Source organism: Adelges cooleyi, unplaced genomic scaffold (assembly GCF_023614345.1).
Source record: "Adelges cooleyi isolate 19-005CV unplaced genomic scaffold, UGA_ACOO_1.1 ACOO_flye_CR_arks_rails_tigmint_CR_PRNA_1, whole genome shotgun sequence".
Taxonomy (NCBI): Eukaryota; Metazoa; Arthropoda; class Insecta; order Hemiptera; family Adelgidae; genus Adelges; species Adelges cooleyi.
In genome coordinates, this window is record NW_026095751.1 from 3255316 (window position 1) to 3326160 (window position 70845).

General features: G+C 33.4%; 9 protein-coding genes across 13 annotated transcripts in view; 5 read left to right on the top strand and 4 right to left on the bottom strand.

The window, feature by feature from the left end:
* Positions 1-285: 285 nt before the first annotated feature.
* Positions 286-3840, bottom strand: LOC126836625 (MICOS complex subunit Mic60-like). The gene is made up of 13 exons (XM_050570195.1): positions 3628-3840; positions 3439-3536; positions 3175-3378; positions 2879-2985; positions 2646-2789; positions 2443-2581; positions 2072-2279; positions 1819-1956; positions 1625-1756; positions 1318-1546; positions 1091-1243; positions 697-985; positions 286-620 (listed from the first exon to the last, which is right to left on the bottom strand). The coding sequence occupies exons 1-13, from the start codon at positions 3652-3654 to the stop codon at positions 425-427; spliced, it is 2064 nt and encodes a 687-aa protein (XP_050426152.1). The 5' UTR covers positions 3655-3840; the 3' UTR covers positions 286-424.
* Positions 2629-8701, top strand: LOC126836616 (structural maintenance of chromosomes protein 3-like). The gene is made up of 2 exons (XM_050570185.1): positions 2629-4162; positions 4233-8701. Exon 2 carries the CDS (start codon positions 4398-4400, stop codon positions 8010-8012), a length of 3615 nt encoding a protein of 1204 aa, XP_050426142.1. The 5' UTR covers positions 2629-4162; positions 4233-4397; the 3' UTR covers positions 8013-8701.
* Positions 8702-9124: 423 nt separating this feature from the next.
* Positions 9125-10391, bottom strand: LOC126834655 (DNA-directed RNA polymerase II subunit RPB3-like). Its single transcript, XM_050566751.1, has one exon. It carries the CDS (start codon positions 10165-10167, stop codon positions 9346-9348), a length of 822 nt encoding a protein of 273 aa, XP_050422708.1. The 5' UTR covers positions 10168-10391; the 3' UTR covers positions 9125-9345.
* Positions 10392-10606: 215 nt separating this feature from the next.
* Positions 10607-12781, top strand: LOC126834649 (serine/threonine-protein kinase RIO2). Its single transcript, XM_050566739.1, has 7 exons — positions 10607-10808; positions 10898-11039; positions 11112-11280; positions 11346-11555; positions 11709-11900; positions 11979-12071; positions 12149-12781. The coding sequence occupies exons 1-7, from the start codon at positions 10743-10745 to the stop codon at positions 12693-12695; spliced, it is 1419 nt and encodes a 472-aa protein (XP_050422696.1). The 5' UTR covers positions 10607-10742; the 3' UTR covers positions 12696-12781.
* Positions 12782-21798: 9017 nt separating this feature from the next.
* LOC126834401 (zinc transporter ZIP3-like) lies at positions 21799-24666 on the top strand. 2 transcript variants are annotated; one of them, XM_050566295.1, is made up of 5 exons: positions 21799-22087; positions 22148-22546; positions 22684-23305; positions 23430-23654; positions 23751-24666. In XM_050566295.1, exons 2-5 carry the CDS (start codon positions 22412-22414, stop codon positions 23834-23836), a joined length of 1068 nt encoding a protein of 355 aa, XP_050422252.1. In that variant the 5' UTR covers positions 21799-22087; positions 22148-22411; the 3' UTR covers positions 23837-24666. The 2 variants fall into 2 exon arrangements, with proteins under 2 accessions (XP_050422252.1, XP_050422260.1); XM_050566303.1 differs by having other exon boundaries at positions 21799-22008.
* Positions 24667-24930: 264 nt separating this feature from the next.
* Positions 24931-26112, bottom strand: LOC126834414 (uncharacterized). The gene is made up of 3 exons (XM_050566316.1): positions 25641-26112; positions 25363-25561; positions 24931-25301 (listed from the first exon to the last, which is right to left on the bottom strand). The coding sequence occupies exons 1-3, from the start codon at positions 25989-25991 to the stop codon at positions 25069-25071; spliced, it is 783 nt and encodes a 260-aa protein (XP_050422273.1). The 5' UTR covers positions 25992-26112; the 3' UTR covers positions 24931-25068.
* Positions 26113-26212: 100 nt separating this feature from the next.
* LOC126844631 (trafficking protein particle complex subunit 13) lies at positions 26213-28352 on the top strand. The gene is made up of 9 exons (XM_050582988.1): positions 26213-26373; positions 26461-26629; positions 26731-26940; positions 27022-27130; positions 27192-27288; positions 27361-27587; positions 27660-27760; positions 27833-27986; positions 28068-28352. Exons 1-9 carry the CDS (start codon positions 26322-26324, stop codon positions 28161-28163), a joined length of 1215 nt encoding a protein of 404 aa, XP_050438945.1. The 5' UTR covers positions 26213-26321; the 3' UTR covers positions 28164-28352.
* A 34-nt stretch (positions 28353-28386) lies between these two features.
* LOC126844502 (kinesin-like protein KIF21A) lies at positions 28387-37273 on the bottom strand. Of its 2 annotated transcripts, XM_050582867.1 has the most exons (21): positions 36730-37273; positions 35961-36183; positions 35635-35889; positions 35337-35555; positions 34956-35250; positions 34679-34881; positions 34125-34599; positions 33801-34040; positions 33064-33613; positions 32764-32968; positions 32534-32689; positions 32295-32461; positions 32082-32231; positions 31874-32011; positions 31560-31710; positions 31392-31497; positions 31147-31324; positions 30930-31076; positions 30550-30838; positions 30259-30458; positions 28387-29078 (listed from the first exon to the last, which is right to left on the bottom strand). In XM_050582867.1, exons 1-21 carry the CDS (start codon positions 36771-36773, stop codon positions 29024-29026), a joined length of 4446 nt encoding a protein of 1481 aa, XP_050438824.1. In that variant the 5' UTR covers positions 36774-37273; the 3' UTR covers positions 28387-29023. The 2 variants fall into 2 exon arrangements, with proteins under 2 accessions (XP_050438824.1, XP_050438749.1); XM_050582792.1 differs by lacking the exon at positions 28387-29078 and having other exon boundaries at positions 29132-30458.
* Positions 37274-51964: 14691 nt separating this feature from the next.
* The window catches only part of LOC126833474 (uncharacterized), a 25334-nt gene continuing 6453 nt past the window's right edge, over positions 51965-70845 (top strand). For 2 of the 3 annotated variants that reach the window (XM_050564843.1, XM_050564852.1), the window contains exons 1-5: positions 51965-52019; positions 53276-53505; positions 66965-67017; positions 69679-69696; positions 70731-70751. In XM_050564843.1, the coding sequence (XP_050420800.1) occupies positions 53424-53505; positions 66965-67017; positions 69679-69696; positions 70731-70751 (174 nt within the window). In that variant the 5' untranslated portion in view covers positions 51965-52019; positions 53276-53423. The remainder of the gene's footprint in view (positions 52020-53275; positions 53506-66964; positions 67018-69678; positions 69697-70730; positions 70752-70845) is intronic. The other variant, XM_050564861.1, reaches the window with a different exon arrangement.

Here is a 70845-nt window from a genome sequence, read left to right on the forward strand (position 1 = left end):
TTTTAGTTCATTTATTACTATTTTTTTTTTTTGAAAAGCATGTTTTTAAAAAAAGTTTTTTTTTTTTGGACCTGTAAAGGACAACATGCTAAGTGGTGAGTGGAAGATAAGGAAAAACGATAAACTATAGAAACGCTCTTCCGTAACCTAACCGGTATACTGGAAACGGTAAGGAACAATAGATTACAACAACGGGCTGGGCCTTTTTTTAAATTAAATTATAAACCTAACAAACGTTTACTGAAGAAACACAAACCATCAGTACGTTGAAATATATCTACAGAGTAAAATAATAGTATTTTATATTATTGTAAACATTTAGCAATTCGCCGACAAGTAGACCGAGAGCTATCCATAACTGTACGACATATAAATTAAACACAAAAAAATAACAATCGATTAAACAACACAGACCGACACAAGGTTATTTCGGATCCTTGACTACCACGTGAGAATGTAGTTTTGCCGATGCGTACGCTAACAGGGTGTGAGCCACTTGTTGCGTTTCCAAGTATTCTCGCGTCTCCATCATCCAGTCGTCGGCTATTGCTTTCGGGCCGCCTTTCAACAGATTCATGTAGCGCAACGCTTGGTGGAAGTCGTCTCGTTCCACCCAATACCTAAATTCACACAAACACGACACGGTTAAAACAAACGCAACGTAGACACGGTAACGGTAATACGCAATCGTCTTGCCTGGCACGCTGGAGGACATCCGTGTTGTTCAGTTTGTTGACGTCAATCGGAGAGTTGGCCAACTCGTCATCCGGTATCGGAACCGGCGTTCTAATAATGAACAAGCTAAACACGAACGACGTTAACAAATCCAACAGCTTAACGTCTTTGTCGGGAACTAGAGCCATGTGAAACGCTTTGTCTTCGAGGTTGAAAAATCTGTCCTTGAGCGTTTCTTCGGTGTACACGCCACGCGTCAATACTTTTTCGGGAATGGTCTGAAGCAATTCGTTTATTACCTTGTGATTTTCTGAAAAACAACAAAATTAGTGCCTAATCATTGAATCCTATTTCCGCTATCAAATAGAACGAATAGATTTTAAACCTCCGGAACAATTACTAAAATTCCACTTACGTCCCGCTGCTTTTATATCGTTTACATGTTGCAAGAGTGGTTTTAATTGGTTTTTCGGCACATTTTCTTCGGCGGTCAATGCTGTAAACAACGACTTACAGGCCGTCCACAACGAAACCGATTCGTTTAGCTTTTCTTCTTTTTTCGAATGGTCTGGAAAAAAATAATTACAACTCGACAGATGAGAGAGTTTGTTACTTTTGAAAATAAACAAAGCCGCGACGTACCTTTCAGGGCGTCGTCAATAGCCTGCATAACCGTAGTCATGACTACAACTTGTTGCTGATAATTAAGCCTTTCGGCTTCGGCTTTTTCCGAGTACTCCAAACGCACACGACGATCCACTTCTCTTGCCGCCAAGTTTGCTGCTTCGGCCAAATGATCCATGTGCACTTCGGACTGCAGTTTTAACTGTTGTTTCAGTTTCGACTCGATTTCGGCAGTCAGCTCGAAACTCTGTAATGAAAAATATTTCGGTACAATATTATCGGTCACTAATTATAACAAAAACACAATTAAACGTGTCTTTCTAACGTCTTTAATGTAATTCTCCAAAAGTTTTCTACGATTTTTCTGCACTTTGACGTCCACGATATCGTTGATTGCTTCCGCTTCTTCTTTCATCAGTCCGTCGACGGCATTTTTCACTTTGTCGTCGATGACGGTCTAGAAATTTTACAACAATCAATGGATTTTCTCAATGGGAGTGTTTTCATCGAAAAACTTACTTCTTCTTTGAATAATTCTCTTTGATAAAACAACAACTTTTCAGTGATATACTTGATAAATATTTCATATTCCGTATTTGATAATTTCATGTCCTTATCGCTGAGTCTCATATGTGGAAACATTGCTTCTAGTTCATCCTATTAAAAAAAAAAACACCCCCAATTTAATGCTGTTGTAAATAAATAATACCCACAGAGAAATAATGTCAAAATTTAATAGAAATATTATTATTTATTCTATATATTTACTCACTGCGAAATGTCTTCTGATATTAATGATTTGGTCGCGATATCTTCTAAAAAGCATTAGGCTGTCTCGTTCGGTTTCAAAATCTTTTGCCAATTGTTTTATACCAACTTTCTGTTGTACGATTAATTTGTATAACCTTTCTTTGACGTCTTTGGATATTTTCATATTTTCAGAATCGTTCAATAGTATCTGCAACTTGTCCAAGTGCTTGCTAACGAAAACAACATAATAATAATGAGCGTTACGTTACGCGGTAGTAATCATTAAATGTGATTTAAAAAGATTCATCCGATTTGAACTAGAAGTATTTTTTTTATACAAACACAATTTACACCCAAGCCTAATGTCGTATTACGATTACCATCGAAACTCACTTAGCTTCACGTGAATTGTCTTTGGCCACACGATAGAGTTTGTCTTTTTCCGTGCTAACTTCTTTCAACGTTTCCCACGCTCTGACGTTGGACTGATTGACGGATTTGTTTATGACGTTATTTGCCAATTCATAATATTCTAAGATGAAAAAAAAATTCTTTAGATTACGATTTTGTAACAACAATTAAAATTTCATTATCACCTTTTAGTGCATTTAATGCGTCCGAATAGGATTCCGAAACTTCATTCAACAAAAATATTGCTTCGTCTTCAATTGCTTTTGCGTCCGATGGTGGTTTTCTATTTGTACTCGATAAGACTTTTTTTTCGGTTTTCTGCTGTTTGACTGGGAAACAGAATTAAACTAGGTTGTAATTCTATTACACGTGAATATATTGTAAAAAAAATAGATAAATAAACAGAACCGAAACTAACTTGAAGGTTTTTCATTCTTCTCTTGTGGTTTTGGTGTGTCATTTTGTAGAGGTGCCGCATTTAATTTTTCAACAATCTCATTAGAAGATTTTTCAGGTTTAATAAACCTAAAACCAATTATCAGTTAAATATTAAACATACAACTCATTAATAGTATCCGTCAACTTCTCGTTATTAAAATGATTGAAAAACTGTACGAGTTAATTAAAACAAATTAAATACTTGTCGCATTACATAAAACATTACATACAGAAAACCATATTTTAATCAGGTAGAACCCATTGGATAACACTTACATTTTTTTTACGTTATCGATCAGCCTGTTCGGATAATTTCCAAAAGATTTTTCTTCAAACAGAATTAATTTCAACAGTTCATCTGAACCGGAAACGTTGTTTTTGAGCCATTGTCTAAAATTGTTGTCGTACTTGGCATATACCACCACCGCACTGAAGCCAAATAACAACGAGCCGATGGTGTATTTTCCGACATTTGATTTTCTGGAAACAAATCTTATTAAATAAATAAATCTCGTTGTACACACACAACATACAACGTACCTTTGCTTAGCCACATTCTCATGAATGAATCTGCGACCCAACGACTTGTTACACGTCAAACTCGATTGCCTTAGATTGAACTTAGCTCCGGGGGAAACCTTGAAAAATTATCATAAGTTTAATTTCAACAAGTTGCCGGGTGGTAAACTAAAAATGTTTATATTATCGTCTAAAAATATTTTTACTTACTTTGGCGAATTGTTTTAAATTCAACATTTTCACGAATACAGTTTTCGATGTTGCACCACTCGGGTAGTTAGTTTAATGTCTAAAGTGTATCGATCAATTACCGAATAGGTAATAATAATAATAATAATTAACAATAGTAAGTGGCTAATTAAAAGAAAAAAAACAAATAATATTTTTGTACATTACCCTTTCGTTGGTTTTCAAAGTTGAAGTTGCTTATCTATTGTGATAACGGTCGACGTGATAACGCGAACGGGAATAAAACCAAAGAGATCGTATAAAAAATAAAAGTTGGCAAACCTGACGAGGAAAACATTGTCGATCGCGCGCCAAACATGGTAGCACTGCTTATCAATGATGGAAAAAAATAAATTGTAAACAAACATAATAATATTATTTATTTAGTAGTTTACCGACTTTTTAAATATATATTATATTAAAACCGATGGTTCGTTCGAGAAGATATCACTATAAAAACAATAATTCCTCTACACCGGTATTCCTTGAACAATGTACATAGTTATGTTCGAATCAGGTACGTTTTTTGCCAATTCGTTTCGACCGTTATCTAAAGCAAACTCTAATGTGTGTGTTGAAATTTTTAGGTAGCCAAAATGTGAACAAAGGATCAACAACAATAATTAATAACACTATGATGATGGTGACGGTCCATCCGATAAACTTGCAAGAACACGAGTATGGCACACGGTCCTTTATATAGAATATTATTGTTGCCAAGACAACGTTGAGAAAAAACCCCCCAAACAAACATGTTTATCAAACAAGTCATCATCCACGGCTTCAAAAGTTACCGCGAACAAACCGTAGTCGATCCGTTCGACAGAAGACACAACGTGGTCGTCGGACGTAACGGTTCTGGCAAAAGCAATTTTTTCTACGCCATTCAATTCGTGCTCAGCGACGAATTCTCTCACCTGAAACCCGAACAGAGACAGGCGCTGCTGCACGAGGGCACCGGTCCGAAAGTGAACTCGGCGTATGTCGAGATCATTTTCGACAACACGGACAACCGTTTGCCCATCGACAAAGAAGAGGTGGTCTTGCGAAGAGTGATCGGCGTCAAAAAAGACCAATACTTCTTGAACAAGAAAATGGTGCCCAGAAGCGACGTCACCAATCTGCTGGAGTCCGCCGGCTTTTCCCATTCGAATCCCTATTACATTGTGAAACAAGGGAAAATCAACCAAATGGCCACGTCGCCCGACTCTCACAGGCTGAAGTTGTTAAGAGAAGTGGCCGGCACCCGCGTGTACGACGAGCGAAAAGAAGAATCCATCGAAATACTGAAAGACACTCAGACAAAGTTGGACAAAATAGTGGAGTTCATAAAAACCATCGAAGACAGGTTGAGCACGTTAGAGGAAGAAAAAGAAGAACTAAAAGAATATCAAATATGGGATAAAAAACGAAGAACGTTGGAGTACTGTATTCACGACAGAGAATTGAAAGAAACCCAGAGGAAGCTAGAAGAAATGGAAAGTCGTATCACCAACGTGGACGTAGAACAAAAACGATTAACCGCTAAAGTCAAAGAAGCCGCGCATGAGGCGAAAAAATCAGCGAAACACCTGCGCGAAGCCAAACGACAAGTGATTAGCGTTAAAGAAGACAAGGACACTTTAAATCTGGAACAACAAGAGTTGATTAAACAAAAAACAAAACTAGATTTCACCATTAAAGATTTAACCGACGAAGTGCAAGGCGACAACAATTCCAGAGAGAGAGCTGTCAAGGAACTGGAAAAGCTACAGGAAACTATCAAGGCCAAAGAATCCGAGTTGCAGGAAATAAAACCCAAGTACGAAGCGCAAAAGAAAAAAGAAGAAGATTGTACAAGGGAACTGGGCCTGAAAGAACAAAAGCGAAAAGAACTGTACGCCAAACAAGGTCGCGGAAGTCAGTTTTCGTCGAAAGAAGATCGAGACCAGTGGATACAAAAGGAACTGAAATCGCTGACCAAACAAATAAAGGACAAGACCGATCATAAAGAAAAACTCACCGAGGACTTGAAAAAAGACTCGGAACGGCTGGTGGAACTGGAAAATTTAGTGCACACCAATTCGAGCGAATTGGAAAAACAGAGGACTTCTATAGACGAGTACAACAAAAAGTACTACGAGTTGAAAAAAAACAAAGACCAATACCAAAGCCAACGCAACGAACTGTGGCGACAGGAGAGTACGATTCAACATACGTTTTCGACGTTAAAAGATGAACTAGCCAAAGCCGATCAGATGCTGCGCAGTATGGCGGGTAAAGCCATTTTGAACGGCAGAGATAGCGTTCGCAAAGTGTTGGAAATTTTCAAACAACGCGGCGGCACTCAAGCCAATCTCGCCAAGCAGTATTACGGTCAAGTAATTGAAAATTTCGACTGCGATGAGAGCATACAGACAGCCGTTGAAGTGACCGCCGGCGGCAGAATGTTTTTCCACATTGTGGATTCGGACAAGATCGGTACGCAAATATTGAAAGAGATTAACAATCAGAATCTGCCGGGTGAAGTGACGTTCATGCCGCTCAACAGATTAACTGCTCGACACATAAAATATCCACAATCCAAAGACGCCATACCGATGGTGAGCAAGTTGAACTACGAAGCGCATTTGGACAAAGCGATGCGTTTTATTTTCGGCAAAACTTTGATATGTCGTAACTTGGAGTCGGCCACCAGCATATCCAAGCAGAGCATGTTGGATTGCATAACAATCGACGGCGATCAGGTGTCGTCCAGCGGCACTTTGACCGGTGGATATTTCAAAAACGTACGGTCCAAGTTACAAATACAAAAGCAGCGCAACGATTTGATGAGCCAAATTAAAGAGTCCGAAGAACAGTTGACCGGGCTGCGGACAAAATTAAACGAAATCGAGGTCAACGTCAATGCGGTCATGTCGGACATGCAAAAAACGGAAACCAAAAACAGCAAGGCCAAGGGGAATTTCGACAAGCTCAAAGGCGACATTAGACTGATCAAAGAAGAAATGGTCGGCATCGAGAGGTACAGAGTGACGAAAGAACGATTACTGGTAACGGCCTCTTCAAATTTAGAAGCCATGCAGACGACTAGGTCCGGTTTGGAATCTGAACTGCATCAAGAACTCATGGCGCAACTGTCGGTGGCCGATCAAAAGGAAATGGACAAGTTGAACAACGACATTAAACAATTGACTCAAGACAACAAAACCGCTTTTGCCATGCGCATGAAACTGGAAGCGGACAAGAACAAATTGGAAAACTTGTTAACAAACAATTTGGTCCGTCGCAGGGATGAACTGTTGCAGGCGTTACAAGAGATTTCGGTGGAAGAACGCAAACGTACACTGGAAAGTAGCAGGATAGAGTTGAATGTCATCGAGAAGAAATTGGACACGATCAATGTGGAAATGAAAACCGTCGATTCCAAAGTGCACGAGGCCGTCAAGTGGCAGAAAAAATGTCAAGAGGAACTGGACAAATGGAAGTCGCAGGAAAAAGAAGCTCAAGAGAAACTCGACAACGAGTCCAAAGATCTTTGCAAAGTGTCTTCCAAACAAGACGTGCTGCGCAAAAAGCTGGACGAGTCCGAAGCCAAGATCAACGAGCTCGGAGCGTTGCCCAACACCGATCTTGTCACAAAGTACATGTCTTACTCGTCGAAAAATTTGTTCAAAGAACTGGAAAAGGCCAACAGTCATCTGAAGAAATTCGCTCACGTCAACAAGAAAGCCCTGGATCAGTTTATCAATTTCTCCGAACAAAAAGAAAAACTGGTATCGAGAAAACAAGAACTGGACCGCGGCTATCAGAAAATCGAAGAGCTTATGAACGTGCTGGAGCAACGGAAATGCGACGCCATACAGTCGACGTTCAAGCAAGTGTCCAAATATTTCTCTTATGTTTTCTCGAAACTCGTGCCGGCCGGTCACGCCAAACTGGTCATGAAAACCGTCGGCGGCGAAGAGTCCACGACGATCAACATGAAAGACGAGACGAGCGTGGGCAACTATTCCGGCGTGATGATCAAAGTGTCGTTTGTCGGGCAAGGCGGCGAAATGCGCGAGATGAACCAGCTGTCCGGCGGCCAAAAGTCGTTGGTGGCGTTGGCCACCATATTCGCCATCCAAAAATGTGATCCCGCCCCGTTCTATCTGTTCGACGAAATCGACCAAGCGCTGGATCCGCAGCACAGAAAAGCCGTGGCCGACATGATCCACGAAATGTCCGGCGAGGCTCAGTTCATTACGACCACGTTCCGGCCGGAGCTGTTGCAGCACGCTCACAAATTCTACGGCGTCAAGTTTCGCAACAAAGTCAGCCACGTCGAATGCGTCACCAGGGAAGAAGCGCACGACTTTGTCGAAGACGATACGACACACGGATAACGTATTACACACTCATCGACAATTATTTTATTAACCAGTTTTTCTTTTAGGATATTAACTAATTTTACTCGTTTTTTTTGGATTTAGATACTATTGAAACGTACCTAACACTACAATGTACAGGATTTCTGTATTTTTTTTTTAGTAAATATTCACCGATATTATTGATATAGTTTAGCATATAGAACAATTACACTAATGCATATATATATATATATAGTTTATAGATTTACGTGTTATATTTTAGGTATGTTTTTATGTATACAATCTTATGTTGTATCCGATTTTGTATTAGTTAATTTAATCTACGTAACGTCATCAGCTCGATATTATCGTGTACTATATATTGTATGATTTTACGAATTTTAAATTAACGATAATTTGCTTCGAGATAAAAGTGTTTTAAAATTTAAGTGATTTTTAATACTTTAATATTCTTTAATAGTGAACGTATTGTGTTGTACCATGTTGCAAAACATGAGAACGGCGGATCAAACATTATATTACATATTTATAATAATATTGTTTCGAGTTTTGAACAAATTATTAATTTTGTTTTTTATTATTATTATTATTCGTATCATTGTAACACTAGTATTATTAATATAATTTATTTTTGATTGCCAAATAGAAATCGAGTTTAGTCGTGTAAAATTGTATTATTTAATTAATTAATATTAATATAATGTACCTATCTTATTATGTTTATTATTATTATACATAAGTAAACGACATGAAAGTTATTCTGCTTTTTTAAATGTTTTTCGTTCTTATACAAAATCCTTATGTTGTTCTTGAGGCGGCAGCTGTTGTGCATCAACGTATTTCTTATATGGGCCTAAATATGTTATTTGTAAATCATTAACACCGTGTGTGGCTTTGAAAACACAGTAATACAACACCAATAATATAATATTGGTTTAAATTAAAACTTACACATTTCACAAATTCAGTACCCAATTTCAAACAAATTGTCATTTGCAATTAGAATATAATATAGCCAACGGTAAAATAATTTAAGACTACGATAAGTAAAAAAACAAATAAATACAGAACACTTTGATTTTAGCGAAATTGGAAGTAGGATGATGATAATAATAAAAAAATAACAGTTCAAATTATAGGTTTTATTAAAAATATATATTATAAGTAAAATAAAGCCTTAATGGCTTTGGTTCTCACATATGTAATTTAAATATGTTATGAAAATTGGAAAGTAATATTCATTCACTTAACTTAAATGAAAAAAAAATCAGTTTTAATACATTTGACTTTTAAAAAAACAGGTAATTTCTAATCTAACGTTATAATTATTATTGTAATATACTTAAAATTAATTAATCGCTAGCGCGTCCATTTCTTGAGTGAACTGAGTTTGAAGGTTCGACAATTTGTTCTTCAACGCCGCCACTCCCATCAACACTATGTTCTCCGGTTTCAATGATCCGCAACTTTCTACGTTGAAGAAAAACTTATTGGGTTTGGCACGCCAATTGTACGCACCCTCGTGTTGGTCTTCTGTCAGTTCGGAGTACTCGCTCTTCGGCCACTCGTCCGGTTTTGGGAACAGCGTGTGCCTCATCGTGTTGTCGGGATCGTACTCGAAGCTGACGCCGGTCGTCGGGTTCCACTTGGCGTGCTCCTTGCCAAACCCTTTCTTGGCGAACGCTCGGATTTTCAACTCTTGGCCCTTGCGCAGCTTGATGATGAGAATATCGTCCTTCTCGCCGTACTCGTTGATGTCGCTGTCCTGGTTCCTGGACGTGACGGGCACCACGCGCGGGTTGCTGCTGACCAAGTCGGCTGTGGTCACGTGCCTGGTCTGCTCTTCGGAACACTTGACGTTCAGGTTGAACTCCACGCTGCATTCGTGACAAAAGTCTGAGCACGTACAATCCCTGGAATACTGCAGCCGGTCGACCACCTCGTCGGACGTCAACGGTATGAGGCCGATGCGAGAAGCGATGAACTCGTCGCTCAACACGGTCGAGTTGGAGTCCAGTTGGACCCAGTCGATGGCCAACGTTGGCGTTTCAGCGTTGAACACCCTACGCAAGCTGTTGGCAACGCTCAGGTCGGTGTCTTCGATTTGGAACTTGATCGAATCGGTCGTCAACTCGGATATGTGCACCGACGGCTGATTGGCGTAAGGCATGATTTTTTTAGTGGAAAAAAATCACCAATAATTCGATTCACTACTTTTCCAAAAAAAACCGTTTTTGCCAAAAAACACCTTTAGGAAAACAACGTATTTCTCAAAAAACACAAACGATTACTGGCCGATATTATACTTATACACGTTATCACATTGTTCAACAACAAACGCGCACCGGCGGTAACCACTTTGCAAAATAAAAAAACCATAGGTAAGTCATCCGCCGTATGGACGATGGCCGGCGTTGCCGAGCGGCCGTGTATCTCTTACGGGGGAGAACGCCGGCGGCCATTTTGAGAAAATCGAAAACGCGAGTCGCCGACATACCCGCAGTGGTGGTGGTAACCGCCGCGGTTAAACAATAAAACGGTTACTCGCCGTTTAGCCGTGATAATGGTAGCAACAAACTTTTATCATCTGATAAGTGATAACGCGTGATAATAGATAAAACAACGACTGGTGCCATGTGTTTGTTATTGATGTGAAATTTGTTTTCCCAAGTACCTGCATTTGCATCTTGGTTCAAACTCGATTAAAAAACTTAGTTGTTAATCCGTGCCTTACTCGCAGGTGCCATGGGTAAACTAAACGTGTCTATGCTTCGTTATTTAACGCGGGAAGACTTCCGCGTCTTGACGGCTGTACGTACAGAAACCACAATTATTTAAAATAATAACTATATATTTTTGTATCGGTGCGGGTGTAATAATAATTGAACAAATGTTTACAGATTGAAATGGGCATGAAGAACCACGAGCTCGTGCCGGGTTCGTTGGCCGCTTCGATTGCAAATTTACACCACGGCGGCGTTCATAAAATCTTAAAAGAACTTTGCAAACATAGACTGTTGTCGTACGAGAGAGGCAAACATTGTAAGACTGACTAAGTTTATTTCCAATTTGACTTACTATCGACATGTTTGACTCGTATGCATATTTTTTTAGACGACGGTTATAGATTGACCAATACCGGTTACGATTACTTGGCGCTCAAAACTCTTTCTTCTCGTCAAATACTATCGTCGTTTGGCAATCAAATCGGCGTCGGAAAAGAATCAAACATATACGTTGTCGCTGATGCTGACGATAAACCCGTTTGTCTAAAACTGCACAGGTACTTTAAAATATTCTTAAAACTCATAACACATTGTTTAACAAATTTCGTATAATTTTGATTAGATTGGGAAGAACGTGTTTTCGAAATTTGAAAGAAAAAAGAGATTATCATGCTCACCGTCACAAGGTCGGCTGGCTGTATTTGTCGAGAATTTCGGCTACTAAAGAGTTTGCCTATATGACGGCATTAGCTAAAAGAGATTTTCCTGTCCCTAAGCCCATCGAAGTTAATCGACACTGTGTAGTCATGGAGTTGGTCAACGGATATCCCTTGTGAGTATAAAATATAATAATTTGTCGATTTATTATTTTACGTTTAAAGCGCATTGCCCAAACAGTTCAACCGCAATCAAAAAATTTGTATAATATTTAGTGTTGCCTGATTACCTTTCTTGAGCTTTTGACAATTTTTTATTTATTACACAGATGTCGACTTTATGAAGTCGACGATGTTGAAAATCTATACGACGAACTGATGAATTTGATAGTACGCCTCGGTCAACACGGAGTTATACACGGAGACTTTAACGAATTCAATATCATGATAAACGACGAACAAAAGCCAATCATTATTGATTTTCCACAAATGATGTCCGTTTCTCATCCTAATGCACAAACGTAAGCATTTCGAGCAACGTTTGACATTTTAATCGAACAAGTATAATATAAGGTTTTCCTTTTTATTTTTTCCCAAAGGTATTTCGAACGAGACGTTAACTGTGTGAAAGGATTTTTCAAAAAAAGATTCAACTATGAAAGTCATTTGTTTCCGACGTTTGAAGACGTCTCGTAAGTTTGACATTTTTTATTATAAAACATTTTTTTTTTTATTATTACAATTATTGTATTCTATATAATGTGTTTAGTGTTAGAGAAGAGTTTATAGACGTCGAGGTGTCGGCTAGTGGTTTTACAAAAAACATGGATCAGCTACTTCTAAACGAAATGGGCCTCGTCGACGATATCGAAGACGAAGAAGAAGAAAACGATACTTACGAAAACGAGAAAGACGAAATTGAACATTTGGCCGAACAAGTGGCGGAACTAATGAAAGAAGAAGAATTGTTGGCCGCCATTAAAACCACCAATGTGATATCACCGGTGGAAAAACAACTGGACGTGCCCAAGTCGGACGATTCCGAAGAATACGTATCCCTTAGCGACAACGACGATTGTGAAAGCGTCGCTTCTTCCAAAGTATGCTATTCCGATATCCACAGCGTCCGTAGTGTGACGACGTCAACTACGATACCGCCAGAAGTAATCCGAGACAGAATGAAAAAGTCGTTGGAAAAGAGAAACAGGGCTGCCGCACGGCACAGATGTTTAGCCAAAGGCGAAGCCAGCGCTGTCGCCCGCCAAAGGAGAGACAACCGAGACACTATTAAAGACAGTTCTGGAATTTGGGGTTAAACGAAAACGATAGCAATGTTATTGAAATATTTTTGTTTTTAAGTATATAGCTAATATAAAATATGTATTAAGTCTTATTCGGTGGTTTTGAATTTTCAAAGCGTTGCGGTGAACGTTGTCGAAGCTTCGACAGCCTTTCACTTACTATTAGTATGAAATATAATAGTCTAGGTCTAATATGGGTTTTAAATGTGTTATATGGGCAAAGTATGAGCGGTTGCCAACCTTATAACTATTCCTTGTATTTTTTCCCACACCTTCAAAGCTGTATTCGCCTATTGTAATTATTATTGTACAACGTGGGTAATGGTAATTTCAAGGTTATCATGCTGTTCGAGGCCAGCAGAATATTGATCCGCCTGAACTTAGTATGCAATACTGAATACCTATAGGCTATATGGTATACTGTAACTGGCAACTGTCACTTGCTGCTGCTCCTTGCACAACATAAATGATATTGTATACATTATTATGGATCATTGTGCAAGTCGCGGCCCTGAAATTCGCTTGGCACGGCTCGCAGAGGTCCCAAGAAAGAAATTTAGGCGGCAAAAATGGCCTATCGAAAAATGGGTTAAAAAAACAAATCAATTTTTTTCTTTCAGCATCTCTTCATTAGTTCATATTATAATAATATGTTTACAATTGTAAAAAAATATATACAATTTCAACTCGAATCTCTTAGTAGAATAAATTGAAATTAGACCATTATATGAAGTCCACGTCATGTCTGTCTTTTTGATCTAAAATTAGCCAAAATGTGACTTAATATGTGAAAAATAACAACTTAAAAATTATATACAAATTGACCGGAAAACTAATTAACATGGTCAGAATTTATTAACACCGCAATTTCCTTAAATATTGCCTATACAAAACTCCTTAAAAACAAACAGCACGCAAGCCGTAAATATCTAATTGGAACTTTCACCAACCAATTATTGTAATTTATTTTTAAAATTGAAAATATCATTTCATTTTTTATACTAACTCGAGATCAAAGTTTCAAGACATTTTTTTTTTCATTCCGACACATACGGCATACCGACTTTTTATGGACAATTTTTTTTTGCCTGATATATAAGTAACTTAAAAGTTTGACATTTAGCACTAAAAAGTGTGTATAATTGAGAGCGTGAAGGAAAAATTGTTAAATTTGTACAACACTTACTTGTAAATTTAGGCTAAGGGACTTGTAGCTCTAAAAAATACACAAATATGCCATTAAAAATCAACAAAAAAAGCATTAAACAATTTGACCATTAAATCTTGATTGATTTTATTTTTAATTATAAAAAAAAAATGCATAACTTTGCAACTTAAAGAAAACAACTGTTAAAAACCCTAATAAAAAAAAAATGTTCTCTTTTAATTTTTCTTCAAAATTACATCATTGAATCTGAGTCATTCTGAGTTTCTTGAAAATTGCAATGTACGATTAGATACTTTTTTATATTTTCAAAATAGGTAAATCTTCGAGGATTACTTATTCTTATAGTTTTAGCTTCGATGCGAAGCTGAGAAGGTATTGTTTTTACAATTATGTGTTTTTATTTATTTTTTTTTGTGTCTGGACCCACGATATCTCGTTAACCGCTGAACCAATTTCTTCGTGTAGCAACTCTATAGATCAGAAATCATACCTGGAAGGTACTATATCGGCCAAAAATTAAAAAAAATCACCCCTTCCCCATCAAAATCGAGAAAAACACCTAAAAAATGTACAAATTTATATGAATTGTTCTTCAAACATAGTACTATCGATAAACATGAACAAACCAAAAAAATATCATAAACCCTTTCCCTTAGAAGGGATAGAATTTTTTTCTTTATTTCACTTTTTCAAGCAGTTTTAGAGATTTAGATCTGAAAATTAGACCAAAGGTAGATCTAAAATGGAACTATAACATATACAACTTTCGCAAAAATCTGTAGTAAAATTTTTTTTTTTTAAGGAAAAACCCCAAAAATAGGGTAAATTTACACTTTGACCATAGTCAGTTTCTAGGTTGCTATGAGCGAGTGAATCAACAGTCGACAGGTAATGAAAATATTTTCATTATATTGTTAATTACGATATATATGGGTATTTATGACAGTAAATTTTTATAGACAAACGATCAACCCTTATCGTATCCATCCTGCACAAGACTAAATATTACATTTTAAGTACATTATTGCTGGTCCCTAGACATCTTCTAAACCGCTATAACTGGTTTGAACATACTATTCACAGATATTTTTTCTTTTTTATTATTGAAAATACTAACATTCATCAAAAACCTCAAATATATATGCCAAATAAACGTAGAAATAGCAATATATATATATATATATATATATATCCCAACATAAGAAAATCCTCAGAACATGCATAATAATATTACATAATATATAACCTCATTGTGTACCTACTCTGAAACGTATTTACCTATTGCTCTTCTATGTTTTATAATGTCCAGTATACGTCATATAATATGCAAATACTATAAGTCCCTAAGCTTACTCAAAGAAACATATTTTTACTAGGAATCTTTTTTTTTCGCAATAACACCTAATATACATGTTAATAAAAAATTTGTATTTATTCCATTTTGTTTGTATTATAGAATAAGTAATCTAGCAAAAAAAAAAAAAAAAATAGAATTTTCAATATTTTGAATTATTTCGGTTCGTTGTAAGCTGGCTTTATACACTAATCTTGTACCATGTGGCATCACATGGACTCTCCTCAGTTCAAAATAAGTAGTGTCATTTAAACTGTACTGAAAACAGTAATTGTTTAATGCTGCGGTGGTGTAAAAAAAAAAAAGGTTTCATCACATTGATATGTGATGAAACCTTTTTTTTTTTTTTTTAATCCGAGTAGTTTTCTACACTAATATATATAGGACATTACCTATATGTGTTTCATCATTTTCTGCTGGACGTTTTACTGTTCAAGTAACTTGCTCACGTTTAGTTTGACCCAAAGTGTCAATGCAACGGTGTCTTAGCCTTGTCTTTTAAACGCCAAAGTTTCCTATATTTTGTCTTTGAACCAATACATCCTCTTTACGTTGCTCGCACACCTGCAAAGATGTTATATGCTAAAACACTTTTTTGAGCAATTTTTTAATTAATTCTACTCGTACACCAACTTGTATGTCACTCATAGGTGCCGTTGTTAAATATGCAAAAAAATATTATTTGTATTTAATATAATAATTACGAATTATTAATTTTAATATGTTTCTTTTAAACATAATATAAAATGTCAAGGTCACATTGTGTGTACCTGAACGTTTCTTATTGCTATTTAAAGAGCAGAGTTATATTACGTTTTAAGGAACATATTAAAATTCATAATTGTTTTGCATATTTAATAATGGCACTTATGAGGAGCGGATGTCGACTATTTACATATTGTACAAGATTGAAAAATGTGTTAAAAAGCATTTCTAGATTTTATTTGCCTGGAAAATTGTAAAAAAAATAACACACTTGTACTTGATTAGATACTTTTTTATATTTTCAAAATATGTAAATCTTCGAGGATTACTTTTTCTTATAGTTTTTTTTCTTTTTTATTATTGAAAATACTAACATTCATCAAAAACCTCAAAGATATATGCCAAATAAACGAAGAAATATCAATTTATATATATATATATATATATCCTAACATGATAAAATCCTCAGAACATGTATAATAAAATTACATGTATACACTCATTGTGTACCTACTCTGACTTAGAGTATTTACCTATTACTCTTCTATGTTTTATAATGTCCAGTATACATATATGCAAATACTATAAGTCCCTAAGCTTACTCAAAGAAACATATTTTTTCTAGGAATCTTTTTTTTTCGCAATACCTAATATACATGTTAATCAAAAATTGTATTTATTCCATTTTGTTTGTATTATAGAATAAGTAATCTAGCAAAAAAAAAAAAGAATTTATAATATTTTTAATTGTTTCGATTCGTTGCAAGCTGGCTCATGTAATAACCTTACCCGACTAACATTTTCATTAAACATACAATTTCTTTGAACGATAGCATATTGTACAATAGGTATGTATACTGATAACATGATATTTTCATCATAATTTGTATGTTTTTAATTTTCCCTACCGTTACCCCGCTATACGGGGGCATTTGCACTTTAAAAAAAAAAAAATAATTAACTTAATTATAAAAATCTGAAACTTATATATATATAACACTTAACAAGTTTATAGTTGGATTTCATATACATAAATAATATTATAATGTACATTGTAGACTGTAATCTCACATTATACAGATTTTTATTTTTATGAAAGAAAATACAAAACTACAATGAATATCAAATCGATCAACTTAAACCACACGTTATTGTGTGTTATGTGACATTTTACATAGAGCAATTTTTTTACTTTTAGGGTTAAACCACAAAGGCATTTTTTCTTAACCGCTTCAGTAGGTAATCATAATATTATTTTTTCTACACACTTGTCTGGGAACTGTGGTTTTTGTTTGGCGTGTGTCAAACAAACACACACTGACAGGTCGAGACCTGCACGCGTTTAAAATAGGCCGCATGATAATATTATACTATATGAATGGTACACACAATAATAATAATAATTTGTAATCATGCAATTTGTCATGTGTTACAATAAACCCCTTTATATCATTATACTTGATAATATTATCTTATCCGGTAAAAAGCAGCAATATGATTCAACCGCACGCTCAATATTAGGTTGTGTAAATACCGAACAGCTAATATATTTAATCAGCTTGATTGGTTTTATGTAAGTATTTTGGAAATTACACCAGCATGTGAACTAGCTATGTTTTCTCTAATCTGGTGGAATAATAATTATTAAAAATATATACATATATACATAGTATGTAGGTCGAATAGGTGCTAGGATTTATTTTCATCAATAAATTAATTTTATTAGCTAAAAACGTCAACCGCCGGAAAATAGGAACGTATGATATCTTTTTTTTTTTTTTTTTACCAATTTTTAAAATTAAAATTGGTTTTCCGACAATGCTCCTGTTGACTATTTTGCAAAATGAAACGCAAAACCCATTGATTTGAAATTATAATCTTGGCCAACTGGTGGTGTGCTATTCTACCCAACTGGTGTGTACAATTTCACATTCACTTTCTTATTGTGCGATTTAATTCCTATTTCCCTTTCCAAGCCTCTAGTTGGAGTTAAACGTTTGTCGAGAAACGTTATTGGTCATTCCGCTATGCTGACCTCTCCCTCTATTTAACAATATTAATAATAATATGGTAACATAATGTAAAGTCTCTGCGCATTTAATTTCAAAGCGAATTGGTCGTGGAAAAAACATCAGAATTAAATAATTATAAATTGTAAATGTCCAGTTAATAATACAATAATTAACCTAGATAAATATATCATTATTTTTAATAATATGTAGCTATAAAAAAAGATATCTATAGAGAATATGCTTAGCTATGTTTAGATGAACATTTTTTTTTTTTAAATAGCCCTCAAGGATGCTGTGATGGTCTGAAAGAAAGTCATGTTTACTGAACTATTAATTACACGTGTACAGCTGTTAAAACGTTTAAATGACCAGATTTAAAAATCCAAAAAAAGAGTACATTTTAAAACTTAGCTCCTCCTCTGTCATAATTGGCGGATGTATGTATATTATTTTTCTACCCATTTAGCCTATGCCATATCCCATAGGTTATCACCATCTATATATAAAAATGTTTTATCCAATTACCATAAATTGTTATTTTTTTTAAAAAATTCTATTATCAACTATCAAAACTAACGAATCGAAATTATAATTTCATTATAATGTCAACTTATTAGGTGTGTGTGTGTGTCTTTATGATGAAAATACTTTGAAACTTAATGCACTGTAAGTATAAGAAATATAATATTCTAATGTATGTTTATTGAAAAGTATATAATTGGTGTATATTCAAATTATTTTTAAAGGTAAAAATACCGAGTATAAATTTTTATGTACACACAACTTTATCAATAGGCTTCCTACACGTTTAACTTTAATAACTATTGAAATTTTTAAAAAATAACATGCTAAATATATTATAACATAATTATGTTAAATATATTGTATATTTAAAATTATTACTACAAAATAGAGGTATACCTACCTACTCTGTGTGGTTTGGCAACAATATTAAATGTAATTTTAATTGTATTTTTAATAATAAAAAAAGTCCAATATATTTTTGACTTCCATGAATTGTGCATTTAGTAACTCAATATCCGATTTTAAACATTTTATTACAATTTTCATCAGTTTGTAAAAAGCCTGCATTATATTTTTATATTGTATTAGGTCGAATCGTAAAATATAAATAAATAATAAAATTATAAATACTTAAAAAAAAAAAAATTTTAATTTCATGTACTTAACACTATTGTTAAGGACACTAGGACAATGGATAAAATATATACATATATATAATGCCGGTTAGGTAATATTGTAAAATCCGTTACTAAGAAAATATACAACATTCTAGCCAATTTTAATTAGATACCAAACCTCGCCAATTACATACATACCTGTGTAAATATTATATTTTTTACCTCGAGTTTATCGTTTCTCAATATTAGATATCATCCATCGAATACCGGTTTATAATGGAATAATTATTATATTATAATAATATGTTGTTATTGTACATTTGTTTGTTTATTTTATTACATTGCAAAATATTTTTGCCTTCTCCCCCCCCCGTCCGCTCTTTGGTAACCGCACACAGATATAATATTATTATACTTGTATTGCTCAAAAGTCCTATTATTAAATATGCAAAAAATATCAAAACAATATTATGAATTATTAATTTTTATGTATTGTTTCTTAGACATAATATCAAATTTTGAAGGTCACATATGTGTACCTGGACGTTTTGTGCTATTGCTATATAAAGCTCAGTTACTAGTGTTAGGCGGTTATTTTGATTTCAGAAAATGATATTTCGTTTACAATTTGTGTGCCCTTTGCTATTTTCTAAATTAATTTTTTTTATTTAACTAGTAGATGAGTAAAGGAAAAAATCAATTTTTGATCTCCTGAGTGTACAAATTATTAAATATAATCGCTTCTCTGCCTATTAGTGTTGCATCTGCTGAACGCAGCTTCTCCACGCTTAGAAGGTTTAAATAATTTAATGCGTGTGCTAAGTAAAAATTACTGATATTTAGATATTTGTAATGCCTTATTAACGACCTTGAAACAAATATCTTTATTACTCAGAAATCAGAATGTGGTAAATGCTTTAACTCTTAAGTGCTTTATTACTCTTAATTTAGTTTTTAGTAATAATAGTTAAATTCTCTCCTTTTTCTTTTTGGTTACTACTCTTCTAACATACACGTTTTTACTTAACACTTTCTTATTATTTATATCCTTATATTAGTCATATCTGCTACTTTTATTACTTTGTTAATAGGTTAAAAACTTGGCTGAGATCGAAAATGGGCCGGGGCAAGATCGCTTGACGGGTTTGGCTTTACTTAATTATTCACACATCAATTGTATTAAATGTTGATGATGTAATTGATAAATTTGCAAGCATGAAAAAAAGAATTATACATTTTGTTTTGTAAAAAAAAATACACTTTGTTCTATCAAATGTTTAAAAAAAAAATTTTTAGGGGAGGAGTTAACCTCTCTTAATATTGCCCCCCCCCCCTGAGGTGAAGTCTCAAATACGCCACTGACCTATATATGTGTGTATATCTATTATATGTGGATAAAAATTGGCAAATTTTAGTGTACTAACTACTACTCTCTTATAATAAATTAAAAAAAAATATGTAAAACATCTGATATTATTCATTCGAAATTATCATGACTAGTTTGAAAAAATTGATTTAAAAAAAAATTTTTTTTACTTTATTTATCTACTAGTTAAATAAAAAAAATGTAATTTAACAAATAGCAAAGGGTAAAAAAATTGTAAACGAAATATTATTTTTTGAAAACAAATAATAACCGCCAAACTATTTATAATAACTATGAGCTTTAAATATAGGTACCTACCTCATTCGGTTAGGCGTACTTACCTTCAGGTAAATAATAATTATAATAATAGTTAGGTATATCGAATCGGCCCATGTGCGAAACTGTAAAAAGTATAATATGGTATTGAATTTTTTTTTTAAAATATATTATATATTTTTAATTATTACTATAAAATAGAGGTATAATATGTATACAAAAAAAAGTACCTATAGAGAATATGCTTAGCTATGTTAAGATGAACATTTTTTTTTTAAATAGCCGTCAAGGATGCTGTGATAGTCTGAAAAAAAAATTAACTACCCAAAAAAAAGAGTCATGTTTACTGAACTATTAATTACACGTGCACAGCTGTTAAAACGTTTAAATGACCAGATTTAAAAATCCAAAAAAAGAGTACATTTTAAAACTTAGCTCCTCCTCTGTCATAATTGGCGGATGTATGTATATTATTTTTCTACCCATTTAGCCTATGCCATATCCCATAGGTTATCACCATCTATATATATAAAAAAAATGTTTTATCCAACTACCATAAATTGTTATTTTTTTTTAAAAATTCTATTATCAACTATAAAAACTAACGAATCGAAATTATAATTTCATTATAATGTCAACTTATTAGGTGTGTGTGTGTGTGTCTTTATGATGAAAATACTTTGAAACTTAATGCACTGTAAGTATAAGAAATATAATATTCTAATGTATGTTTATTGAAAAGTATATAATTGGTGTATATTCAAATTGTTTTTAAAGGTAAAAATACCGAGTATAAATTTTTATGTACACACAACTTTATCAATATGCTTCCTACACGTTTAACTTTAATAACAATTGAAATTTTTAAAAAAATAACACGTTAAAACTTAAATATATTATAAAACAATTACGTGAAATATATTATATATTTTTAATTATTACTATAAAATAGAGATATACCTACCTCTACTCTGTGTGTGGTTTGGCAACAATATCAAAGGGGGGCGGGGGGTGGGGCTACTGAAGAAAATTTATGATTATTGTGTGTAGGTAGCTGTATTATTATCACATCATCATTCTAGTTTGGTTCTCCTTGCCCGGAACGTCTTTGGTTTGGCCGAACGTTAAAACCAGATAACCTCAATTGTTGCCGTTTAATGCCTGTTATTATTATTATTATTTTTTTTTTTTTGGAACACCGACATGTCCCGTCGTATCTAATATCCGTCGTTTATATATAAATTATAATTTATAAAATTTAACATTTTTATTATTTACACCGTGTCTATCCAGCAGTAGTTTACCGTAATCATCGTATTCCTACATTACTATTATTATTATTATTACCAAAACTTTATCGTTATTATTGTTACACCTAGTACAGGTATACCTGTGCAGCTGTTCTATGTCGGTTTTCATATAATACTTGCCATTTTTATTACAGGTACCTAATAATAACCGTTGACGGATATTTTTGATAATATAATATTATATTATATTATACCATCATCATTCATTCCCGATGTGAACACCACCACGGACAACCGTGTGCGATGACGGAGGCTGCAGCTGCTGACGACGGGCTGAGTGTTGCCGTTTAAAGCCCGGAAAAGGCGGAAGATCGTTGAAAAAAAAATCAAAATTTAATTAAACACCTACTATATTAATAAGTACACCAGAAGAGCCACACACGAGTACGCACACTGCAATGGATTTGTACACCGCAAAGGCGCTGATCGTATTCCTGTCGATCGTGTCGAGGCTGTTCTTCGGTTTCACCCCGTTGGCCATATCCAGAAAACTATTGACCAACAAAACCGCCGACTCGCTCAATTCCAACACGGTAAACTATACTTTGATTTTGTTTGTCAGCGTCGTGCTCGTTTCTTTAATACTACCTATAATATGTTGCCCGATAAGCCGTCTCTTGGAAGTTACGTGTTTTTAAAATAAATAATCATTTCCGTGTTATCGTTTCAGCTAGAATACTTGGTGTCGTTATGTCTGAGCTTGGGCGGAGGTGTGTTGCTGGCGACCTGCTTTGCGCACCTAATACCCGCCGTACGAGAGAGTCTACTGGGCAACCTGGACGAGAAATATCACCACTATCCGTTCACCGAGATCATCGTGTGCATGGGTTTTTTCCTCGTGTATTTCGTCGAAGAGTCCGTCAAACACGTAGTGAAAAAACACAGGAAGCGTTGTAAAGCAAAAACCACCAAACACTGCGATAGACTGTTGCAATGGACCAACGGTCAGCTGACTGCCATCAAGTCGACCGACGACATCAGTTCTGTGAGCGTGGATCAAGCGAACAGAACCAACGACTGCCAGGCAGAACAGAACAACAACAACGAGATGTCGCACGTGCACAATTTGAGAAGTCTTTTCGTCGTGTTGGCGTTGTCCTTTCATTCCGTAATGGAAGGCTTGGCCATCGGCTTGGAAGAAAACATGGACGACATGAGTTTCCTGTTTTTGGCCGTTTCCATACACGAGTGCACCATTTTGTTTTGTATTGGCATGAAATTGGCCACTTCGTGTTCGTCGTTAACAAACATCACGCTAAACATCATTGTTCTCGCTTTAGTATCGCCTTTCGGTATGTACGAGAAAACCCGCTATTTGTTAAAAAAAAAAAAACATGTTTTTTTTTCTACACTTAATTTCAAATTTTTCAATCTCTTCTATTCGCGACGTTAACTGTGTATGTGTGTGCGTTTTAGGTATATTTTTGGGTTCTATATTGACACTCAACTTGACCGCCGTGGACGGAGTATACCATACGATCGGAAACGCCACGTTGCAAGGGTTTGCCGCCGGCACCATATTGTATGTGACGTTCTTCGAAGTACTCGATCGAGAACGCAAAAAGGACAACGCGCCTGGTTTGCTCAAGTTGTTGTTTACCATGATCGGTTTCTCCTTCATGGTCACGTTAGAATTTATAGGTAATTGATGAACCACCACACGTTAACACCCCCCTGTAGTTCTCGACAACAACAATTTTTATATTATTTGGTACATTTTTTTTTTTTTTTTTTCAGGTGGTCATCATCATAAAGAAAACCATCTGATCAATGAACTGAACAACTGTTCGGCATCAAAGGCGGCTCATGTTCCTGTTCCTTAACACTCACGCACACGAGCACTGATTGTTTCAGAAGTATGTTACCATTAAAAAAAAAAAAACACTGAATAAAATTTAATCTCGATTAGCGTAAAACAAAAAAAACGTACTTTATAATTTTTTGTTGTGTGCTGTATTGAAAAAAAAAAAGGGTTTTTTTTATCGTTTAGCGCTCTTTGATATTCAAAAGAAATACTTCTGAAATGGTCGTTTGTTATGTTGGCATTATGCATCTTGTATTAAGACTATATATATATTTTTAAGTTAACGCGAATCATTTTTAACGATCTTCCATTACAATAATTTTTTTTTTTTATTTTATAAATATTAATAAGTAATAGACTAATATTTAATATCCCATTCAGGGTTATTTTTCTAAAGTATTTATTTTTATTTTTTTTTGTTATCTGCCAAAATTAAATTAATATTTTTTTTTTTGATACGTTTTTAACTCGATAACGGTGTTCCTTGTGTAAAAAAAAAAAATTACTTTGAAATCAACGAATGACGAATGACGATGATCATTCGCCTTGGCTGTGCCCCATTAAGTCGTTTTTATGTATTTCAAACAAATTTTTCTATGGTCATGTGCTACACATGTACATTTAAGACTTAACAAAATTTATTATGTTTAAAATAAGGTATTATTATTATTATTTTCTTTGTTTTTTTTTTTTTTTAAAGTAAATCGTATGTCAATTGCAGGATATTATGTATTTTTAATCAACTCTAATGTAATTAGAGATTATTTACATTATTTTTAAAACTATCATTATAATAAATTGTTATTGTAAAAAAAAAATTGTTTGATGATTGTCTTGTAAACAGTTTTTTTGTTATTATTATTTAAAAAGGAAAGATGTATGGTTAATACGAATATCAACATTTTGATGAAAATATATATTTTCTTTTGAACGGTTTCAAAACTGTTGTTGGACAAAAGTAATTGTTATTTATTTATTTTAATTCTAAATATGAAGAAATTTGTTTTGTATATTTTTTAATGCATATATTTTATTTTATAAAACGTATTATGTAATTTGAAAAAAACAAACCTAAAAATAAGAGTATTTTAAACAGGTGAAATGATAGGGCAATTATAATAGTTACAGTTTATATATTTAAAAAAACAAAAGGTAATTGTACTGTAAAAAAATGTCTCGACAGTTGCGCACCACCGCACAATATTAATTATTTATTACTCGAGAGATGATATTACGTCTTATCAAGTTGGACTATATTATACTCTTGTCGTGTTCTTCGGCCTTTAAATGGTTTATAGCGTTCACCGTCCACGCGTCTTTCACGCCCTCTGTATATTCTCTAATAAATCTGTAATTTAATACGTATATACTGCTTCGTAATTCTTTTTGTATATTTTCTACGTCTTCGACGCGTTTCTTGACTTCTTCCAAATTGTGGATAGCGTGGTAACACATAGTGACTTCAATGAAACGTCTGTTCTTGACTGGAAAAAAAAAACAAAATATGAATAAGTCTAGAATGAGCTAACGGATACGAATGCTCACTGTTTTTGTCGTTTACCACTTCTACTTGATACGGGAAATAAAAATACATGTCTTGCGCGTCGAAAGCCATGTCTTTGATTTCGTCATCGTTGAGATTGCTCACGATCGATTTCACTTGTTCCAATACGTCTTTGGTCACCAGTCCTTCGAGAGAGTCAAAGTCTCGTTGGGCGATACTGTGAGAGACGACTGCGACAGCCTAGAAAAAAAAAAAAAATGATAATCATCGAGTGTCCACGAACTACGATCGTACGACTCGAGAGTCGCAAGAGAGAGACCTTTTTGGAATTGTTTGAGAAATCCACCAGGTTGAAAGTGTTGTCGTACTGAGATCTGACGACCAAATACGAGTACAGCCAACTGCCGACTGTCTTGAACAGACTGGGCCAAATAATTGGCGGAAACTCTGGCACTTGTGGAAACGGCCTGTAATCTTTGCAATAGAGACGATTTGACGGCACCAACGATGACGATGTTAGGCGGTTGTTGGTTGTGTTTTGACAAAACTGGTGTTCAGCTGTACTCACTCTGAAAGTGTTATTGCCAAAAAATCTGACCGTGTCCACAGCGAACGGTTTGCCGCATTTGAGCATTTTCTTACATTTCCTAAGCAACAATACCGAATGCATTGCGACGGTTCTGAGTGTTGGTGTCGTTTTAAAATTCGGATTAATAATTATTTAGTTTTTTCAACTAAGATATTATTAGTAAATTAGTTTTGTCCGCTTTTTAAACGGAGCTAAATCATTTTTTTCCAAAACAAATTGATAAGCTTATCACACAACCTTATCACTAAACAATATTTCTTATCAGATAAGTGATAAGAGATTAAGATTGTACATTGTATTATGAGATTTTTGAAAATTGTCATTTGTTTAATTTATTAGTTAAAAACTTTGAGAGTTGCTTAGCAATTGCATATTTAAGTGGACCGACCGGTTGACTTACACAAGTTGAAAATGACTTCTGTGGAAGTAAAGGAAGTCATCGAACATCCCATTAAACTGAGAGGTGAGTATGAAGTTAAATTTATTCAGTTTACATTCTACCTAGAACATTAAGTTAAATGTCATTTTATTGGGTTTGTTCTGTTTTCAGTGATGCGTCTCGGTAAGCCGGTAATGTGTAACTCGAGGGTAGTTACGTGTGATCCAAAAGACCTGCCCGGACCCGTGTTTGACGCACAGTTAAAAAGCGACGTCACTACGTTGGCCGGCGCCGAAACGTTGGCTGCCGGTTCGTTTCTGATGGTTCCTAACGTTTTAGAGTGAGTCCAGAGGGTACTAGTATAGTACACTTGATAGTATAATATAACAATGAGACTTGTATAACAAACAACCTAGTACGTTGTGTTTTGCCATTTCACAGAAATTTGTATCTCGGTGAAACGTTCCTGTGTTATGTTTACTTGAAAAACGAGAGCGCCCAAACTATTCACAACGTCGTGTTGAAAGCCGAAATCGATACGGCCACGTCGCACATACTCATACTGGGACCGAAAACGTTTGCAAAGTTGGATCCGTACGCTTCTATCGACGTCATTGTGAAACACGAAGTCAAAGAACACGGCAGTGTCAAGTATATGAACGATACTATAATGATATATAGTATTATCGGTAGTTTATTTAATTAACACGTATTTGTTTTTTTTTTCAACAGTAAACTTATATGTCAAGTGGAGTATGATCGTAAGCATTCGTTTGAAACGATATTCAGTTATAGAGTTCCGAAACCTTTAGATCTTAAAACCAAGTTCTACAACACCGTGGTAAGTATCGAGCAGAGTTTTGGCGATATTTTAGATTAATTTTTTTTTTATTAATTCCTAGACCGACGAGGTTTACCTTGAAGTACAAGTGCAAAATATCATGTCCACTCCAATCACGTTGGAAAAATTCATCTTGGAGCCGTCCGTCGGATACAACGGTAACATAAATTAATATTGGCCATATTGTAACGTTGTACAATAAACCTTGACAAGTTTTATTTGGTTTTCAGTCTACTCGATGAATCACATGTTGAGGAGTTCGGAAGACGTGTCCGTGTTTGGAGATTTGGACATATTGGACGTCAAGGAGACCAGACAGTACATGTATCGTCTGAGTTACGATCAGAGTGTCGACAAACAGCCGTCCAGGACGAACAATCTGGGCAAGTTGGACATTTTGTGGCGGTCCAACATGGGAACCAAAGGACAAATACAATCGAGTCCGTTAGTCCGACAAGTTAGTGCCCAAGTACACACGCTTGTGCTTCGTAACGAAAACTAATGTTTTTTTTTTTTTATATGTATATAGATACCGGAACTAGACGATATTACCTTTTCGATCACTCAACTGCCGGACATGGTAGTCTGCGAGGATCAGTTCAGTTTTGTTTGTTCGATCAAAAACAACAGGTACTGTAAAATTGAAAAGACGGACGACCCGTTTTAGAAAAAGCTATAATTTCTAAAAAATGTAAAACACAGGAATCGAGACATGCAACTGGTCGTCGAGGTTAACGACGAAGAAGACAACAATCTGGCTTGGTCTATGGTGTCGGGCATGCGATTGGGACTGTTGCCGCCGTACGCTTCGACGCAAACCGTATTCTCGATGGTGGCTTTGAACCACGGACTCCAAGTAACGGCAACTTTATAACAAATATATAATATATATTAAACATGTATAACAATAAAAGACTTTACTTTTACGTTGTCACAGGTCATATCGGGCATTAAACTGAAAGAAACGATCCTCAACCGTACTTACACGTACGACAATTTCGGACATGTTTTCGTAGCGCAAAACGTCGCTTGATTGGCCAACGGTCTGTCGTCAACAGCCGCCACTTGAACGTTCACTGTGATATTTTTTTTTTTATTTAAATACAATTGCAATCAAAAAGAGCCGACAAATTGTCGGTTCAAGTATAGCTTAACGCGTTAAGTTTTATTAAAATTATATTTATTTATGTATTTAACATTTATACGAAAATATATTAGAAATCATTTATTCGTGTAATACAATAACATTGCAGTTTTGATCATTAAATAATCTAATTGATGAAATGCATAAAAGGTACACATGTTATTAATATAAATATTTAAATTTAAAGAATTTAACAATGTTCAGTTCACGTAAAAAATAAAAAATATTGCTTTGATCGAGTACCGATAAAATAATAATATAGTTAAAATATAATAATACTATAGTTGGTGTTAATGTTAAAAAAAAAATTAAAAATATTGAGCGTTGTCTTACGAAGAAAAAATTACTTAAATGCGCATGCGATTAGTGAAATATATACGTTTATCCGCTATCGAACGAAACAATAAAAATCATGGAAATTAAAAATATTAACAAAGTGAAAATAATTAAAAACTACGACCCTGCCCAGTACACGATAATAATAATAATAAAAAATGTTTTCTTTAAAATAAAAAAATCTTTGGAACTTTTGGAGTCGATTGAGGAACAAAAAAAAAAAATATCAAAAGAGACTGACGCCGACGATAATAAATAAATATAAGTATCACAGATGTTTTTTTGGTGGTCTTTGATTAACGACGACGAGCTACGCCAAACACCAAAGATATGAAATCGCCGACCAATACGATTGCAATAAAAACTAGTACACCGATGTATTGGAACAACGTTGTGATGCCGGACATCATCCGTCAGGCCATCGTGTCTAATCGGCACTTGACGCGCCATAGTTTCACCGCACCGTCACTGAAAAGATTAAAAAACATAACAATCCAATAACATCATATCGTATATTTTGTTACACCAACTAACTACGTTTAAAGAGTAACAAACATGCAAAAAAAAACCAAGTTGATACGTAGGCAAGGAAGAAGAAGAAAAAAAGGAGATCTATATTGAATGATTCATCTAAAGCGGTGATGGGGAAATATGCACATAAAAAAATACTTGAGATTGTTTACACAACGTTTTCTATATAATAACGCGTCGACAGAATAATCAATTATATATTTACAAATTTCATTTTTTTTTTTACACATAATTTTACGGTAACAATTAACTTAAATAAAAATATCGACAATATGATCTTATGAAAAAACTCAAGCAACAACACTTATTCAAATAATAAACCCTTAACCACAAAAATATGATAATATGATCAGCAAAAAAAAATTAAATAAAATGATTATTAGCAATGGGCGGTATGAAATGACAGAATGTTCGGATGACGTTTGAAGGCAACGACAAACTATCGTTGTAATGTAAGTTGCATAAAATTTGGATATATTTTGTTCATATAAAAAATAATATATGATGTTTACGCTTTGAGTTTGTATTTTCAATCGTCGTTTGACCGTTTATTTTTAAATACTATTTAAACAATGCCCAGGTTTGTTACGAATAACCGTCACAACGTCAAAAGAATATCGGCCACCGCATTGTCTATTAACATTAACAGTACGGATCGGCTTGTATACAAATAATATAATTGTACTGAGCTGCAATCTACGGCGTTCATGCGACACATTTAAAGCGTAAATACTAGATTTGTTGTTGTGTATATGCGAAAAATTAAAAATCATAAAACAAAATAAAAACTTAAAGATATGAAATAATAACAATTTGTGTTAATTCTTAATTATTGTTAAAATAAGATAAAAAATTAACAAGAGTCGTAGTACAAGTGTCTGCGTAAGTGTTAACCTGGTCGTGATCGTCACAAGTCCGCCGCGAACAAGTGTGCCGTCGACACCACGGTCATGGGCGACGCAAACTCGACGTTCTATACGACCCGCCACATCTTGACCTCACCGCGGCTGAAATCATCGCATACACACACCACATGCAAAAATTGCCCGCCACCACCGTACCACCACTACTACACAATGTGTACGCTAATATTATAAAAAACATCGTCAACACGTACTGAGCTGCGGTGAAAACGTGGGTCGAGTTGGTCGCGATAGCGTTGATCTGAGAGTCGTGCGCTTTGGTCTCGCCGAGAAGGGCGCACGTCGATTCCGACCACATTTTCAACGAACCGCTGCGACAGACGCTCAACAGCAACGGCTGATCGGGCACCATCGCCAAGCCGCAGATCCAATCTTTGTGAGCGTTGTTTATCGACTAGATTAAAAAAAAAAAAACAAAGATATATATATATATATACACACACACATGATACATTTTCACACAAAAAGTTTCACTAGGTACTAACGGTCACCAAGTCCTGTTTGTCGAGGTCCCATTTTTTGATGGCGTAATCTCTGGAGCCCGAGAAGAGAATATTGTGGCGGATGGCCAGGGACTGGATGCCGTCGTAGTGAGGCGGCTCCAGATTGACGGTGGGGTTGTAAGTGCCGACGGCCTCTTCGCCGACCTCGAACATTTTTATGTAATGGTCCTTGGACCCGGTGACGACAATGTCTTTGCTGCCGAGCCGACCAATTGCCAGACACATGACAGCTGCCGTATGACCGCCGCTCAGTTTGCCGCGAATCGCAAACCTGAATCGAGAATACACAATTTTGTTATTATTATGGATTATTTTTTGGAAAATAATAATACTACAATGTTCAAAAATAGTTTTTCAATTACTTTCTCATGTCCCAAATCTTGACTTTGTCCCCGGACGCCATGTACAGTGTTCGGCCGTGATTGTTCAACGCGATATCGTTCAACAAGATCTCTCCGACAGGAATTTGAGACGACATGACCGAGCCGTTGTTTACGATACCGGACGAACTAGACGGGTAATTGTCGATTGTCATTCATATGAACAATTTTTAATTATTATTTTATTTTGTTTCTATACCTGAGGGTTTTAATACATCTCGATTGCCGCATGTCCCAAACTCTGACGTACGAAGAAGTAACGCTCAGCACCAGTTGGGTATACTCGTCGTACTTGATTGCGACTACGCTATTCGGATGGCCGCTCAACGTCTGTATTTCTTTACCATTATTGAGGTCCCAAATTTTTACAGTCTTATCTAATTGAAATAAACACATTTGAGTGGTTTCAATCAAACTCACTGTTTCATATACACCTTCTCTTACCTTTTGAAGCGCTAAACAATAAATCTTCGGTTGCACAAACGGCCAACACGGCTCTAGAATGACCTTCGGTGATGTGAGTGCAGATCAAAGGCGATTTCATCGATGTCTGAAAATCAAGTGTTGTTAATTTACACCTTTATTGAATGCGTTTATCGACGGACGACTAACTTTTCCGTGGAAAGGCTGAATCACTCCTTTGGAACGGTGTTGATCGAATTGCGTGGTGCTAGACGTGAGACGAGAAAACACATTTTCGTCTCTGCTGACGGTTCGGCGATAAGCGGGCGGTGAATTCGGAGGGCTTTTGTTTAGTCGATCCCTGTTAGATTAAAAAGCGCCAACACCGACAAGAGTTAGTACAGTTAAAAAGTTTGATTTGTGCACTTGTGTTGTTATGTATAATTTTTTTTTGTTTTTAAGTAATAAGTTTGTTTTTGGCATAAAAAAAATGTCTATTAGTAACAGTTAGTAGAAGCACTCACATTGAACCTGGTTTGCCTAATAGATTTGTGTTGGGAGCGATGATAAACGTGCCTCGTCTAATCATCCGGGGCGAGACAGACTCTTGCCGTTCGACTTGCTTGCGACCCATAACCGGCGAAGGTCTGTACTTGTCGGGTCTACAATGGTAAAGTCTCAAATTAAATATATATTTACAAAATCAGCACGAGAGGTGCACGTCGACATTACCGTAAGAACGACGAGGCACTAGGAACACGCACCAACGGTATTCTCTGAGGTTGTTGCGGTTCGATATTTTTGGAGGCGTAAAGTAGCTCTTGCGCTTGGGCCGGTCTACGCCTGTGCTTACTCGTCCCCGTATCACTTCTGGTGCTAGTTCTAAAAGAGTAACAGTAAGAGCAACATGTTTACCGCGTTAACCAAAAATATGTAAAAGCTTACGTCATTTCCGTGGGAGACGCCGAACGGGACGAAGAAGTAGAGCTCATTACGGATCGTACATCTCTGTCGCTGCTGGTGGTCATACTTGTCGGCAAGTCGATCATACGATCGCGACTCGACAGCATATGTTCAATGAGTTGTCGTTGTATTTCGTTTTCTTTCTCCAACTATATGAGAGAGAGTTAAGGAAAAATTAATCATTTAAAATCAAGCAATTAATTTTGTTAATAAATGTATACTTGTTGCATTTTGGTCTCCAATTCTTTTACACTGATATCTCGTTGAGCGGCCAAACAAGAATTGTGCAGAGACATTTGATAGAGTTTTTCCATAACGTACACGGCGTCGGTCATGTTGGTCACACGATTGTTCAGCTCTAGGCTTTCGGTGGCCGTCTGTGACAAATATTTGATTACGATTAAAATTGTGCATCAGCAATATGTTAAAAAAAGAAACACAAGACGCGTACTTTGGAATCTTCGATTTGCAATATGTTCTCTTGGAGTTCTTTGATGCTTTCGTCCACGTAGTCCAAGTTGGCTCGAATTGCTTCGATTTCGTCTTCGAAATCACGATGCAGATTGCTGTCGCGGGGCTGTTGCACTTGGGCGTCGGCTAGTTTTTTAAGCTTAAAGTCCAAGTCCGAATGCAATTTCATTCTTTCTTGTAACAGCCTAAAACAAAAATATTATAGTATGTAAAATATAAAACGATACTAATGTGTCAAATGAAAAGAAAAAAAATGCCGTTTGATATTTCCTTGTAGTACCTTTCCATGTCTTTTTCCAACGAATACAAAGTCTGTTTGTTGAGCGTTAAAGCGGAAATGTTTTTCTCCAAATTAATCCAAGTTTGTTTGGAATTCTTTTGGATAGCTTTGGCACCGGTCGCACTACCTCTGTTGTTCATCGCTCTTGCGGCTCGACGAAGCGCCGTCACCTCTTCTTGTTTTCTTTTCAACACGACGTCGCGCATACGAGACTTGGATTCAAGATTGCGCATTCTGATTTCGGCCCTTCTGGATTCCTTCCTGAGTTGCGCTATCTCTTTGGCCTTCTTCATCTCGGACTCGTGGTGTCGCGTCGTTTCCTCTTTGATTTTGTTCATTAGTTTTACTTTGGTCCGCTTCATGTCGTTCACTTCGTATCTAAGAGTCCTAATCTGATTCTCGTATTGCGATTGATCGCGCAACAATTTAGCATGTTCTTTTCTAGCCGACTGCAAAGACTTGAGTTCTTTCTGCATCGTAGTGAGTTTTCGTTCGTAATCGTCTTTTACCCTTTTGACTTTTTCCGATTGGTTGTTTGTGTTGCTGCTCCCTAAAAGGTAGATAAGAATTTTAGTGATAACGTGGAAAAAAAAATTAATACCACAAAAGCGTGAAAAATTCTATCTAAATCATCTGTACTAAAGATACAATAATTATTTAGGCAACAATTATAATTATGTATCTAATACTTAAGCCGAGATAAAATTGCATTATCGACATAATATAGTTAAAATTACCGAGAGACGTTAAAACCGTATCTCGTTCGTCTTGAGTGAGTTTAATTTTGGTTTGAAGTTGTTGCAACTTTTCTTCGTAGTGTTGCCGCAAGTTGGCTAGTCTACGTTGTGATAGTTCTAATTCTTCGATGAGCTTTTGTTTTAAATTTATCTCCGAAGTCAGGTTGGCCAGCTCTTGGCTGTATTGACTGTCGACGCTCGCTCTCTCGTCTTCGTCGTCCGACGAGTTATCTTCGCTGTCTGAAATAATTTACATATTCGATAGTCAACTTGAAATTGTATAATTTTAACGTGTTAGTATTTTGAAAAATGTATTCTATTTACCGGCAGAGTCTGTCGATTCACTATCGGAACCATGCGACTTGACTGAAATCAATCGTTGTAATGTTTGTTTTTCGTTCTCGAGTTCCAACTTGGCTTTGGCGATTAATTCTTTCGAAGAGTACTCGTCGTTATTCGAATTGGTGAAATGACTTTTTACCGGCGAAGAAGCGTTTTTACGCAGTTGTCCGCACATGTGTTCGGATTCCAATAGCTTTGCCCGGAGCTCTTCAATTTCTTTCAAATAACCTTGAATGACGTCGGCCATGTTGGACTCCAAGCCGGCGTCCGTGTTCAACCAAGCTCCCGTAGCTTTTTCGGCCAACAACTGTGTATTTTTTGTGGTCAACACGTCAATGGTTTCTTGCATGGCTTTAATGCGAGTTCTCATGTTACTTATTTCCGTTTGTAACATGTTGTTTTCCAGGTAAGTGTCGTTTACGCATTCTTCTCCGTTTTCGTTTACAGTTCTTTTGCCCTAAACGTTTAGGTGCAAGTAAATATCAGTAATAAAAAAAAAAAATCCAAGTATTAGGAAAAAAAAACAACCAACCAACCTGTTTGTACTCCATGATTTCTAATTGGAGTTGTTGGATTTCTTGGCGTAAAATCTGGATCGTCCTCGACGATTTATCTTGGTTTATCACTACCTTGTTTTGGATATTACGAGCTCTGTTGGCGTACTTCAATGTGTTGAGAGTTTCCATAAAATCTCGGTCGCTTGGCGACACACAAGCTATCATAACGGTACGACTGTTGCCTGAAACAAAACCATTTACACAATACAAAACTTGTTCTAGGTAAGTCAATTTTCAATTGCGACTTGAATAATACCTCCTAGAGAATCTTGAAGTAATCGAGTTAGTTTTGAATCTCTATAAGGCACGTGCATGACTTTCCGTGATCTATCTCCGAGGGCCGATATGACGTTTCCCAACGCTAATAGTCCACAGTTGATCGATATCCCTTCCTTAGCTCTGTCGCCAGTGGCTCCGGTTCTTTTCAATCGCTCCGAGCCGGCCAAGTCGACGAAATGAAATTTGGCAGTGAGCGTTTCAAATTCGCCGGCATTTCGATTGCCCGTTGAATTTGTTCCGCATTCTTCTAAAGTCGACTCGGTTCCTTCGTCCTGAAAACAGTACAACACTGTTTATTAATTATTGTCGCAAAGCTGTATCGGCCAATAGGGTGTTGTAAGGAAAAATATGAACTCACCTCCTGTTTCACAAATCGCTTTTGTTGAATATTAATAGTGAACACGGCGTGACTTCGCGAAGACTGCGAATTCATCGCGGTGGCCGCAGTTGTACGCGACAACGCTCCTTGTCGTAAACTGGACAGAGCTTCACTCGCCGAATTGATCGTTTTCCACGAAACTCCCGTAACATATATGTTGTGTTGCATGTCTTCGTGGATGCGAATACCGTTTTTGGACTGGAAAGACAAAATTATTAAAAAACTTAAAATACAACACAAGACTTTTTTAACAAAACCTTTTAAAAAGTTAACGTACTTTGGCCGAAGAATAATCGCACGCCGTGTCGAACAAGTCAATTATTTCTTCATTGTAGAGTTCCAAAAACTGTGCAGTAACTGTGAAATGGGGCGGTGGTTCACCGTTGTCCATCGATTGTTGTTTTATGTTTTGTATTCCGTCGAACAATTGGTGTATGGCCCGAGGAATTATGCCTGTGGCGGACGGATCCGAGTCGTCGACATTTTCCAAATCGAATCCACTGCCCATCGTGTAAGTTTTGCCAGAACCAGTCTAAACAAATAGAACAATATGATAATCATGACGTGGTACACAATAGTTTTTTTTTTTATCGTTGGCTATACCTGGCCGTAAGCGAGGACCGTGGCATTGTAACCTTGTAGGGCGCCGGCCACAAGACTGGACGCACAGTCCTCGTAGACCGTCTGTTGGTTTTCGTGGGTGTCGAACACATAATCGTACGTAAACGACTTGTCTGAGCCCAGAGTCACTTGGGGTTCGCCAGGAGTTACGTTGGTACATATTCGGCAGCCGTCGATCACTTCGCGTGCGATCTGTGGCCGTATCCTGGAGAGCAGACGAGAAGACGATAAATTTAATATTCAATATTACACTACCCAGTTGGGTGAGGTTCTCGATTCGGTCAGGTTAGGTTTGTCGGTTGTTATTGGTTTCGTGTTGTTCTAGTTAAATTATAGGTAATGATATATTTTTGATAATGACAAACGACCTCTGGCGATGGGAATAGTAGGATAATAATAATGACGATGATGATGATAAACAATGCGCCCGGTCATCTCCATTTATGGGAAGACCGCGTTCAGCTTCCCCCACATCCTATAAATATTCACTTTTTCGACACTCCTTGTCATTCGCACACACACACACATGGGCTTGAATGAAGTTTGGTCGTAAACGGCCACAAGGCCGCGAGTGTCGTTTGGAAAATAAAAAAAAACGATATAATAATAATAAGGACTCGTTATAGAAGGCCGTGACTGTGTACAATCCGTATTTTTATGATTTTACACGGATAAAATTAATACGGTACTATCACACGACGGTTGTGTAAACAGCACTCAAAAAAAAAGGGGCCAAAAAAACAACACTTACCTGACGGCCACTTTTACCGACGATTCGTCCTCCGACACGGACATGTCGACTGCGGCGGTGGACGTCCACCATCAACGACCACAAACGGCGGCGTTCATTATGCAACCAGCAACGGCTGCTTGCCGTAGCAGTTATAAAACATATTAGTAATCGATAATATATTATAATATACACACTAAAAATAATAATTTTGACAAAAAAAAAATAATTAAAAGTTTGGCGCTGATAGTAGTGGACGGGACGCGAAAATATCCGATAGGTTATCACGCACGGCGGACGATGAGCGATGGACCGGAAACGGCGGCCACGGTAGTCACCACTTATATACCCCGGTCAATATATTTTGATTTTTAGGTAGGTATTGCATTTGCGTTTGATTGTTTGTATGTTTTTTTCTCCGTTCCAAAAATAACCATAAAAGAATCACATATTAATATTGTTATTATTAAAATAATTACTACTTGCGCACGACCAATGTAAGATAGGTAAGTGTGCAAGTGCGACTACATCATAACGGAATCCCGTATCACATGACTGCGGCGGACAACTGCGGCCGCCGCCGTCGCGGTTGGTCGGTCCCGGTGATAACCGCGTGCACGCCGCGCCGCACCGCCTATTGTGGAGTGGGAAGACGGCCCAGCAAAGTGGGAAAGAGAAAGGTGGACGCCGGAGTGTGCCCCCCCCCACGAAGGGAGATGCAATTTCCAAAAAAAATTTCTGGGTGCTAAGTTTAATGAGATTAATGTTTTTTTTTTTTTGAACAAGGATGTTGTATATTAATTTAACAATATATTTTTAACATTTTAGTTTATTAGCATTTTAATTTTGTAACAAAAAAAAAAGCCAGTACAGTGGGGTCGGGGCATAGCGGGGACGGAGAGGTCACAGGTCTACAGATTTTATTATAACTGTAAGTGATAAAATCACTTTTAAATAAACGCTTCGATGCAAATTTGTGGATAGCATGTTCAAACCAGTTATAGCGGTTTAGAAGATATCGTGGGACCAACAATAATGTACTTAAAATTTAATGTTTAGTCTTGTGTAGGGTGGATACGATAAGGGTTGATCGTCTGTCTATAAAAATGTACTGTCATAGTTACCCATACATCGTAATTAACAATATAATGAAAATATTTTCATTACCTGTTGATTGTTGATTCACACACACATAACAACCTAGAAACTAACTACGGCCAAAGTGTAAATTTACCCTATTTTTGGGGGTTCTAAAGTATAAAATTTAAATTATGAGTACAAAATTGTATTAAATATGCTTCCTACATTTGACATTTTTTAATATAAAAACATAACATATTTTAAATTTTAATTGTATATTTTAATTTTAACATAATGAAGAGGTCAAATATACTTTTGAGAACCATGTGTTGCTTTTAGTAACTTGGTATCCGATTTCAAAGCTTTAAACATTTATAGAAAATATAATTAGGTACCTAAAAACGAACTTATTGACTTTTAATATATTATTAACTTAAAAAGCGAATAATTAAAAATTAAAAATAATTAACAAAAAACTGGTTTAATGAAATCCAGTATACGGTGAGGTTAACTGAAAGTGATAAAATCACTTTTAAATAAACGAAGCGATGCCATTCTGTGGATAGTAGGTTCAAACCAGTACGGTCCAAACCAAGAACAGTAAGAAATTAGTATACATAAGTGAGTAGTAATCGTAATAGTAGTAGGAGTATAATAAGGGATGCCCAGTGAACTAACGACAAATATGTGCTTAAAAATTATTTTTCAGTATTAACGTGGATACGATTAGGGTTGATAGTCTGTCTATAAAAAATGTACTGCCATAGTATTGACAATATAATGAAAATATTTCCATTACCTGTTGACTTATTGATTCACTCACACACAGCAGCCTGGAAATTGACTATGGTCAAAGTATAATTTTACCCTTTTTTTTATTGGGGGTGGGGGGGGGGGTTCCTTGATAAAAAAAAGCCCATTCTTTGGTCTAATCTCCATACCTAAATCCCTAAAAATTTTGCTTGAAAAAGTGAAATAAAGTAAAAAAAAATGTCTATCTCTTCTAGAAAAAAGAGCGTATGATATTTTTTTTTTTTGTTTAGCTTGGACGTTTGGCCGCTTTCACAACATATTGCGGCGCTGGCCAATCGCGGTGTCGATTCCATTATATTGTCGCGAGCACATCGTCGTCGCGACGAGGCCACACAACAAAAGACACCGCGGCCACGGGTTATTATAATATAGTAACACCAATAATGGCCTATTAGTTTTTCTTTTGTTCAACGGTTCAACGGCGTTCGGTCCGTTCGGCTCAACGTCGTCGCCGTGACCGCCGAGGTTGAACGCCTCGTTCCTTAGGCGTAGCGTGACGAATTTCTTTGGTGGAGGGAAGGGGTGGGGGGCCTAAATTTCTTATCAGTTTAGGACCGCAAAAATCATTAAAATCTTATCATTACTTTCCTTTGTAATATAATATATACAATTATAATTATTCTTATTTTTACTTATAACAACGACGAGCAGTGAGGAAAAAGTAAAGCGAGCCCGTGATCCTAATATTTCCGAAGAGGGAAAAGCAACAATATTGCATTGCGTATCAAAAGAAAATCATGTAACCGAAAATAAAAAAAATGAGTAAATTGTAATTGTGTTTAGTCAAAATTCATCGAGCCAAATTTAAATCACAAAAAACTTACAATATAAAACATTATTTGAAATTTGTACGCTAAACCAAAATAAACAATTGGTTTGTAACCATAGTAACCGCGGTAACCATGGTAACCGTACGATTCGCATACTCTAAATTCTAAGCATAGCTTCTGCCGGGTGTTTATTTGTGTTATTTTTTACTTTTTAGTTATAATAAAAGTACTTAATAATTTGTGAATAGATTACTAAATTAATTTTGGAAGATTTTAACCCTTTTTGCCTAAAGTTACAAATAGTGAGATCAATCAAATCAATTTCGAATAAACGTTTCGATGCCAGACTGTAGATGGTAAAAAATGTTCAATTATAAATCATTTTGTGGACAATAAAACGTGTACTTATAATAATACCATTTGATTTTATTGCTTATTTTCCGTGAAAATAATTTTACATAACAACAGTATGATTATGGAACAAATAAATGATAACATACCTACTTATGTATTTTGTTACATGTGGATAATTCAAATGGTATTGTTTTGATTGGAGTAATTATTGGCGATTTTTAATTTTACAATAGCTATGGATACAGGCTGTATCCTCAAGTAATTATCACGGTACAATACATTTTTATTAGAAAAATATAGAATGTGTACAACAAGTAATTTAGTACAATAAACATAATATTGTGGTATGTTTAAGAAGTGAGAATTACATATTTTCCTGAGCTAAAATTGTTAAAGACAGCAACTAGTACTATTTCTGAGCCCCTATGGCTCCGTACCTAAATAATTAGGTAGCCTTCACCGTATTAGGTATTAAAGAGCAACTGGCTCTTGTAGTAATTATTTTTATATTAATACAGCCATGTAGTAAGTTGTGACAGTAATTCATTGTGTTAACCTCCAAACGTGCAGGGAAAACGTCATCGGCCAACAGGTGTGTCGTGATCTGTCCACGTTCAAAATTCCTTGAACACACATTATTTTACTTATTGTGTACCTATGTATTCTACTATATTATTATACTTATATAGCTATGTGGGTATAGCAGCTGTGTATAACTAATAGAACGCTGAAATCTATATAATAGTACAATATAGTATGGTGATTCATTAAGGACAAGATACTCATTTTCTAGTAAAATAATTGCAATTTTGTAAAGATATTAAAGTTTTTAATTTAAGACTGCAGGAAAGGGGAGTGTAGTATTATTTTTATCAGCAGATTACTTCACTGCACTTCACACTACTTGAAATGTTTTCAAATAGAAAAACTACAAAACGCCAATTATCTTAATCATATACGAGTGTCTTAATGAATGACCCTGTATTTTACGGCTGTTAACATTTTTGGACACTGATTTTAAAATATGCCGAGGGCCACAGGTCGTTGGTAAACTAGCCGTTAAAGTTCTTATCAATAGGATTATATTGTTATGTTCTTTCATAGCCGGCCTCGACGATAATACCAAGAGGATATTTACGTTTTATATTTGGTTTTTTAATAGTTTTAGTTTTAACACAATACAAATATATTTTCTGTTTAAAGTAACTGTTTATTTGTAAGAGGCTTTACCCGAAAGAGCACACTTTACCTAATTTTTGCCCGAATAAGCACATTTTTTATTATGTACAACCCAAATGTGCAAAAAATGACAATAAGCATGAAAGTACAACTTAAAAAAACCTAGTTATTTTTTCCGCTATACGGGAAAACATTGAATCATTGATATGTTATCTCTTATCAATTATCTGTTATCAATTTGCTCGTATTTCTTATCACTTATATCGAATCTCTTAGCTCTTAATATTCTAAATTATTTTAAACATATTTTTGAATGTTGTATCGCGAAAATGGTGACATGAAATTTCTTGTATCCAGCCCAATAACATATCCATGTTGAAAAGAACATGTACCTACAATAATAATATTATATGAATGTGAAACATGGAAGAAAAACAAATGAAGAGGTACTTTGGAACTTTGGAAGAAAAACGTACACAAAAATGGTTGGACATGCCCTGAGACACCCAGAAGAGCTGCTTAATATAATTTTAGAAGGTATGATAGAAGTAAAGAAAACTGCAGGACGTCCTCGAAATTTTTATAGGTATAGGACAAATTAAAAGTGGTGCAAGAGTCAAAACCTTTAAGGAACTTAAGCAAAAGGCGAGCAATCGGCCTGAATAGAGAATTGCAGTTGTAAACCAACCTTCGGGTTGAAAAAAAAACATTGATATTAATAACAATAACTATATTGATCCGTACAAGTTTCAGCACAATTGAAAATTAATGGGGGAAAAAAATATTATAAATAAAACGCAACAAAAAAAAAAACCAAATAGGTAAGCAAGATGATATAAATGTCTGTGAGTAATGTATGAAAAAAACTAGGACTATTTTTTAAAATTGTTATTAATAATTATTATCTTATTTACTGTATTTTAATGATGCGCTGTGTGATTTGTTATAACTAAAAAACTACAAAAAAATCTGTTAATCTTTGAATTTTATGTAATCGTTATATTGTACGGGTTCGATAAACGGATAATAATTTAAAAAAAATATATATAAGTGTGTATAATCAAATGAACGGTAATACCGAATTTACTAAAATAAATAAAATTAGAAAAAAAACTAATAAAACATAAAACTTGCTAAATGGTTAGTTATTTAGATCTAGAGATTGTACGTAATATCTAATTGATTGTTTTTTTTTTAAATATTTTAAGATGACCTTATTGAATTTAAATTGGATAATAATTGTTTAGATCTAGTAATGTGTTCATGTTGTACATGGTACAAACTATTGATGTCCATTTTTAATATTTGAAAGTCCATTACCTATATTAAGAACACCAAAATCATTATTAAGTTACATATTGTAATATTTGCTGGTGTTTTTTTTTTGTACATGTTCATTAAATTGTATGACTTGGCGTTATGTTGATTCGTCATCAATTAAATTTAACCACAATCACTCCAAAAGAGTTGGAACACATTCTCTGAACGCTTCTCAGTCTCTAAGGTACTTTATTGGACAAAAAATTCACCACTTTCCATTAAAAATTCGAGAAAAACGCCCAAAAGTTGTACAAATTACAGCACATCTATAACATTTTGAAAAATAGTCGAATCAGTTCCAAATTTGTATGGAATATTCTTTAGGCATAGTACTGTCCATAAACGTTGACAATCCGAAAAAATATCATAAACCCTTTCTCCTAGAAGGGCTAGAAAATGTTTCTTTATTTTACTTTTTCAAGTAATGTTTTGGGGATTTAGGACTCAAATTACTTAGGTAGATCTAGAATGTATCACATACAATTTTCTCAAAAATCTGTAGTCAAATTTTTTTGAAATATAAAAAAAACGTTAAAAAAGGGAAAATTACACTTTGAAAGTAGTTTTAAATTTCATTATCAATTTCCAAATATATTTTTTATTTGAAACATATTATCTTATCATAGTGTATTTAAAATTACCGTTTGGATATATTTGGTCGAAAAAATGTGATTTTAGTTGTTATCTGGGTTTTCCTTTAAATACACATATATTTTTTAAGGACTGTTTGAATTTTTATTTAAATAAATTAAAAATTTACTGGAAAGTGCAAGTACTTTTTTATTTATTTGTAACTGTGGCAAAATAAGTAGACAAAAATAGTTGTTAGTTTCTTAGGTATTGCCGACCTACTATAATAGATTAAAATAAAAAAAAACCTTTTTTGACGTAATGTCATTTTTTGTTTCAAAATGTGCATAAAAAAATAAACGTTAAAAAAGAGTTGAAAACAGCAAACCAATAACAAATTTGTTTTGACATAACCTCAAGGTAATTGCATATGCGGTATGATTAATATAAATTGTACATTATCCTTGTATGTGGGAAGTCGAGGAAAGTATAAAAATAGTCTATTCCTTTTGTTTTTTCCATCAGTTCAAAATTATTTGTACTTTATATAAAATCAAATAATTTTCACAAAAAAAGTTATACCAGCCAGAAAAAAAATCTCATTGATATTCATTATAGTTACAGTTTTTAAATAAGTAGCAAAGTTAAAAATATTTGCTGAATTTCTTGTTTATTACCATAATATATTACAACTAGAATTAATAATGTTTTTTTTTTTAAATTGAAATAAGATTGGAAAAAACAATTTTGATTTGATTTTTTTATCTCCCCTTACATATAAAATGACAAGCTAAAAACAGCTTATCATACAGGTATAAAATAATATATAAAAGTGTTAACCACCGTTGCTGATAATTTGATGAGTTTGTGGGGGTGTAAAAAAGATAATAATATATTTATACATAAAACGTATGTAGTGAAATACAATTTTTTTCCTATAATATAATCTTATATTTTATTCGCCTTATTACTTTGAATATTTTATCATATTTCCTACGAAATTGCCTATTATATAGTATATACACAAGAAAATAACACAGCCTAAGTTGATTTTGAAATCGCAAGGAGCTTAACTGGTGAGTGGATAAAATTTAATTATAAAGTCTACCCTTTTTATTTTTCAATCGCAAACCATCATTTTTCACGGTGTTATTAAATAATACCAACACATAGCGCGTTTTTGTACATTTATTTCAATCATGCCCTTTGCTTTTGACACGCTGGATAGTAATATTTTTATTATAGTGTTGGATTTTATTTCGAACATGGTAACTTTAACGCACAAAATAAAAAAATGACTATTATTATTATGGAATCGCACATGGGTGGTGAGAGCGAAACCCACACATCTAATTAAAATATAGTACATAATTCGTTTTAAATAGCATAAGACAGATTTGCAGCATTGGCATAATGATGATCAAACATAATATACATAATATATAATAGCCTAACTTTCGGTTGTTTAACTACTTTATGAAATGCTATTTTTTTTTGTCTACATATTTATGGAATAAAAATTCGTCATGTGGATCTTAGGTGTTATTAGCTTTGCAGGGTCTAAAGTTTCTTTTGAAGAAGACTAGTTTTTCGTTAGCTGTTAGTTTAACCGTCGATGACAGCTGTTTAGTTTTTACTGGTCGAACTAAGGAAAATATATTAAGTATGGTAATATTAGATATGAAAATATTAAGTATGGAAATTTAAAGTATACTGACGATACCCTCCCCTCAATTTGTCACGTATTACCCCATGACTTTGAAATCTTTTATCAGCTGTTTCTTATCACAAGACTATTATCACTGATCTCTTATCAGCTGTTTCTTATAACGGACGCACGAACGCAGATAGCAGAGTAACTGCTACTATGCTAATGTTAGTGTAAGTATTGAAAAATATAGTAGAATAAGTATGTGATATCCAACTAATAAAGGAAAAAATATTTTTTTTTTTAGAGAAAACGAGTGTTCTACATCAGATCACGTAGGTATAGTAAACATTTATTATAATTGCATTTTTTTTAATTAAAAAAAAATAATTGCTCATAATATCTGTTTTTGCGTTTAGTCGAGAAAAGAGCTGGTTTTAAGGTTTTTTTTTCGAATTGTGTGCTACAATTCTATTTATCTGTATATCACTATTTATTTACCGTCAAGAAGATTGATATAGACCTCTACTAAGTTATTCCATTATAGCTTGTTTTCAAATTCATAAGTAATACGGTATACAAGGGCGAAAGCGGCTATAATAAAAATACTTTTTTGCCGATTGTCATAAATCATACCTAACAGCTACACAATATATTATTGTTTTAGCAATTATTTGTGTGTCTCGTCAAAAGATGTATAATTTAATTGTAAATTGATTACCTAGGTTCGTCCACTGCTGAGTCTGGCATTAACAACTAAAATGTTACATTCATTTTGAAATTTGTTTAAAAAAATTATCTCAACGTATGTTACACGTATGATACACTGAAAATTTTACAAACCGTTTTTTACCACTTTGGAGACGATTTAAAAAAAAATACTTATAAAATCACAAATGACAAATTACAAAAAATGTTAAATCGAAAAAAATACATATAATAATATTAGTAATAATGTATTACTATAATATTTTTTATTTACAATTTTTTTTTCTTAAATAATCTTTTAATGAAAAATTATTCGAATAATGTCCAACTTTTGTAGGTATAAAAAGTATTAATAATAATAATAATTTATTGTTCGGTTTTTTTTTTACAGTTGGTCTAACAAAATATACTTGGATTTATTTGCTAAAGCGGTTATAGTATTAGACCGCAAAATATAAATATTTGAATTAATTGTAGCAACTATTAAATTCCCTATTATTATCGGTCGTGTCTTACCTCCTTGTTTAAGTTTTATCTGTTGAATTTATAAGTCTATAGTTCATTACAAATTAATGACCCCATTTAATTACTATATAATAATACTGATAACTATACAAGTATTTAAAAATAACTAATCCAATTAATTATTAATTACTACTTATACAATATTATTAAAATATTACTACAAGACAATTAGTGTTGTTGTTGTATAGGTTTGTACGTTTTTTTTTCTTATATTCTTTAACAAATTATCAATGATTACTATATTGTATGTTGTGTTTCGATCGTTTGGGTCGTATTTTAGGTATTATTTAAGAAAGTCTTTTAACTAGACGGCAGAAAAAAACAAATCTTGGGATTCCCTCACAAGAGGTTGTTGATACTTATAAATCGACGTCTCTTGCATAAACTTATATAGTGTACACGAGAGTCGTTAGGAAGTGGTATAAAAAATATTGACTTTGACATATTGTGGCAAACTTTTATTTTGCGGCGAGCTAAATTGTCCCAATTCAACCTGGACGATTACCGTCGGCCAAGTTCTATTGTAATTGGCGGGGTTTTTATTAGTGCCTTCTTTGGAAATATTTCACCTCAAAAATTACATAGTTTAAGTATAATAATAAGATACAAACTAAAGTAAGAGCAAAATATTAAACGACAATATAAATACAAAAAAATACATAATAATATCTATTTTTTTTGTGTGATCAACCCTAAGGTTGGTTTTTCAGTTTCCCATATAGTTTCTCCACTTGTCTCTATTGCCAGCTAGCCTTGTTCAATTCCTTGTAATTTACTAGACCTGCATCTTTTTGGTGTAAGACGTTCTTGGTCGTCCTCGATCTCCTTCGCCATTTATCTTCCCTTCTATTATAATACACAGAAGCTCTTCTTCGTGTCTGTTAAGGTGTTAAGTATCTTCCTGGTTTCATTTTTTTCGTGCAGTACACTTTCAGACACAGTAGGTTTCTTTTGTCCATGAATGCTGTTCATGGTTGAGCGATCCTTGATTTTACTTCCATGGTACGTTTTCCATCTATATTCTATACTTGATCTTCTACATAATAATAATATATACATTGTTAATATGGTAGTTCTTGATAAGATACTAATAAACCCAGCATAGAGGATTTAAATTTGAGAATGGATTGAATGATAGGAACGGAACTGGCAGTTAAGACTATTGTAAGGGTTAGGGTGATAAATACTCATAGAGGATAGGAAGAATGGGGGTTGTTTGGAATTTTTGAATAGTTATTTCAAAATGATTTATACAACTTTTACTTGAATAATGTGTTTTTTAGATTATTATTTAAATCTGTGTAAAACACCTACTTACTATAACCCGATTCATATTAGTATTTCTTGATTGGTTTTGTTACTATAATGACGACCCTCAGGGCAAGAGTAAAGACACGGTTTAACACACATAATATAATATTTATGTTCGAGTTTTCCCATTAGCTAAAAATAACACAACCACCGCCTCCAGTAATCTCAGGAGATCTCTCTCTAAAAAAACAATGATACGCATAAAACGTCTTTACTTTATTAAAAAGGTACAACATTTTATAATAATTGGTAGCACACAATTTTTCAGAACTGTCAAAATATTTTTTTACTTGATAAAATGTACAATTTGTAAAGTAAATACAATAAATACATTATGAATTTCTATAACAGCCTAAAGAAATCACCCAGCGATGGCACTTTTCAACAAGTTACAAGACTTAAGTAAGATGAGCTTATATTATCCTATAGAGTATAGTTTTTTTATGTTTGTAGAATAGTTGGTTTTGTTTTATATTCATTATCGTTTCATTTTTTCTATATTTCATATCAATTTAATAAAAAGATTTATACTGTGCCGTAGATGAGGTTCGGAAATCAAATTTTTACACAAGAAAATACAAATATCAGTCAGTGATAATTATAAAAATATAACATCTTTGGAATATTTTATAAATGTAAGTTACATGATTTTTGATAAGAAATTAGTGATAACCGATTGATATGATTTATTTTATATCAGTGTTTTTCAGTTTCAGTTTCTCAACGACTTTTTTGGTCAAAACTCGTACACTATATTAAGTTAAGAATAATTAATTAATACTTTTCCAACATATTTATACATTTATGTAGTTTAGTTCTGTGCACATTATATTATAAATAACTGATAAAGTATTCAAATGTATTGGTTAAATAGACAATTATAGACAACAGGGGTGTACCCTGTTATGGGATTTGTCATGTTGGGCGTACCTAACGGGACTGTCCCATTTTGAGACCGCTTTAAACAAAAATAAATACTTTTTATAGGTTATTAAAGTGGTTTACACTTTAAACGCCTTTTATGATTTACTTCATTGTTGAGTACAGCTAAGTTGCTGATGTTACAGCTTTATTTATTAATTTTCTATGGGAAGTTCCCAGAGTTGAGCTAGGGATCTGTAACTTTTGAGAGTTCTTATTCGAATAATCTACTAAAGGGTAGTAAAAAAAAATTGGCAAGAACAGTCTGGTGTGTAGCTATTATAAACAATGTGATTGCATTCGAGAAATCTTCTTTGGCCAGCTCACATGTTATTATTTTCTTTGTTCGCGAGCCACATAACAAATGGCAAGGCAACGACAATGTCTCTCCGTTTGGTTAAAATATCCGCCATTGTAAATGAATATAATAATATTTTCCCGTTAAACGCGCACCTTAGCGTGTGCTACCTATATTTCACATTGGCGTCCAAGTCTTAACACCTTACCTGTCGCGTAGGTACATATTTTGTGATATTATCTTGGCGCCGGTGTTTTTATCAATTGTTACGGTTCATCTTGTACATTGTATACCGCCGGGCTAACGGTGAAGTAATAATGGGTAAGTATACCGATTTATTAATGTAACCGAAAATGACTTGCGGTTAATAATATTGCGTTATCGCCTATACATTATACATCATCGTTCATCATTTACCGTCGAAGAAACACCTACTACGAATACAACTCGTCAAACGCATTATTATTACTTTTTTTTCATTCGTCGTTTGTTTTTACTAATCACATTTAATAGCGACGCCAATATTTTAGCGGTATAACGTCATTTTTGTTGATATGAAATGTTAAGTTTTCTAAACTGTGAAACCGGAGAATTACAACCATGCCAACCTAACCCGAAAATGAACTGCCCTGCTAGCAAAGAGGACAGTGATAATGAATAATGAAAAAACTTAAATGAAAAATTATCTACATCGGGTTACAATATAATATGTATTTGTTTGCTATGAACACGTCAATTAATATCAAACGCTTTATAGGAATTACGGTATTAAAGTAATTACTTTTACCTTTAGTTTTATATCATCTCAAAAAGGTTGGTAACATCCATTTATGTTATCAATGCAATATTGGTGGTTATAATATCAGGGCTCCCCTGTTACCACTCCCTACACGGAGAAGCGTAGCCATTTTTTCCAATATGGCATCCACTGGCGTGATGTTTTACACAAATAAAAAAAACGTGTCAGCTGATCAATGCACGCCGGTGGCCGCCATATTGGAAAAAACGGCTCCACAAATAACGGAGATTTTCTGCTTATAAATAAAAATATATTGTCTATTTATTCCTACACTTGATTTTTCTTATTCTGAAAAATTAGTTTCTTATGCTTCTTGCTTTACAGCCACGTGCTATGCAATTATCAGTTCTCTTCAACACCTTTTTTCCTTTAACTCGGACAATTGTCTTATTATTTCCGACTCCCAGCCAGGCCTCCAGGCCTTGCCCTTCAACCCTTTTAATTCCTCGCTCTCTCCTCTTCTCATTAAATCTCTAATCTATAGCCTTTTCCTTAATAATAAAAAAGACCAACTCCTGTGGGTGCCCGGACATTCGGTAATGAAGTGGCAGATAAGTTAACTTACTCAACCAGTCTCTACACCTATCCCTCTTATTTCCGAATTCCCCCATCTGAGCTCTTCCATTTTTTTCCTGGTAATCCAAATGGCATTGTCTTCCTCATAATTATGATTCCTTGTTGTTTCTTTTACTAGACTTCGTCTTGGTCATAACCTCCTTCCCGCTCATGCCTTCCATCTCTCCCTAAACGCATCTACCCTTTTGTACCCTCCTCCTTAACGAAGCTCCTTGTAAGTTTAACCATATTCTCCTTGACTGTCCTACTCTATACTCCAACAGAAAACATTTACTTTCCCATCTCAGTTCTCTCGGCTATATCTCCCTGGATATACCCCCGTTATCGCCCTCCTAATGTCCTTTCTTCCAAAGCTGGATTTTTTTATTTAATTGTTAGATTCATAATTGTCGTGCTGCAATATTGTTCAAATAATAGCACATATATCGTCGTATAGACATGATTGAAACGATACTGCGGACGCGAACGTGCTTTTACACCTCTGATTACATATTATCTACATACATTATACACTAATGGTTCCATGATGTTTTTAATGTTTGCAGGATCATTTGGATCAGTAAACGTTCGCTCGAACCGCTACGAATGATAAAATCGCCATTGTTAAGTACAATGAGCACTTTGTGCGTCCAATGAAAACGAAACCTAACAATTCTTATCAATTGTTTTTCTCTCAACAACAAAAACATTTGTATCCTTATCGGCTATCCTTGACAGTTTAGTACATTTCATCTTGACGGTACGTTAGTTGTAGAAAGATAATATTCTTAAAACCTTAATAATAATTACCCATGTTAACTGGATATAATTTAAAGTAATCAAAGGAAAACCGTATCAGATGAAAATTAACCCTTTAGCTTGTGTGAACATGACAAATAACTTAAAATAAGATAAACAAGTTATTTACTCATATAAATTGTAATCAACTACCGGAAGTATATTTATTTAAAATGGGACATTTTAATAAAAAATAGTGCCATTGCCAGCATTTCATAACTACTATGAAATGCTCTTGAAAAATTCTATAATAGACTTTATTTTATTATTGACAAGCATTACAACAAGCACACATTGTGTGGTAATTAGAAGAGAATCAACAATTGCTAAGAACGCGTTTCAAAACTTGTTTTAAGGTTTTGTAAAAAATCGATTTGGAAATTGATAACCAAAAGGTAAAAAAATACAAAAACCTTAACCTTCTCAAATCTTTTATTTGTGATTACAGACACTTTTTGTGTACAAAGATTGAACAGACTAAATGGACAGATCAAAAATGATAAAACGAATACACTTTCTTGGCGGTGAAATAAAATTAGTGAAAGTAAAACTAAGATATTATTACAGTTGTGTGTAAACAATTTATTCAATTGGAAATTGTATGCTTTTACTTACTTGCGGTACGTTAATGTGCACACGACGGTAAATTAAACAGCTATTTAATAGTATTATATTTTGTGTTATATTAATTCTGGTCCAATAGCGTTAAACAGTAATAAATATTCATGGATTGTATTGCCCATGTTTTCGTGTGAAACCGATTTTATCAGACATACATTTTACTCTCATAATGTGATTTTCGGTGTAAGCTTTTATGCGAAGCCTTTGTAATTTTACTAACCGAGTTGAAATTGATCTTGGGGAAAAATGTGAGTAAAAAAAATGAACAAATCATTTAAAAGAAAAATATGATCTTATAAAGTGTGGCTATAAGAAAAAATGTCTTAATTAAACTAAAATCATTGGAGGGGGGGGGGGCGTTTTGTCACTGGAGATGTATAAATAATTTTGGGGAAACAAATGTGCTGGAAAATAACACAACAATTAGCTATCAAAAAATAACTCTTGTACTAGAAATTCTTAAGAAAATTTACTACAGGGAACCCTATGCGTTTAGAATAAAATCACCTATTATAAAAATCAAAAGGGGATGACTTTTTGGCGGGAATTTGAACTATTCTTAAACAAAAAAAAAATGAATTTTTCAACACTTCATATTTAGAAAAATACCGAATAAACCTACTAAAAAAAACTGATATGCCAATTTTTTCCAAAAAGTTTATAATCTTTTCATTTTGGATTGGTAGTTTTTACTCTATAAAAACCACGGAGAACCGTGTTAAATCACTAACCTACATAGCTAGATTTTTAGTAAAAAAAAAAATATGAATAAATATAATTAAAGGGGCAATGGCCGCTGTGATGTTGTGATAAAAAACTAAAGTGGCAATAAACAATTTTTTTTACTGTAATTATAAACGTACACAACGGGTTTGTGTACGTAGTGACGTCCGACCTTATTACAGTGTTTTCATACAAAACAACTAAGCACACTATATAAATCTTGTCTCCATCGCACCTTGTAAAATACTTGTACGCATTAAACGGTTTTCGAGAAAATTATTCACTTACACTAGCAAGTCCACCCATACGAGTATGGAAGTAATTAGACTATTTTTTTTTAAATTAGGGAAGAGATGAACTTTTTTTAATTTTTGGCCTCACAAGGTACCTTCCTGGTTCTGATCTATAGACTTGGTCAATTAAGAAATCAGATTGTTTCTAAATGTTTCATGTATCTCATGTTTTCCACCCTTATTGATTGACTTCGTTTAAAAGTATTACAAACACTAGGATTTCTAATTAAATATACTTCATCTTTTAATACTCTTTTCTGTTGTTCAAGTTCAAAATTATCCGTTCTCCTACTTCTAGAACCCGTTTCCTTCCACATACCTAAGTACAATTTTTTGTTTCCGGTATCAAAACCCACCGAAGAAATCATGTTCAAAATTGATTCCCTTGAGAGCATGTAATTGAGACACTTATTAGAACAAGGGACCAATTCGGCTTTTTTTTTTTTCCAAAATGCGTTTTTTCTTATTAAAATTTCTTTTATTTGTTATTGATAGGATAACATAATTTTATTTTACTAGAAAAAGGGCCTAATAAAACATGTTATATTCTAAACCAAAGTACAACTGTAATTTTAAAAAGTCAAACAAAGTAAAATATTGTAATAACTACTTTTAAGTGTTTCAGTACTCTCAAAGTTAATATTGATTTTTATAAGACTATTTTTGTTTTAAGCATGTTAATATAATATAACATTTTCAATTAAACATTTATTATAAATATTAAAATTAGATTATTCAATATGTATTCAAAAATAATTAATGTAACAAAAATATGAATATATTATTACTAATAGAATATTCATATCAACAGTTATTTAAAAAAAAATAGTAAAGATTATTCTTCTACGAATATTCTTTTAGAGACAATATTTTATTATAAGTATATTGTTGTCATTAGAAAATATTATCTTCAGCGATTATCCAAGTAATAATAATATCTTATTAAAACTAATATAATTAGAATACATAAAATTGAAGAAAGGTGTTACTTGTTCGAAAAAGTGTTTTTTTTTTAAATTAAACAAATGTATACATTTTCAGTTTTCGATTAGAACAACTAACCCAATTTTACAACTTCCTTAGGCTTAATTGAAATTAAAAAATTAATATTTTTATAAATTTTATTAAACCCATTAAAAGTGGTAATAAATTAGGCAAAATTATAAAGTTTTTAAATAGTTTTTTGTGTCTCCTGGGAAAAACGAAAATTCGAAATTGGGCCCATATCCTAATGAGCGTCTTGATTATTATATATTATTATTTGAATTTTGTTTTGTACAGGAAACTCTCACGTGTAGCCGTCGGACTTGGTGCGGATCGACTCGGGTCGGCGCAAAGGTTTAACGTGGACGCGCCACCATCGTTGTAAAAACTGCACACTTGTTGTCGGGCATGTCATCATTTGGATAACTGAAGCCTAGGTCCAACCATGAAGTACATCAACTTTGCAATAGCATGCATAATCATGTTTGGCTTTTCTTCGACCGTCTTCTTGGATTGCCATCTTCAAGGTATTTATATCACTGTTAATATTACACCACCTCGTATACAAATAATTAACAATATCTATATAAATTATTAGACTAGCTGGTAATGTAAAAAAATATAAAGTTTTTATTTATAATACTTTATTCGAGTGAGTGAAAAAAAAAACATTTTTTTTTTGTTAAAATCCTATTTAAAATAACTTTTAAAAATTATTTGAAATTTAACAAAGTGACAGAGGGGAAATATTATACTAGGTACACGTACAGGGTGATTATTATTTGAGTATATTTTTGGGGCTCAATTAACTTTTGAATCCAAAATGGTCTATTTAATAATATAAACTTATTCGATTATGAACAAGTTGCTGAAAACGTTAACTGGTCGATACTAGTTTTGGAAAATTACTCCTAAAAAATCTCAGTTGAGAATAATTTTTGTGGAACATTTTAGCCGTACTAGTTTTTGATAATCTTTTTTAAAAATGTCGACAAGAGGTGGAGTGCGGTAGAGTAAAAATAATTCTTCACCTCCACCATTTTCCTGTCCTTAATCTTAAACTCAAATAACTTCATAGGTAATTATTATTCAAAAATATATAAAACATGTGATATGGTAAATTAGCTTTTTTATTTTTTGACAATTTTTTTATGAACAAAAAAAAATATTTTATGCATTGATTCAATTTACATTTACCCCGTTCGTTTGAAATTTCCCCACCTTATAGTGAACCTAATATTATTATTAAATTATTATTAGTATTATTGTTAGTTGGACGACTACTTTTTTATAAACTAAATAAAACCAAAAAAAAATTGAAATTGAAATCCAAGTATTCCAAAGTATATAAGTTAAAAGCACTGAAAGCATCTCGTGTAGGTAAATTTAATACACCTGGATTATGTAAAATCTGTCCCAGAATGATGTAAGATAATTCAGCTTACAGGGGAATGAATTTAGATTATAAACAACCATAGATTTTTACACAGAAGTTGGTATTTTCAGGTATTTTAATATCTGTTTTGTTAGGTGTAAATTAATTACAATAATACACAATGCCCATACTATCCAATAATGCCTACACTATTTGAAATAGGGCTACAAAGGGTTTGTACCCTCATTAGTGGAACATTAGTTAAATCTTTTCTAAATACAAATTAATTTACTTAAAACGATTTTCCGAAGGGTAGTCGAAGTGATCAGTTCTCTACTTTGCAAAAATGGTAAATATATAGCATTTGTTAGATATTTTGTTTACCCTATTATGTCGAGGGTTTTTTTTTTAAAGGGGTGGGGAATATTTTTTTAGTAAACAAATATATAAATATTTTTGCGTTTAAGAAAAAAAAACTGGAATTTTTTACAAAATTTAAATAGGTCTTAAGTGTTTTAAGTGGCTTTTTGTTCTAGAACGGTAATAATATTATTTGTTTAAAGGGGAAATTATTCTCCAAAGTCAGCGTCAGCCGGTATGAACACAAAACCAAATATTTTTTTATTTTTTTTAAGAAATTTTGGCTATATTTCGGTCTTTGTTAAGTTCTCGGATTTCTATTTTTTTTTCTGATACCTTCATAAAACTTTTAATTATCGTCACGAGTTTAGCACGATATTGTTAATAAATTACTTAATATAGCTATAGGTACTTCAAAGGAGTTTTATTTTTAATTGTTAAACAGAAACGGATATATATATATATATATATCCGTTTCTGTTATTAAAGGATGGTGTTATTTTCTCCATAACTCGAATAGCATTAAAAAACAATTATTATTATTTAAAAGTCAACATTTTCGGTATATTATTCGTAATTAAATATATAAGTTTCAATACTGTTAAGATAAAGCTCTAGGAAGTAGTAAAAAAAAAAAACGTGACAAATAGAAATATTTCCAAAAAGAAACATCATTGTAAAATTGCAATTATTCTATGTAGAGTAAAATAGTAGTGTAGGGCGTTAAAATATTAGTCAGGCATTTCAAGTGATAGTTAAACCTAATTGTTGTTGTAATTGAATTGTGTGTTTTGTTCGGTTTCTAAAAGATAATTGTTACTCATTTAATTGTATTGTCGTGATGGAAACGCGCTGTTTGAATACAAAGATTATTATCATTATTACTATTGAAGATGTCCGGATGTCATCTTATACATGTTGGACTTGGACCGCGACTCGTGTCTGTGTAAAACGAATCTTGAGGTTTTGGCAGATTTAAACACTTGAGAAATTATGCGATACACATTTATAAGACACGGTCGTCGTTTACAGAAACATATTTTGGTAACCGTTTGGGTAATTTCCATAATTATCGTGTTCGCCTTGCCTCGCCTGCCACAGCCGGTGTGCGCTTTTCGGTAAAATATTGAACAGGATTAATTATTTAAAATGAGATATCTCAAACAAGACGGAGTACCTACGTGTGTAATAAGAGGTAATAATAATAATAATAATGTATTAAATATATACATATAACACCCGATTGTCCCGCGAGGATAAACTTAACGGTTTATATGTGTAATTATTATTAGTCCAAAACGATAACCATAATATCTATATACAAATTGGTTTATTCGCAACAACAGCTGCTTGTTTTTAAAAATAAATACTATATTATTTTTCGATGCTTGAACAATTTTCACTTTAATCCCTTTTAAGTATGCGCCTCGTTTTTTTCAAACGGGAACAAAACACGTTTTTAATTCCGCATAAATAGGTGGACAAACAATTTTAAAAAAATTAATGTTGGCGATTGAATTTTTTTTTTGTAATTTTCACCAGTCTGATCAGTTTGCCATGACTTTGTAATGAGATAAGCATACAAAAAGTCCAAAGAATAAAAAAAAAAAAAACAAGCGTCTCAAATCAGATGGATCATACTGTTTTTTTTATTTTATATTATTTCTATTCATTATTTTTCACTTAGATATTTGTCAATCGATGATGGACATTTTAAACAGTAAGAAAAAGTAGACTCTATACTAATTTGGACTTACTTTACTTAATTATATCTAAACTAAGAAGTATCTGTGAAAGGGGGAAAAGGTTAGGTTAGGTTAACTTAACCGAAACCCTTTGTGTGCACCACTGTTTTATGCCTTGTTTCACATCCATATTTATTACTCCAAAAAATAAAATCAAGTGTTCAAACCAATGAACATATTTAGATTAAAAAAAAATCCTAGTACAAGTCAACAGGCATACAATAAAACAGCTCAAAAGATATATAACTAAGCTTAAAACATTTTAACGTTAACTCTCACATACCACAGACAACTGTGTGATTACTTATGTTTATACACTGCAACCCGATAAAAAAAAACCAACAGTCGTTAAGTTCCCTAACCTAACCGTTGGACCCTTTTACATATTGTATAACCTTACTATACAACGTATTACCTACAACCCTATTGGGTAATTGAGTTTTAAAAACTATTAGAAAACAATAAAGTAATATCTAAGTAATCGTCCTGAGGTCTTCCTTGTTTCTATCAGGCCACCGTTGTACCCCTTTAGCTCTCCAAACATGACCGGCCCATCTTATTCTACTGCTCTTCATGTACCTTATAATATTAGCTTCTCCAAATAATCTTCAAATTCACCTTTTTTTAAAGTATTTTCCTTTCAAAAAAACGCCCAATTTGTTCTCATCCGTTTTAGTGGTTGCCCACGTGTCACACGCGTATAAAAATGCTATGGGTCTAATAACATCTTTGTACAATGTTATCTTTGATCTTCTTGAAAGTAATTTTTCATTTGTACACTGCTGATAGTCCAAAATAGCATCCGTTTGCTGTTATCAATCTCACCCACGCTCCAAAGTATTTGAAATGTTCTACCCTTTCGAATGAAAAACCTTCTGTTTCTAATTTGCTTGCTATGTGATGTTTTTTCTGGATAGTATTAGGTATTTTGTTTTCTCTCCGTTTATGTTTTTCTGTAAAAAGACATTTTGTTTATTATTATGAAAAATACTTTTAGTAATTCCGGTTTATATCTACACGTATCAAACAGAATTCCCAAAAGGTATTTTTCAAGTTCAATGCCAACTTTTAGTACACATTGAGATGCGCGTCTGGCGGGTGTTTAGAAATCAAAGTAGAAAAGTTTATCCAAATGAGTTTAATGTGGACAAATTAGATGGTTTCCTTCAAATTAGGTTCAACAAAACTTTCCGAATCTAAAAACTACCGCCGAACTGTTCCTGATGGCCGACGTCCCTTTACATTCTGTTTGCACTATTATTATATCCAATTTTGGCTGACAAATAAGAAGTCATTTTCCAATGGAGAAACTTTAACCACCTTTGGCAACCGAATGAAAGACAAAATCCCTTTTGAAATTATTCAAAAATAAAACAATTTTTTAAAACGGTTCGTACCTACAATTTACACAAAGCAATTCGTTTTATAAACCGCTCTATCATTGTTATCAACAAGCATGTCGTGATATGTTATGCACATCATTATTACCGTTATTATAATGTTATCAATTCTCAAAATGATTGATCGTTATTTCATACTTAAGCCGCAAAACGTAGGTGTAACATTCTCGCACATAAAGCCGTCGACGTTAACAGCTAGTCTATACATATATACATACTACATACACATTGCGTTGTAATTGTTTTATAATACCAGATGTAAAAATATATGTACATAATAATATACATGTACAATACACAGTAGAGCAGTCAAGTGGTATTTAAAAAAAACCATATATATAACGGTTTCAATTAAGTAGTCATTAGCCGGGTTTTGTGTGGATTACATTTCATAACATGTTTTACATGGCAAGCTTAAAATATATTATATTTATGTGTGTACTGTGTTTGTATTTCTGTTGAATATTCAATTAAAATGTTTAGGCTTTGTTCAATTTGAGTGATTTCGATTAGTTGATCCAGCGGTGGTTACCCGTTGGCATAATATTATACGTGTTTGCGATTTTTGTTGATAATATATTTTAATGTTTTTGTATAAAGTTAATATAGGGTGACCAGGAAGCAAGTGTGATTTTGTAATTACCCGCACTGATCAAAATTTATTAGCTCCACACTAGCATGGAATATTCTTAAGATGTACTACTCTATCGCTAGGTACTAACGTTGACAAACAAAAAATACAAAAAAAAAACCCTTTCCCATCTAGAAGGAGTGGACACTTTTTATTTATTTCACTTTAGTTGTGGGACATAACGTCTGAAAACTAGACTAAACGTGACTGGACCTAGGATGGAACTATAACATAATGTTATGTAATTTTCGCATAAAAACGATTGTCGATATTTTGTTATTGTTAAGAAAAAGACAAAAAATTGTGCAAATAAACCAACACAAAAAAATGCACAACCAAAATATCCAAAGCGAAATGTATCCAAGGTTAGGTATTTTTTTTTCATCAGCCACCTAATGTGCAATACATACAGGGAGACGGACCTCGTCGTTAATTCGTATATTTATATTATTTTAAATAGGTATAGGTTTTTTTTTGTGTTACTCATTGCGTTATGTATAATCGAACTACACCAACGTCAGATGAACTCTGTTGTTGTTTACAGTGTTTATATAATTGGGTAGGCACCATCCTACGTTATGACATTCCCAATAACGATACTCTAGCCATAATAGCACCTTGAATAATAATAATAATTAAAATGATAAATAAATAATGTAGCATTTCTAATATTTGACTAAAACAAAAACATTAAAGGTTAGGTTAGGTTAGGTTATTTTTGATGAACTAAGGCAAATTAGTTTTTATTTTGTACAAGCTATGTTTTTTTTAGCAAATATATATATAATATATTTCTTCCTCCGTTTTGCTCTACACGTAACAATATAAAGGTAAATAATTTTATTATTATTCAAGTTATAAATCATTTTTATCTGGTTTTCTTCAATTCGCTTTAGTCTGACGGGTAAATCTATGTTTTTGAATAAAGCAGAGAGCATAAAAAGCAAATCCTACTAGTATGTTCATTAAGTCATAACAATCAATGTATGTTGTATGCATATATTGAGAAAACCCTAAATCCATTTTATCATCAATAAAAAGCTATTTAAAAGACCTTTACAAACGATATTTCATTTGTTACAGAGGCTTTGACTATATATAATAGTGTAATGGTTTTATCTCGGAAGAGATATTTTTTTTTATCCCAACCATACACGTTTAATTTTGTTAAATTTTTATACTCCCAATAAACTTGCCATGACAATTTAGATAAATTCTTGATCTTATCTCTATGGAAATGTGTAATTAAATGATTTACCGCACAAACAGCTGTTGATTTCAACACTGTAAACAAAAAAACAAACTTTATCCGAACCTCTGTAATTATTTAAAGACCTATATGGAATCAATTAAACTCAGCCGCATGGACTCCTCGTACAAATGGTCTATCTATAAAAGACAACTTTCTTTTAGCGATAAAAGTTTTTACACGTTTCAGACAAAAAAAAAAAAACGATAAACGAAGAACTTTTATTTTGACACGGCCGTTTACAATACTGGTAATACATAATATTATTTGAAAAATTGTCCTAATGGAAAGTTTTGGATAGAACTACCGCAATCGGTTTTGGAACGTGTTTTGGATTCGGGTTTGTACGTTGCACACACACACAAGCGAGTAAAATGATTAATACATTACTTTACTTGAATAGCGGCCATAAAAAAAATATATATATATATATACAGGGTAATCCGTATGATTTTGAAAATTATTTTTCAATACTTAAATACTTTTTATCATTTCATCATTGACCGAAGGTAGATAAAAAATGAGGCCATAACCTAATATGCAATTTTCTCATAAATGTATATATAGTTAAACTTATTTTTTTTAACAAGGAAAAACCCCCAAACAAGGGGAAAATTACACTTTGACCATAGTCAATTTCCAGGTTGCCATGTGTTAGTGAATCAACAGTCAACGGGTAATGAAAAATTGTTTTTTATTATATTGTTATCGACGATACATGGGTAACTATGGTAATACAATTGTATACACAGTCAACGGTCAACACTGGTCGTATACACCCTAACACTAGACTTGTGAACACTGGACCTCCCATACTTGTTCACTTACTATACTACTACTACTTACTATTCCTACTCACACTTACTGTGCTTGGTTTATACTGTACTGATTTCAAATCTACTATTCACAGATTCGCATCAAAGCGTTTATTTAAATGAGATTTAACATAGAAATGTCTTCTTTTAAATCTTATTTTAATTGTTTAAAACAAATTGTTAGCTACACAAAAAATATACTCCACACAGTTTTAGCTTCGATGCAAAGCAGAGATGCTACTGGTTTAACAATGATGTGGGCTTTGATGCTAATTTGTAAACACTGCACCAGTGATTTTATCACTTTCAGTTTCAATAATTCCTCTAAACCTGTGACCTCGTCCCCACTTTGTGACTAAGAGATTAGAGTCAAAACATTCGATATTAGAAAGTACCAAAAAATACCAGGGTCCTATAATTGTATATAAAGACACATCTATGTTCTTATGTACTTCCGTGCAGTGGAGGTCATGCCCATTTTTTCAACCATATTTCGTACATATTACCCAAGTTTAAACAGTGCAACCAATAACTAATAAGTGCATAATTAAACAAACAAAAATTATTTCTTAAATCGTCAATAACTTTGTTCGTGTGCATCTACAAAAAAATTAATTTTGAGTTCAATCATGACTAATTTATTTACATATTATTACATTTTTAAATGCTTTTTCAACCATAAACCTAAACTTCTTCATCTGTGTAATTCCAAAAAACACGTCGACTTGTTTGTGAGTAAAATTTGGCCGTCGACTGAGCTAATTTACATTCATACCGCGTGCTGTGTAAAAGTAGTCTATAAAATATTTTTAAAAACATATTTCTTGTTCAACATTGTTATTATTACTTCATAATATTACATTTTGTTTGTGTACTGTACAAGTAATATAATAAGTTTTACACATTCCATTAAGCGCTTATCTCTAAGTTCAGACTATTGAAAATACTTAATACTTTTACACACAGAGTGGTTTTTTCGTTTATCAGGCAAGTTTTAAGGGAAAAAAACATAAATGTTTCCAAATTTATTATTCAATCCCAACCGGCATTGAAAGCTTTCGAATACAATAACTGATTAACCCTTTCCGACCTCCGATTAAGACCCCTAAATTACTGAACATTCTTAAGTTAACTTAAAAAAGAACTAAGATTATTATTCGAACGTAGCTAAAACATACTATCAGTTGTTTCAATATGTTTAAAACCGACTATACACAACGCCATTGCCTTCATGTGTGTATACCCGTTGCATACAGCCGTTTCAATCATTCATGTCTTTCTCCCCCTTTGCGTCCATTGATTCTCCCTTCCATTATGTTGGTTATGAAGGGGTTATGTGTTTTATGTGTCCTATAAGTTTTCCGCATCTTGACCTTATGATATATAGCAACGCTCTCTGCTCTTCTAATATTCAGCGAATTTTCTGCATTGTTCTTCCAAGTAGTCTTGTTCAAGTCCATATTTCCATACTGCTTCTAGTTTTCTTTTATCTTGTACCGTTAAGGTCCAGGTTTCACAAGCATACACTTTGTTATCTAATTGTATGTTGACGAGGGTAACCATGTTTTTCTTGATCACTGCCATGACTTTTGTCTTCTTTATATTTATCTTCAGCGTTTTAATATTTCATTAAATGCTGACTGTTGCATTTCATTCTCTGTCTCTGTTACCATTACAACGTCATCAGCAAATACTTACACAATGGATTACTCTCTCGTTTGTTTTTTAGCTTTTATCTCGAGTTCTTCAATAACTTTCTCTATGAATAAATTAAATAAGTATGGTGACTAAGAACAGCCTCGTCTCACTCCTCTGCGGATTTTGGCTGTGGTTATTGTGCGGTGTTGAAAGTTTTTTCTAGGTCGATAAACCTTATGTATGTATTCCTGTTTATGTTGAGCTTTCTTTCTGTAAGCGCCCTTCCGAAGCTAAAATAACTTGCCTGGTCCTTATTCCTAATTCGTTTTTAAATTATCCTCGCTTCTTTCCCGGTGGAGTTGAACTTCCGTACACCGCAGCCGTACAAGTATTAGCCGTGCTTTCCTGGTATGTTTGTAAAGTCACTTTTAAGTTATTAAGTAGTTTACAACGGCTAGTGTGCGCTCTGGCCTTTGACGCGCAAAACTCTTGGACGAGGAAAATCGTATATTCCAACATTATCCCTAACTACCCCATCCGAACTTTCTAAGGTATCTTAATAAGCGTATTCATTACCAGTCTTCCACGAAACCATCGACTGTCTTATTTAAAATCAAATTTCACATCTGGCTTTTATGCATGTTGACCTAATCTTACTTAACCACTATCTACTACAAACTATTCAGTCGATTTGACCCATTCATTATGTTTTTATGTTCATGAACGAAACGCAAACTTTTGATTCGTCGTGTTTTCCTATTAAGCTTAAACCTAATAATGTGTTTTTGAGTCCACTGGCATGATGATGTCATAAACTGAAAAATCATATTTTTATTATGCTTAGGCAGGAGGTAAGGTCAGCATAATTTAGACAATACTAGAATAATTACAGGCTAAACTATACACATAAGCCTAACTCGTCTAGATACGGTACAGACTACACATGTAATTTGGAAGACAAGACAAATGTCGACTCTATTGTACATATTATATTGTAGTATCTAGCTGCTGACAAAAACTTTAAGTTATTATTGTTTGATTAAAATTAAAAATGTGTCACATAAGTCATTTTTTATTCAACATTTTAGTATATTACCAAAAAATCGGGTGTTACGTGAAATAAGTATAAGTTAATAAGTATAAACCAACGTCTTGGAACACTCCATTAAAATGCCAAAACTAACCTGCACACTAAACTCATAATAACAAAAGCTTTATCAAACCAATGAGGACGTACGGTATTGATCTATGGGGTGCAGCGAAAAAATAAAATATTAACAAAATTCAAGTTCTCCAATCAAAGTGCCTTCGCTGAATTCTTTACCTTACATATCAAACGAAACAATTCATAACGACCTTCACCTTCCTACTGTAGAACAAACTGCTATCTCTCGATATAAACATTTTCACAACCGTCTCCAAAATCATCCAAACCCTCTTGTTAAAAATCCATTGGGCGGTCTCTCCACAAGATATCCGAAGTTATGTATATGCTGTTTTATCGCAAATACTTATTGTATATTTTATACAGATTGTATTTTTATTTTAATAAAAAAAAAAAAAGAAGCCAATTCAGTGGGGACGGAGAGGTCACAGGTCTACAGATTTTATTATAACTGTAAGTGATAAAATCACTTTTAAATAAACGCTTCGATGCGAATCTGTGGATAGTATGTTCAAACCAGTTATAGCGGTTTAGAAGATATCGTGGGACCGCCATTAATGTACTTAAAATTTAATATTTAGTCTAGTGTAGGGTGGATACGATAAAGGTTGATCGTCTGTCTATAAAAATGTACTGTCATAGTTACCCATATATCGTAATTAACAATATAATGGAAATATTTTCATTACCTGTTGACTGTTCATTCACTCGCACAAAGCAACCTAGAAACTGATTATGGTCAAAGTGTAAATTTACCCTATTTTTGGGGTTTTCCTTAATAAAAAAAAAAATTCAATACAGATTTTTGAGAAAATTGTATATGTTATAGTTCCATTTTAGATCTGCCTTCAGTTTAAATCTCTAAAACTTTGCTTGAAAAAGTGAAATAAAAAAAAATTCTATCCCTTCTAGGGGAAAGGGTTTATGGTATTTTTTTGTTTTGTTAATGTATATCGATAGTACTATGTTTGAAAAAAAAATTCATATACATTTGGAACTTTTTCGACTATTTTTAAAAAAGTTATAGAGCATTGTAATTTTAGTTGAAAAATTTGTAATTTTTTTAGGTGTTTTTCTCGATTTTGATGGGGAATGGGGGACTTTTTTTTAATTTTTGGCCTGATAAAGTACCTTTTAGGTATGATTTCTGATCTACAGAGCTGCTACACGAATAAATCGGTTCAGCGGTTTACGAGATATGAAACACATCATTGTAAAACCAACACCTTCTCAGCTCCGCACCGAAGCTAAAACTGTTTGTTTGTGATAATATTATTTTCAAACACACAAAGTTGGATAACATTTTTGTTTACAATATGACTCACACCCGGACGTATGTTAAACGGATGTCTCTCAAAACAGGACCGTACTACACGTTTTATTCTATTTTTGAACAACTCTAAGGAGATAATAATTTAGTTTCGCGCTTTAACCGGAACCGTATATAGGCGAACATAATATTATTATCATCTACGCCGGTGTTCATTATACACAACACACGTTTAATCAAGTAGTCCTTTAAATATTGTATCAACCAAGTCGGAAAAGGGTGCCGGTCGGATTGCCTGTGTATTAGGAGGTGTTAAACATACCTAATGCAAACCGCTTATGTGGAATATATTATAATTTTATCAAATATAATATTCGGAAGCACGACATTGGCGTTGATTAAAGTCATTGTCTTCGTAGTAATTATTATTATTATAGTCCACCTTTGAAATTTGTTTAACACAAAGAGTTCGCCTGACCGAGGTGAAAGTAATTTTCCGGTCGACACAAGAGCACACAATCTTTGTGTGTATTTTTTTTCACTAGACGTGACGCCGACAGGAAACAGGACAATGTGTTGTTTTTATCGTTCGTGCATTACTCGAACGATGTGCAACGTAATTGAATATTCTAAAACGGTTTTCTCCGAACGGTTTTGTTTTACCTACTTTTGTTTCTTTTTTGTCCACCGACGCACACGTTAGATACATGCCGACAAAACCGACAAGATAGGCTCGATAGCTGCTAGTCGGGTCGGGTCGGGTCTGGTGTAAAACAAACTCCCATTGAAACACATTGAAATCGGATTTTTTTTTCCAATTGTCAACAAAAGTACACGTTGGTCGAGAAACTAGAGAAAAATTGAGTTATTCGAAATGCGTTTGAAAAAACCGAAAAGATTTTGTTTATAAAAATAATGCGCTTTTATTTATCTTAAACGCCTTTGAACCGATTTGATTTGTGTAGCAACTCTAAGGATCAGAAAATATCAAACCTCAATTTTAAAAAAACGTTCTCTCTCTCCTCTTCAAAATTGAGAAGAAAAACAAAAAGATATCTTCTTTGAAAATTAGTAAAAATTAGTATGAAGTAATATTCTTCAGACATATTACATTATCAATCCTTTTCCCTGGAAAGGGTGGAACTTTTTTCTTTATTTCCTTGTTTTTGGGGGTAAGTTATAGGTTTAAGGACCAAATAATGATCTCCTTTTTTTACTGGAATTTCATGTTGCAAACAATAATTCAAAATTGTACATGTTGTCAATGATAAAAAATCAAATGGTGTTCGATTTGAAGTAGAATACTTTGTTTGTGAGGTTTCTCAACTCCGGTTCGACGCTGAGAAGGTATTAGGTTTACAGCGGTGTGTCTTTTGTGTTGTTTTTGATCACTTGTTTTTCTTCTAAACCGATTTACCGGACTGGCATCTTTATTATTTAGAAATGGTACGCGGTTAATGCTCTTGCGGCGGGACAACAGTTGAAAAAGTCTAAAGAACTTTCCACAAAAAAAAAAGAAAAAAAAACTTAAAATACAATTTTCCGTGTTATACAAACGGTCGGACCAAGTCAAAGTTGTAGTAAAACAACTTGTCTTGATTTTAGTGCACTTATCCACAATTCCTTTTTTCCAAAACTAGGAAAGGAGAAGTTTTTTATTTCCCAGAAAAAGCACCGTGTTCTGTGTGTGTATAATATACAAATAAACGAAATTGGTATTGGACCGTGGAGTTTATGGATTTTGTTCTTGTGCTATTGCACGTTCGTTAGATTTATGTTATTTCCTCATGTCGACGCGTTAAATACACCTCAAGTCAAAGATAAATAGGTCGCGTTTTCATAGTGTACATATAAATGCAAATTATTTAACTCCACACGTATAATTTGCGTGAAAAGCAAATACAACAGAAGTGGTCATTAAAATTATTCACGCCCAGTGAGAGACCTTGAAAACCTTGAATTTGAAAGTGAAATTTTTTTTTAAAAGGAACTAGTCGCGTTATTTACTTAAAAATATATAGAAAACTATACAAATTAAAAAGAAGCTTCAATCGATACTTTCTCTGATTTTATCATTTTTAATATGCTCCTTAAGGGTCTTTTATTAGCGACATTTCTTGCCTCTCAAGGAGTTAACCATAACTTTTAATCGAATAAAAATGTATAAGATTAAAAATCAATTAAAATAACAACGATTGCCTAAAGAAAAGTTGTTCTAATTATTTTCCCATTTCCAATATTGTCTCCAAATGAGCCGGGTCCATTTAAATACAAAGCGTTAGATAGTTTACTCGTTATAAAAATGTCGAATGTATAATTTATATTATTTTTTTTTCAGATACAGCTTACAGAGAAATCAGACGGTTTTTTCCGGTTGAATGGAAACGTGCAGTGAGTAGAATATTTTTATGGAAAACGTGTACTCTACAGTGTGATTGATATTGAGGATAAAACCGTAATTAATTTTTTAAATAATTGCCCATTTGTGATTTTTACTTTGGGGAACACAAAAATGTTCTCAAAAAGAAACACTACTAAATTGCAATTATTTTAAGAAACAAAATGTTTGTTTTATCATTTTTTTAATCATCTTGTAGGTGTAGGAAAGTCTGAGGTAAGACGAGACAACTTATGTTTAACTCCCTTGTATATTTTAGTGGAATGTTTTAATAAAATTCTCAACTTACATAACATGCCTAATTTTTTTACAAATATTATTTATAAACTACGTTTAAGAATATTTTAAATAAATAAATAAAATTTATCAGGGACAAAATGGAACAGCCCCATATGACAAATCCCATTATGCCTCCCATAGACTAATACATTTCAATTGAACCAATACAATTGTAATACTTTACCGGTTATTAATAATATTGCACAAAACTAAACTACAGAAATATGTATAAATATGTTGGAAAAGCATTCATTGATTATTCTTACCTTAAAATAGTGTACACATTTTGACAAAATAAGTTGTTGAGGAACTAAAAAACAACGATATAAAATATATCATATTAATCAGTTATCACTAATTTCTCATAGAAAATCATGTAACTTACCTTTATAAAAATATATATTCCAAAGATGTTATATTTTTATAATTATCACCGTCTATGGAGAAATCCAGACTACAGTTTTCCCATCATACCTCATGTATTTACCTTGCCCCGTGTAGACTTACCAGAAGCACAAGTATAATTTACTTAAGTTCTTCGGACCATCTGGTGTTGCGGTTTGTGGATTACATTTCCAGCTGTGTGTGTGTTTTAGCTGTAACGGTTAAAAAAAAAAAAGTATTCTTATTAGTTTAAGTAATTACAAACGAATCATTCTCAAAACCTTAATAATTTCTTAAACCTTACGCCTAAACAATTTTTTTTTTTTTGATTATTTTAGCACCGGAATTGTCCGGACGGGATGATAATGAGAAACATTTCCAAACTTGGTATTGTGGCACTGGCAATTGTTTGTTTATTTTTTTTTTAACTGCTCATTTCGCCGGCCGGTAATAATATTCCTCCTTTTGTTCTCCTTTTATTTTTGAAAATTAAAATCATGCGATTCCATGTCGGCCAGTAATAACAATCGAACGGGGAACAAAGTCTAATCTCAAACAATTTATTTCTCCAACACTTTTCTGACAGCAAAACCGGCTGTGCTTTTTATCCTCGTGAGCTATTACCGCGACAATAATAATAATTATAATCACAGCGATTTACCGTGAAATTACTTTCTTACAAATTATGGGAAAAAAAAACCTTGGAATTAATTTCCTCGAGTTTAATTTGACCGCGTCGGATCAGTTCTGGCGTGTTTAGTATCGTTTTGTCTACAAGAGCGTTTGACTTTTAACAATAATTATTGCCCGCATTAAAAATTGTAATGAGTTATCAATTTATCACTTAGGATACTCGTTTCGTCGCAAAAAGGTTGGGATTTTGTAGTTTTTATTTTTTAAAAAGTTAAATAAACTTTAACATTTTTAATAAATTCAATAACAAAATTATGTCACATAATATATAATATTACTGATTGACAAATATATAATATTTTAGCTTCGATGCGAAGCAGAGATGCTTTTGGTTTTTCAATCACGTTGGCTTTTCATACTGGACCAATTCCTTCGTGTAACAACTCTATAAATCACAAATCACAGAGAATACAATAAAGAATAATATAAATAAAAAAATTAAAGTGAGGTGCAGTGTTTACAAATTAGCATCAGAGCGTTTATTTTACCCTAAGGGTAAAATCTCCCATATCTCCTCTGATCTCCCCGGGGGGGGGGGGGGTGCAAGTTTTAGCGTGCTCGGTTTGGACTTGCTGGTTTGAAAATACTAACTACTGATTCGAAAGTGATTTTATCACTTTCAGTTGTAATAATTCCTGTAAACCTGTGACACCTCCCCGTCCCCACTGTACTGGCTTTTTTATTTGTCACTCCAGCAAGACCAAAAGTTATTAGAACCCCAATACGATCCCACTATTTCTTTCTGTTTGTTTGCATTTTTTTATTTCACAAAAAATATTATTATAATTATTTATTTATTTGTAAAAACTTTGCAAGAAAAACAGTGGTTAAAAAAAAAACCCAGACAAAAACCGATATTATTCTTTATGTATAATGTGTTTTTTTTTTTGCTAAATTTTATGATTGTGTATATTTGACTATTTGTGTAATAGTATTATGGTGTTGACTATTATTTAACGTTTCACTATTATGACATTTAATTATTATAGAATTAAAAACGGGTAAACGGTAAAACGGGTTAATTGCATAAATGTCCATGTTTATTGTTTGCTTTGTTTTAACGGGTTTGATTAAAAAAGAGTTATCCGTTATTGTGCTAAGGTTAACTCTATACCGAATGCGAACTAGACAACAGCGTGTGTCCCAGTTTCCATGTAATCCTCAAACCGTGATAGTGTATAGTGCAATCTAATCAAATAGAGAATGTACAATATTATTGTATATTTCTGGTAACAAAATAATATTGTGTACCTTTTGTGTTAACGATTAAACATTTTTTTTTTTATGATATTTTTCAGTCCAACCTCGGGAGCAGAGTAAGTATGTTGTACGGTACTTTACACGTTTGTTTTGCAATTAAAACAAAATGTGTTTAATTTAAAAATAAACTTCAATTCCTTTGATAAAAGTTTCGATTACTGCAGTCGAGTGTATAATAATATTATGAACTAGGCGACCAGAACTCGTGTGCTACTTCTTAATAACTACTATGACGAGACACGACTTGCGTGGCAAGCTAACCCCAAGTTTTGTTTTTGAATATATAACAAATATCAAGTCAAGTGGATCAGAGTGCAGAAGTGTTGGCAGTTAAATTAGAGCAATATTATAATCGTGCGAGGAATTGGAGAGATAGCAAATTAAAAGTTAAAATAGAAGTCAAAATGAAAAACATTTTCCAATTTATCGTTTTTTTTTTTACAATATAATTAGTATTTTTATTTGATCATTTTTAAGCCCCGCGAAGAGTAGTTAATAGTTGGATAGATAAGTAAGAATCACTTTAACTCGTGTTAATAAAATTCAAGGCAAAATATAACAAGTTACCATTATATTTTATTAATTAAAAATTATGTTTGTATTTTGTTCCAACCGTTCGTTTCATTTGGATATTGATTTTACAGTTGGTAAGTATTTTTGATGACATTAATTTTTATTTTACCACTAAAAAAAAAATAGTTTTAATGGTCATGTTAATGAAAAATTTAGGGCTGACTACTGTATTTTGGGAGAACTAATAAATTTATTAGAGATAAGACCCTTTTTTTTTTTTTTTGATAAAATTATGTTTATTTCGTTTGTTATTTGTTTTATGGTTTATGTTTTAAATTAAAAATGTAGATCTCTATAGTAAATTTCAAAGTTACATTTTTCAATGACAGAACTTGAGGTTTTCCTTTAAATATTTTTAACATTTTTGGAAAATAACTGGTTGCCTTGGATAGTTAAGACACTGCAAAATGTATGAACACATGTTAATTATGTCGTTATTGTTTTTTAAATTATTATTTTTAAATATAATTCTAGGTATTAATTGCTGTATTAACTGTATGTTTTTTTTTAAATTTAGATGTGCCAATTGGACAGTAGAGTGAGTATTATAAATAATCTTAGAAAAAAATGTATACTAATACTGATAATAATATAAAGCATATAATTAAATTACAAATATATAGATATTTATT

Bases quoted from the DNA above. Each gene is read 5' to 3' on its own strand.
- LOC126834414 (XM_050566316.1), bottom strand. From the start codon at position 25,991: ATGCATTCGGTATTGTTGCTTAGGAAATGTAAGAAAATGCTCAAATGC. The intron at 25,562-25,640 runs GTCTCTCTCTTG...TTTTTTTTCTAG, and splicing joins TCTCAAACAATTCCAAAAAG to GCTGTCGCAGTCGTCTCTCA. The intron at 25,302-25,362 runs GTGAGCATTCGT...TTTTTTTTCCAG, and splicing joins AGTGGTAAACGACAAAAACA to TCAAGAACAGACGTTTCATT.
- LOC126834649 (XM_050566739.1), top strand. From the start codon at position 10,743: ATGGGTAAACTAAACGTGTCTATGCTTCGTTATTTAACGCGGGAAGAC. The intron at 11,040-11,111 runs GTAAGACTGACT...ATATTTTTTTAG, and splicing joins GTACGAGAGAGGCAAACATT to ACGACGGTTATAGATTGACC. The intron at 12,072-12,148 runs GTAAGTTTGACA...TAATGTGTTTAG, and splicing joins CCGACGTTTGAAGACGTCTC to TGTTAGAGAAGAGTTTATAG.
- LOC126834655 (XM_050566751.1), bottom strand. From the start codon at position 10,167: ATGCCTTACGCCAATCAGCCGTCGGTGCACATATCCGAGTTGACGACC.
- LOC126836616 (XM_050570185.1), top strand. From the start codon at position 4,398: ATGTTTATCAAACAAGTCATCATCCACGGCTTCAAAAGTTACCGCGAA.
- LOC126844502 (XM_050582792.1), bottom strand. From the start codon at position 36,773: ATGTCCGTGTCGGAGGACGAATCGTCGGTAAAAGTGGCCGTCAG. The intron at 34,600-34,678 runs GTTGGTTGGTTG...CTAAACGTTTAG, and splicing joins AAATCATGGAGTACAAACAG to GGCAAAAGAACTGTAAACGA. The intron at 31,498-31,559 runs GTTAGTCGTCCG...CTTGATTTTCAG, and splicing joins TTCAGCCTTTCCACGGAAAA to ACATCGATGAAATCGCCTTT.
- LOC126836625 (XM_050570195.1), bottom strand. From the start codon at position 3,654: ATGTTGAATTTAAAACAATTCGCCAAA. The intron at 2,280-2,442 runs GTGAGTTTCGAT...TGTTTTCGTTAG, and splicing joins GACAATTCACGTGAAGCTAA to CAAGCACTTGGACAAGTTGC. The intron at 1,957-2,071 runs GTGAGTAAATAT...TTTTTTTAATAG, and splicing joins ATATCAGAAGACATTTCGCA to GATGAACTAGAAGCAATGTT.
- LOC126834401 (XM_050566295.1), top strand. From the start codon at position 22,412: ATGGATTTGTACACCGCAAAGGCGCTGATCGTATTCCTGTCGATCGTG. The intron at 23,306-23,429 runs GTATGTACGAGA...TGTGCGTTTTAG, and splicing joins CGCTTTAGTATCGCCTTTCG to GTATATTTTTGGGTTCTATA. The intron at 23,655-23,750 runs GTAATTGATGAA...TTTTTTTTTCAG, and splicing joins GGTCACGTTAGAATTTATAG to GTGGTCATCATCATAAAGAA.
- LOC126844631 (XM_050582988.1), top strand. From the start codon at position 26,322: ATGACTTCTGTGGAAGTAAAGGAAGTCATCGAACATCCCATTAAACTG. The intron at 26,630-26,730 runs GTGAGTCCAGAG...GCCATTTCACAG, and splicing joins ATGGTTCCTAACGTTTTAGA to AAATTTGTATCTCGGTGAAA. The intron at 27,131-27,191 runs GTAAGTATCGAG...ATTAATTCCTAG, and splicing joins CCAAGTTCTACAACACCGTG to ACCGACGAGGTTTACCTTGA.